We start from the raw sequence: 55,855 nt of genomic DNA on the forward strand, positions 1-55,855 counted from the left end.
CTGTGTCTGCAGCCCCAGGAGCCAGGACTGAGGCTGCTGCCCAGGCCCCCGTGCCAGGGCTGGCCCCCGCTTCCCAGCAATCTGGCCCGGGACACAGATAAAGCTGCCTTTCAGAGCAGGGTGCAGGTCACTGCAGGGGGCCTGAGGGGGGAGCCGTGGGGTCCTTGGAGGGCTAGACAAAGGTGCCTTGTTGGCAGGGCTCAGCGGGAACAGGGACCCCAATCCCCGGCAAGACCCTTCCCCTCTAGGGCTCTGCAGGGTGCGCGAGGTCAGCTGCTCCCAGGAGCGGGGCCACGGGTGTCACTGAGCCCCAGGCACAGGCACAGGAGGGGCAGGAGGGTGGGGCAAGGGGTCTGGATCCTTGACAGCAGGACTCCTGGGTTTGGGGGGTGTCCTGCCTGGCTTTCCTCTCAACCACATGAGACATCTGTTGCTTCCTGATGCTATTAGCAAAAACCCAAGGCCCAGGAACCCCTGGCTCACTTGCCTGCCTCCCCAACCCTCCGTCTCTCTCCTCCCAGCTCACTCACTCCTTTGATTCCTTGAGCCTCAGGCCTTTGAGTGTGCTGTTCCCTCTGCCTGGAATGCCCTTCCCTGTGCTGGTCACATGGCTGCCAGTCACCAGCCTCGGAGACTGCCTGACTCCCCTATCCAAATGCTCCCACGTCCTGCTGACTAACGGTGGAGCTACGGATGGCTGGGTGGGCTCCCTGTGCACGGCTGTCCTCAGGGCTGCCCCTTAAGGCAGGGACTATTATTGAGCCCATTTTACAGATGAGGAAACTGAGACTCAGATGAAGTGACCGGTGCTAGGTCACCAAGCTATGGTTTTAGATCCCGGCTGTCTGAGTTCTGATGAAAACTTGTGAACACTGGGCTCCCCAAGAGTCCCCAGGCAGCCCCCCAACTCTGCCGTCGTTCCCAAGGAGGCTGGCAACGTGGCCGCTGTGGGGCGAATCTGCACAGTCCTGGTCACCTGGTCTGCCCCAGGCCCCACAGGAAAGGATGAGGAAGGAGCTGAGCCCACCCCAGGCCTCGTCCCCTGAGCATGTGGCCACCTCCTCTCTCCAGGCCTGTGGCTTCCAAATCTCCACGGGCATCACAGGCATCCAGGCAGCTGGTTAAGCGGGTGTGTTTCTGGGTCCCGGATTGGGGGGGCTTCCTGTTTATCAGGAAACATCCTAGGCCCTGCCCTTGCTCCCAGGTGGCCGACAGAGTCCCACCACTTCACAAGTCCCAAAGGAAATCAGCCAGAGCCCTTTTGCTTGGGCCTGCCTGAGCGCGGCCAACGCGCAGACAAGTGGGCCGGGACCCGCCTAACGTTCTCTGGCTTGGGAGCCCCAGAGTCCCTGCGGAGGCCCCAGGAGGTTTACAAGAACACGGGGGTGTCCTGCTGTCTCGCAAGCTGGGAAAAGGTCATTGCAAAGAAAGGGAACCTGAAGTGGTCAGGTCCGAGCCCGGGTTTGAGGGACTGACCGACTTAGCTACACATGGTTTCCCAGGTATCGCCGAGGCTGGTGCAAGTACCTGCAGGGCGGCTGCAGCCTCCGGTCCTGGTCCCGTGGACGCCACCTGTTGAGCGGCCTCGGAAGGACTGAGCAGGTCAGCGAGTCCTCGTGGATCCTCATCCCAAAACACCCCAGTCCCTGCACCTTCTCCCGGGTTATTCCGGAAATGATTCTCCGGTCTCCGAAGGCTCCTGAACTGGTCCTTTCCCCTCGAGGCCCTTCCTTTGCGCCTCTGATCAAGTCGGCACACACCCAAGACTTCCCGGGGCGCTGGCTAGAGTCACTCTCGTGGGTGCCATCGCCACCTCTGGTTCCACGCGACTCTCCGGTGTCTGGAAGAGCCGTGAGCGCGGCGGCTGCGTCCGGACCTGCGTGTTCTCTGAGAGAAGAGCGGGAGGCAGGAGCCGGGGCCCGCAGGCCGGAGCTCTGCTGCTTCTGTGGTTCGTTTGCATCATCTGCAAAGAGAACCCAAGCCCTTTGCTTTATATTGGGGAGACCAAGGCCCCAAAAGGCTAAGGGACCAGCTTCAAGTCACACAGCAAGTTAGTGGGAGAGTCAGTCTGGCAACTTCCAATGACGTCAAGACGCTCGGGGTCACAGGTGGTTGGAATTCCACCACGGGAGGCTCAGGACTTCCTGCCGAGTCCTTCCTACTGAGGTGCACGGGAAGCCATTAAAATAAAGGGCCCGTGTTAACGGGGCTGATGAGTCCCCAGGGCCTGGAAGGGAAGCTGGCACAGAGGGGCTGCTCAGTTTTTATTTTTGAAATGCGCACCAAGCATCGTCCACAGCAGTGGGCAAGAGAGACAGACTTTGCGGTCATGGGGCTCATAGGCCATCAGAACTCCAGGGCCTGTGAGCCAGAAGGAAAACTGCTCGGGGAACCCCCTTTTCCAGGAGAGGTGGCTATCCTCATTCTCTTCGCTTTGCCTCAGTTTCACAGATCTGGGGTCAGATGGGTGATAGATTAAGTGCAGCTGGGGGCGTGTGAGGCATCAGGGAGTGGGAGGGACTGTGGCCAACATTGATGATGTAATTGTTTTCTTTTTTTCCAAGAACAATTGAGCCAGCCAATAGAAATCTCAGACATACTATGCGGCTGAGTTTGGCCAGTGGCTATGGGTTTGCCACTAGCTGTGTTCTGTACAGTAGTGGCTGGGGAGCCTGGAGATGGCGCGCTTCTGCATGAGTGTGTGACCTTGGACAAATCACTGGCTTCATTCTCCCCATCTGTGCTTAGAAGAACTGGGTCTGGGTCACCCCTGAAGCTTTGTGCCAGGAAGCTGTTAGGAAACCAGGACAGACGCCAGCAGACAGTGGGGCTGCTGTGGCTTTAAAAGTGCCTGGATGGCTCTAGTGGCAGCAGTGAGCGGCGTGGCCACCTGCGGAGCCCTCCACAGCTGGGAAGATTAGTCTCTTCCACTAGACAACACCCATTACCATGTTCCAATAGCCATCACTTCCGCTAGGCAAGCTGCAGATGAGATATCGATTGCACTGACCCCAGGCCAGCCCTATCCCCAGCCTGAGAGGTGTGCAGATCAGCTCTGGACCTGGCCGGAGGCCGCCAGCGCCCGTCAGCCCGGTCCCTACTGCAGCTGGGAGCTTTGGGACCCAGATGAAGCTGACAGCACCCTAGCAGCTGGGCTGTGCAGGGCCTGGGCTCTGAGCACTCGGTTCATGTGTGCTTGGCTTTCAAGGAGGGTTGGGAGGGGGCGTTTCATCTGAGCAAATGTGAAGGTGTGAGGGTACAAAGGACAGTCGCGTGGAGGTGGTGCAGGGCTGGGCACGGGGAGCGGGAAGAAGTGGGAGTCAAGGCTGCGGGAAGGCCTGAGGCCAGCATGGGGGTGGGCAGTAGGAGTTTAAGGGCCAGGAGGTGATGGGACTCAGCACCCCATTTACTCCTGGAGGCGTGGGCTTCCACCCCAGGCAACCTCCTGCTGACAGCTTCCCAGGGTCTGCGCCTCCTCCCTCTGCTCCAAAAGGAAACAGGGTCACCTCAGTCCTGGCCCTGAGGGTGGGCTGTGTGAGGGCAGTGGTAGTGTCTGCCCTCTTGCCCGCTCTGCCTCCCCACCCCGTGGCCCCCACGATGCGGGGCCGGGCACACTGCCCCCTGGGAGCAGGACTATCTTAGGGGAAATCAGACCAGGGCAAGGAGCAGAGGCAGGCGCAGCCCCCATTGGTGCACTCACTCACTGGCCCAGGGCAGCCCAGCGCTCTCCTCACACCGGCAGGAGACCCTCGTGGCCCCGCAGGCTTTGAGCTTTGTCCACTTTGCCTGAAGTGTTCCCATCAATGCTGGAAAAGAAGGAAGGCGTTCTCCTTTTTGTCTTTTAACCCTATGGTGTCTCTGTGCCCCAGCGAGCGTTCTGGGGAACTGGAATGTTCCCGAGCCTCACCTGAACAGTGGTTACTGTGTGTGCATGTGAGTGTGTGTATGTGCATATACACCATGTGGGAATGTGTACCTGTGACCCTGCATGTGCACAAACGTACATGCAGCTGTATGTGTGCACGGGTGTGTGTGCATGCTCATGGCTATGCGTGTGCACACAGGCATGTGCACATGTGTGGTGCACACAGGTGTATATTACATTGTGCCTGCCACATCAGCCCCATCTGCTGTCTTGGAACAGGAATGTTTTGCTTCTTCCAAGGAGGCAGGCGGGGCCTGGAAGGTGGGGACATGCTGGCTGGCTGTAGCTCAGACCCCTGCATGTCTCCTCAGTCCTAGAAAGTGAGAGGCCTAGGGTCCCTGCTTGGACTTTCCTGCTGAGGTCCAGGCTCCCAGTGACTGACTTCTTAAGAATTCCAGACTAGAAACCCCGCATCGTCTAGCTATGAGCCCCCACCCCCACCCATGAGGGTGGATTTAGAAATGATAACCTGATGGGGCAGAGACTCCCTCACTCAGCACAGCTGAGACCTCATGTGTCAGAGCACCTGCGCCACGTGGGCAACACAGCAGGGGGTGCCGCAACCTGCTCCCTGCTCTCAGGATGCTCGCCATGTGCAAGGCGAACCCATCCTGGGAATTCAGGGGAAGCTGGGGGATGAGGACCTCAACCTCCAAGGCTGAGGGAGTGGCCCTGTCAGGACCCAGGCTCACCGGCTCAGAGGGTGTGCGGCCAGGGGCCCTGAGGTGCGTGGGCTGTGGGCCAAGTGCATGTTGTCCCAGTGGGCGGGGCAGGCTGCACGCTGTCCCAGTGGGCATCGGGACAATAAAGGGTGGGATGTCTAGCTTCGACTTGGTGTCTGGAACAGTGAATCCTGCTGGGCTCAGGGTGAGTAGGTCTCCGGGTGGGAAATGGCAGACAAGAGGCCTGGTCCCCCACCTTGATCCCCCTGCTAGAAGGGAGACAGGTTAGGAAACTGGACTATTTAATGAGGAGGGCTACCCGAGGGGGGGAGACCTGTGAAACTTGTGGGTGCTCTGATGCAGCCAGAAGTGGAAAGGGATAAAGAAGGTGTCCAAAGGGCAGCATTTTGCCCTGAAAGGTTATAAGACTTCCAGCCTCTGAAGGTGGATAAGCCTGGACTCACAGAAAGAACCCAGATGTGGATCCAGAGGATCTGAGTTTGAGACCCACACCCCACTCCTGTGCGAACTTAGGCCAGTTGCTTTACCTCTCTGAACTGCCATTCCTCTTTACTAAAAAAAAAAAAAAATCTTTTTAATTATGGGAAAATTTGTAAAAATGAACACTAACTTATACACATACCCCTACCCAACCCCCCTTCTTGGGAGGAGGGACATATTATGATTCCATCTCCAGGTGGAGAACAGGCTCAGGGATGAAGACCTAACCCAAGCTCTCCCAATGACGGAAGCAGCCAGGGTTTGGGACGGGCAATGGACGACTGCCTGGGGGTAATTCCCAGGCTGCAGAATGGAGATGGGAAACCCTGAGTGCAGTGATCTTACTGAAATGAGAAGACAGATGGAATTTGGGGAGGCTAAGGCAGCTGAAATATATGGTACTGATGATCAGAGGGAACTACTAAGAACTCCAGCCATCAGCACAGGTATCCAGTTGAGCCTTTGGTGGAGGTCTCTTCCAGCAGAGAGAAAGCCCATGAGGTTTCATAGTAACGACTTTCATGGAAAGAAAAATTGCCAGGAATTAAAAGCATCCCATCAAGAAAATTCTAGGCCCAGATGTCTTCACGGGTGAATTATATCTAGGAAAAATTACCAATTGCATACAACCTCTATTAAAAAATTGACAAGGTAGGGAAATACTTATTATGCTGACACAAAAACTGTACAACGATATCAAAACAGATAAAGAAAATTATAGGCCCACATCACCAATGAATATAGACAAAAAAATCTTTAGCAAAAATTTAGCAATACATTAAAAGGCTAATATAGCATGACCTAATGGTGTTTGTCCTGGGAGTGCAAAATTGCTTTAACATTTAGAAGACCAATTAATTTAATTCATCATATTATGATCATCTCAAAGGATGTCATAAAAGTATTTGACAAAATCCAACACCCAACCATGATATTAACAAAAAATTCTAGGGCCTCCCTGGTGGCACAAGGATTTAGCACCACGCTATGAAGCAATCCGCAGCCTCTGCAGCACGAGTTCAATCCTGGCTCACATGGCGAAGCAGACCTCTCCCGTCTCACCCGCTGCTCCCCTCAGCAGTGTATTTCAGTCAGTCTCCCTGTTCTGTTCCCCATTCTGTCTTTGGTGAATCCTCTCATTCCCTTCCCCTCATCTCTGGCCTGTACCCCAGCTCTTGTATGCATAAATAAATAAATCTTAAAAAAAAAATTCTCAGCAAGCTAGGGATACAAGGGTCAATGTTTTCTACTTCAGATCAGAAATAAAGTAAAATGTCCCTACTCGCCACGTTTTTGCCATATTTTATAGGTGATCCTAGACTGTGCGATAAAACAAGAAAAGCAAATATAAAAAAATTGGAAAGGAAGAAGTAAAACTGCCTTATTCATAGATTATATGCTTGTGCATGTAGAAAACCCAAAGAAATCAACAAAAAAACACAAGAACTAATAAGTGAATTCAGCAAGTTTACGAATAAAGATCATCAAATTGAATTTCTATGTACCTGCTATAAACAATTAGAAAATGAAATTAAAAAAAAACAATTCCATTTAAGTCAAATAGAAACCATATGCTTTGGAACAAATTTAACATGAGATGTGTGAGATCTATGCTTTGAAAACTATAAAACATTGTAGAGGGAAATCAAATACAACCTAAAGAAATGGTGAGATATATACCATGTTCATGGATTGAAAACTTGATGTTATGATGGGCAATTCTAAAATTAAAGACTTAATGCAATCCCAATCAAACATCCCAGCAGGCTTCTGGGGAAGAAAGTGATGAGGTATTTTAAAAATGTAATGGAAAGGTAAAGGATCCCAAATGACCAAACAATCTTGAGAAAGAATAAGGCTAGAGAATTCATGCTGCCTAATTCAAGACTTTCTCTATAGCTAAACTATAATCAAGTCAGAGAATGTGTGGGCATATAGATCAATGGGGCAGGATAGAGTTCGGAAATAGGCTCATACTCATTTGATCAATTGATTTTCAATGAAGATGCTAAAGTAATTTAATAGGGAAAAGATAGAGGTGTTAACAAATGATGCTGAAACAGCTAGACATCAATATAAAAATGAACTTTAACCCTTAATCACAACCCACACAAAAAACAAACTCAAAAATGGATCAAGGGTCTAATTGTAAGTGCTAATAAAATGATTTCCAAGAAACAAAAAAGCTAAATGAACTGATGCCAAAAGACCTGTGCTACAAGAAGTGAGATGGGGAGAGGCTTTACCACGTGCAAACAGGATGATGAATGCCCCAGATGGCAGCACATGGGTGATCATCAAACACATTTTCTTATTTTAATCTTTTAAAAATAATATTTGATTCCCTAAAGTCAAAGTAACAGCAATGTTTTACGGGGGTTTTGTAGAAATAATGTGTATGGCAGCCAAAGCACAAAGGGAAATGTTCTAAGTTTATGCAGTTGTGAGATTCTTATACATGCAAAATGAACCGAAGGTAGACCGAGGTAAGCTAAAGAGATATATACACCCCAGAGAAACCACTAAAAGCCAAAAAAAAAAAAGGAAAAAAAAAAGTGTCACTACTAAACAGACACTCAAACCCAACAAAAGGCAGGACAATAACTTAGGATGTGGAAAAAGTAACAAACGGGAAGTTCAAGTTTAGAGGGTCTTAATGGAATGTTATGTCCTTGTTGAAAGTGAGTTTTTATTGATGTGCGGAACTGCTAAAATTTTAAAAGCAGATGTATAACAGCTACTTTAAAAAGAGTTTAATCTAGATAACGCTGCAAAAATACTTATAAGCATAGAAAAACAAAACTGAGAAGAAATATACTATATATAGGCAGTATTCGTAAGCAGGTGCTTGTTATTTCTAGAGGATTTGTCCTTTATAGTAAGATGCAGCGAGCGCCGCAGCCAAAGACATCAACACAAACACCCCTGGGCTGAGTGAAGTCAAGAGTTTGGTTCTGGCTTGTCACTTGAGACCTTTGGCAAATCAATTTCCCTGCATCTCAGGTGCCCACTCTGCAAAATGGAGATAAAAGCACCCACCTGGTAGTATTACTTAAGTGGTAAGTTGTTATGAGATCACTGGGGTATCACAGAGAATCCAGGTCAATAAGTGTTAGCTCCAAGCGCCTACCTGGACGGGGCTGGGCTTCTCACCTCTCTCTCACTGCCTTGCTTCCTTCCACCCCTGTCCCCCCAGCACAGGACACCCAGCCTCGCTGCCTGTCCTGGTCACTGGCCAGGTGCTCTTCCTAAGAGTGGCATTCTGATTGGCCCAGGTGAGGCAGTCATGGTCCAATCAGATGTGATCAAGGGGGCGGGGCCAAGGGACAAGCAGGTGGAGGAACTGTAGCTGGAACTTGCAGGCTGGAGGATGCCCCCCTAAATGCCCACTGCATCCTGTATCTCTTGTTTGCTTTGTTCCACTCATGCTTCTCATTCAGTTTCTTCCTCCTTTAAAAATTAGGCTACTTTTGGCTGTTCAAGCTGCTCAGCTGTGGTGGGGACGCCTCCTGAGGTCCTTCATGGCTGTCATTCTCAGGGCTCCCCGTGGCAGGACAAACTCCCAAGTATGTCACCCACACACTCCCTGCCTTCCCTGGCATGAGCCACTGGGCACGCCTGGAGGCAAAATCCCAGGCTGCTGGGCTTGGGTCTGACCCAGGAGGGCACTCTGGATTCCTTTTTTTTTTTTTGCTTGAGGAGGGAGGGGTGGATGTTTCCAGATAAACAGGTTGTCTGGCAAAAGGTGGCCTTCAGGAGCACTTAAATCAGACAACACAAAGGTTGGTCTAAGAAAAGCATGATTGACCACGCACGCACACACACACGCGCGCGCGCACACACACACACACACACTCATCTTACCCTTCTCTGCAGAAATGAAGAAACAAAAAACTAATGTATCTTTTTTTAATTGTCATTTTACAGCTCCCCATTGTAGCTGCCCCCAACCTTCCCTTGGCTGACCGCTTTTGCAGGCTACAGGGGATCAGGGAACAAAGCTGGGGTCTGGCACCCCCACTACGCTGCCAGCCGGGAGAACAAGTCACAATTACAAATGATCACAACAATTAGCGCCGGTACTTGGGAGACGGGCGAAGTGAGGAGGCCCAGCTCCTCCTCATTGTCAGCCGGTCTATTTGGCGGTGACCTTGTTCTGGACGCGATGATATTCCTTCAGCCTGTAAAACAGAGTCAAAACAAAGAAAAATGTAAATTAACAATAACAACATGTACTCAGTTCAATTAATTCAGGCGGAACCGGGGTGGCGAGGGCAGCTGTTTGTTAAGATGTGTGTGAAGTTGTCTTTTTTTCTCCCTCTCTTTCCCTCTGCTACCCCGGCGCCTCCTGCCCTCCCAATCAGGAGAATGTAATTAATTTATCTTAGGAGGAAAGCATTGCTTGTCATTGTTGAAGACAAAGCGCTTAACTGGCAATGGGAGAATGAAGAGGCCATTATGAAAACCCGGTGTGTTCGGAGCCATTTAAAAGGGTTTATAGAGTCATAAAAACAAGCAGAGGACGGAGGAGGCAGGAGGTGGTGGGGAGCGCGCCTGGGCGGTCAGGCTGGCTCCAGAGGCTCGCCCAGGCCTGGCTGGGGACCCGAGGCCGAGCCTGGGAGAGATGGAGGTTCTGTGTCCAGGGCATGAGGAGTCGGGGATGAGAGGACAGACAGGCCTTCCCAGCTGGGTGATGGCAGGCAAGGTGCTTAACCACTCCGGGCCTCTCTCTGGAGTTGCAAGTTTATGAATGAAGCAAGAGAAAGGAGCAGAGTCCCTGGAAATGGCTCAGGCTGGGGCAGCTGCTGCCAATGCCCAACGCCTTCGCCCCGTGCCCATGCCCAGTCACTTCTCTCCCCGCAGAGAGGGTCTGGGCTGTGTGTACCCTGATTTCCAGAGTCACGTGGAGATGAGCAGGGCCTGGATTTGAGCCCAGGGTGGAGTGATCTCAGATGACACGTGTGACCCCACTGGAGACGCCTGTGGCCAGGGTGGTCTCTAGCTCGACCTGCAGCTCAGGGACAGTAATGGGTGGGCCAGGTGACCCGCCCAGCTCCTTCCTGGCCCTCAGCACCTCCCTTCTAACCTGCCCAGGAAAGGGCTCCTCCCCGCCCTGGGGAGGGTGGGAGTGGGTGTCGGGGCGGGGGAGGGAGGGCTGGGGCCTGTCTAGTGCTAGGTAGTGGACAGAGCACGCAGGCCCCGTCTGGGCGTCAGAGCTTCTTACCTGAGGGAGTTGATGTTGATGAAGCCGGTGGCGTCGATTGGCTCGTAGTCGCCCTGTACGTTCATGCTGTGGAGAGAGCACAGAAGCCTGTCAGCGTCTCCCAGCCCTGCCACCTGCATCCCCACCCAAGGTGCCTCGGCAGGAACAGCTCCAGCTCCAGACCCCACACATTGCCCTGGTCCAAACAATCCCTGCACTCTGGCTTTGCATTCTGTTTCTGTCCAATGCGGGCGCCTGGTCTGGGCCAGGCACTGTGCCAGGATGGGGCAGCAGGAAGCCCCATCCCTGCTACACAATGGGCAACCCCCAGGCGGGTCCTGGCTCAGCCAGTGCCAGCCTGGTGAGAGCCTCCCAGGCACCCAGCACCACTCTTTACTGAGTACACGCTGGGAGACCGCTTGGCCGGAAGGCGGTGCCCAGGAGTGTCCAGGAGGAGCTGCTGAGTGCCTGGCCTGAAGGCTCCAGAGCGGAGGGTATACACAAAAGCAAGCCTGCACCCTCCAGCTCTCAGGGCAGAGAGGCCTGGCATTCAGGGCCAGACCATCCTCCTTGTCACTTAAACCTTGAGACAATTAAACCATCCTCAAGTCAGGGTGCTCGCCCCAGCCAGCTGCTCAGGGGAAGTGCCTGCTGGGCCACCGCCGACTCGGGCAGGTTCTCCCCGTCCAGCCAGGCCTTCCAGAGCCAGCTTCTTTGGGGTTGTTCTCACCCAAGTGCCCTCGAAGCCCTTCCCAGCCCCAGACGGGCAAGTCCAGGCCCGAGTGCGCACCTTGGCTGCCCCCAGCAGAGGGCAGGGGCCAAGATTCCTGCTCTTGGACAGAAGACGCCCTGCGTGGGGATCTAGGCGTTGAGGCCGGTGCCTGGGAGAGCACACAGCTGGCACCTGGCATGCCGTGAGCGCTATTTGTAGCGTCATTTCTTATTCAGGTACTTATTAAGCACCTGCTGCATGCCAGATGCTGGGGAGGCAAGAACAGCACTTGAGAGGGGGGGCAGGCGCAAAGCAGCCGTCACCCTCCACCAATCGTGACTATGCTGAGCCGTTGGAGTTCTGGACACTGCGGCCTCAGATCTGACTCCACAAGGCCACTCTTGGGGCCTCTGTTTCTCACGGGCCCCTGTCCGGGTCCTGCCCTGAATCAACCCCTTGTCTTGTGTCTGGAGAACTCCAGCCCGGGGACAAGCCGTCTCAAGGTTCAAGTGACAAGGCGGCAGCCTGTCCCCTCAGGAGCCTCCTCCAGAGAGGTGAGGCTGGAGAGGGGAGGGCAGAGCCCCCGAGGCTGTGCCTCTGACTGGCTCTTTGTGGCCTGAAAAGACTTTTTAGAACAACCAATGGGGTGTCTGGGCCCCACCCTGTGACTTGGTCAGGACTCTGCCCCCCTGTCCATGCCCTCCCTGTGACCTTCGTGGCGCCGGGAAGCTGGCACGGGGGGCTCCCACGCTCCCACCCTCCCTCTGCTCCACTCTGCTGGGCCTCCGAGGCAGGCGGCTGAAGCCACCAGAAGCCGGACAGCGGGGGTCAGAAGGCCCCGCAGAGCTGCCCGCGGCTCCGCATGGGGTGGTGGGCGGACCCAACAGGCTTAACATGACGCCCTCCACATACCACCTGAACCTCAGACGAGGCTCGACCGTCCGGCTGACCCCTGTCCCAAGGCCCGGCCCGGGGGAGGGCCCGTGCTCAGCCCTCCCCATGCGCTCGGGCCCTCCCTGCAGCCCGCACACTCCAAACCAGCCCCCACGGCCCTCCCGGAGCCCCAGCAGCCCCTGCAAAGGGAGGCCCACGTGCAGGGCCACGCTGTCCCACGAGGCTGCCGAGGAGGCCCCGGAGGTGTTTCGCCGGGACCCAAAAACCTCTTTTGAAACCGTGGCCGGGGTGGGGGGAGGAGGTGGAAAAGAGTTTACAATGATTTTTTTTTACCTCCCCTGACGGTCTACAGAAAACCTCTGTGCTTTTATTTTTGTTCATTCGAGTGGCTCTGACCTGCTCTATAATTACGTTACTTTCTACCTACTGTGCCGCGGCATTTCCAGTTCTGCTACCTCTCGCGGCTTCCTCGCTGGGCCCTGTGAGGCTGTCACTCACGGGCTTTCAAGCCAGCGATGTAGAAATCAAAAAGAAAAGGGAAATGGTCGGAGACACAGTGAGAATAAATGCTCCTGCTTTTCTCTCTTTTTTTCTCCTTTCCCTTTTTACTTTATTCATTTAATCTCCCCGAGTGAGGCTGTAAGGCTTAATGAAGGGTTGGACAGATTATTAGAGGCTGCTGATTTGGAGGGGGAGGGAAGAAAGAGCCAGAAAGAGAAAGAGAGAAGATAATTTGACATTTACCCCGACTGATCTAAACTGATTCGGTTATATTTATGGCTTATAAAGTGTTTAGAAAGATTGAAGGAGGGTGCGGGGGGGGGAGCTCAACGTGGCGGGGAGAAGGGAAAGAGAAAAATAATATTGACTGCCAAACAGAGCTCGCACTTTAATTCCAACCGGCCTGTGGGAGGGAAGCGCCGGCCTCATCCCGGCTCCGCCAGGCCTGACTCTGGACTTGGTGGGGCTGTCTGTGCCCCGGGGGGCTGCCCCCACCTCTCGGGTGGCCAGGGGACCTCCAAAAAGGGGTGTCATCCTCCGTGAAGGCCACTTTCTCCTTCACGAGGCCAAGGCCTGTGGAGCACTGTGGGGCACCTGCTGGGCTTGACCTTTGACCCAGCTCCCCAGGGCGCTCCTGCCTCTCCCAGCAGGAGGCCTGCTCAGCACCCTCGCCTGACCTTTCTCTCCTCCAGGGCAGCTCTCTGCCATGTCTTCCACGCGCCCTTCCCCTCCCTGCTAGCCCCAGACGGCCAGCAGCGACCAGACAGTGCCGTCCACCTCAGAAAACTCATCCTCAGGAAGCCCAAGTCCCCACGCTAGATCCTTCCTGGCGCACACTCCCTCGCCTCAGTGACGGCCCCGCTGCTCATGCCAGAACAAATCAAGCAAAACCCGGTGATCTGGACTCTTCTGTCTCCCTGCACATCCAAGCCCCTTCGAGTCCTTCCCCAAATGTTTGTCAAACCCGTCTGCTTCTCTCCAGGCCCAGAACCCAGCGACCTGGTCCAGGCGCCAGCGTGTCCCAGGGCCTGCGTTTCCACCCTCACCAGCCCCCTCCAAAGCACCCTCCGGGGCAGCCAGAGGAACACGGATCGGGTCCTTTGCTGCCCTTTCAGGTCTGGCTCCAGGACTCGCCCCTGCTATTTTTGACACGCCTGGAATGTTCTGGGCTCTTCGAAAGCTCAGAAGCCGTGTGCATGGCACAAGCCTCTGGAAATGCTCCCGGGCCCATCCCACTGGGCACCTCCTTTCAGGCTTCCCTGCACCCGCGACTGCGCCCCGCAGCGTCCCGTCTTGCCCAGCAGCCGGGCCGCCTTTCCCGATTCGACATCCGGGCGACGGTGGCGCCAGCGTGTCTTTACGGAGAGGCCAGTCCGAAGGGACAGCGGACGTGAGGGCCCGTGCCTGGCCGGGGCAGGCTGGGGGCACCTACCTCACCAGCTCCTCGTTGTAGAGGGACAGCGGGGACTCCCGGCCGAGGATGTACACCTGGCCCTTGAAGACGGACACCTGCACTTTCCCTTCCACGCGCTCCTGGGACTTGGCGATGCACTGGCGGACAAATTCGCACTCGGGGCTGTGCCAGAAGCCTGCGGGAGGAGAGGAGCGCGCGGATGAGGACCCCCGAGCCCCAGGCCAGGCGTGGCAGGCGGAGGTGCAGGCAGACATGTGCAGGAGCTGGCCTGCTGCCCGCGGGGAGCTCAGGCTGTGAGGAGCCGACACCGGGCGGGAGGCGGCCCCCACTCCGGGCTCGCACGGTCCAGGGCCCAGCACGGGCCGCCTGGTGCTGGCTTGCGGGTCGGGAAGGCCAAATGTGTGGCCTTCTCTCTGGGCCTCGGTTTCCCCATCTGTTGAGTGGGGATGACCTGGGGTTCCCCTCGGGGCCTGGGCTCAGGGTGTCTGGCTGAGAGGACCCCCCCTCCGGGTCCCCTTGGAAACCAGGGCACCATCCTTGACGTGCTGCTCGTATTTTACACATTAACCTCAGGCCCTGTGCTGAGTTTTCACCCTGATGAGCTCTTTGACCCTAAAGCGCCCTGGGAGAAAAGCCCCAGCCTCTCCGCCTCTGGGTGGGGTAGTGAGGGGCAGGGAGGTGGTCATCCCACGGCCTCGCTGGCCACGGCTGGAAGGGCTCTGCTTCCTTCTACAATCTGGGCGCTTTCCTGCCAGGGCTGGGTCACCCCCTCGCCCAGGCCAGCCCAGGCCCCGAGGCAGGAAAGGCTTGTACTGGCCGGCCGGCCCCTCGCAAGGCGCTCAGACCTGTAGTCTCTGCTGAGGGGCCAGCAGGTGGGCGCTGGCCAGGCTGGGGGAGGGGCAGCGCGGGGGTAGGGTTTCTCTGAAACAGAGCTGGGAAGGTGAGCCCACCTGGGCAGCTGGGGGGCCAGATGGTGCGCGATCTCCTGCCCCGATAAAGGGCCGGGTCAGCCCTGGGTCTTCGCCTATTGTTAGAGACCCAGGCCCCCAGGGGCACCTGCGGAGGCCCTCCGTGGGAAAGGGGAGCGGGCCTGCCCAGAGGGGTCCCGTGGCTGGCGGAGGCGGGGGAGGACTGGCCAGGTTGGTCCTCGCTCCGGCAGCCGCTACTGCACGTGGCAGCTGGGGGCCTCTGTGTGCCTTAGCTTCCTCCTCTGCACAGCTGTCCAGAGGGGACCCAGAGCGGGTGAGGAAAGAGGGGTGAGTAAGGTGACCCCCCCGAGCACTTGCTGTCCCAGAGCCTGCGCAGTCACAGAACCCAGAGCCTGCTGAGCCTGAGCGCCCCTGCTTCAGCGGATCCCCAGCGAGGGGACAGATGCCCCGCCCCACCCTGCGTCCAGGGCCAGGCAGCTTCCTGACTAAGTTGGGGTAATTACACCATTAGGTCCCCAGGCTGCAAGACAGGCAGGCGATGGAGCCAGAGATAGGGGCACAGAGACCCCGCAGGAGCACCTGGCCTGGCTGTATCTCTGGATCTCCTGCATCCACCGTGGGGGGGATCTTCGGCTCAGATTTCTTTCCCAGCAGACCTAACCTGGGGCAGGGGACAGTGAACCTGGCCTGATGCTTGGGGGAGACCCCGCACATCCTAGCCTGTGGATGCACTGGGGCTGGGGCCTAGGGCCGGCCCAGGGTCCAACTCTGCACAGCCACCCTCTTCACATTATCCCCCTTTTACTGCTGAAGAAACTGAGGGCACAGGCAAGGAGGTGAGCCACGCCTGTAAATGAGCTGCTTCCCTGGGCCCCTTCGTGCCACGCCTGACCTTGACAAATACTCTCGCACTAGGAAACAGGAGTTACTATCTTCACGCTTCAGATGAGAAACCAAGGCTCAGGAGCTCAAGAACTGGCTCAACTCCTGGGTTGTGGCATTTGTGTCTCCCTATGGAGAGAAAAGGCATCGGTAGCCCCTCCGAGCTGTTGGGGGCACAGGCTGGCCCCGAGGCTGACCTTGACATCTCTGGGGCCTGGGCATTAGGGGCTGGGGAAGGTAGCTCCATGGGAGAAGCCCCCACGCCCCTGCTTCTTCCCCTTCTCACCCCGAGGTTCTGCTCCTCGTAAACCTGCAGACCACTAACTCTTGGGGCTCCAAGAACTCTGGTTATTGGCTGATGTCGCTTCTTCCCCCATTGTTCCCAGCAGCCACATGCCCTTCCCAGGGACAGACAGGTGTTCAAATACCACTGTCTTCTGCCAGTGCTCTTGCTCGGTGGGCTCATGGCTGAAGCGTGGTGTGGGTTAGAGTAGGAGCGCCCAGATGTGGGGGCTGTGGGGAGGGTGAGCACCTGCCCCAGGCAGACCCTCCCCCAGGGGGTCCCTAGCAGCTCCCCATTGAACAGCTGCGGCTCACCCTGCCCTCCGCAGCCAGGTGCTGAGCTGGGCACTGGTGGGTACTACCTGATCTGAACTGCCAAAGGGGCGGAAACCAAGGCCCAGGCAGGCGAGACTCTTGTCCTCCGTTTTAGGACTGATGAGCGAGGCTTTAAGCCCAGGAAGCCAGCGCCAGAAGTCAAGTTCTTGGCCTCTCCAGCAGATCCCAGGTGCTGGAGGGGTGGCGGGGAAAGAGGGTGATCCAGGGTAGGACGGCACCCGCAGGGGAGTCTGCGGGCCTAGAGTCTGCACACCAGAGTCCCTGGGCTCAGCCCTACTTAGCCGCCCGCCCAGCCCTCCGGATGCCAAGACGGGTCACAGGGGCAGCAGGTTCACAAGGAAATGAAACCTCAGCGAGGAGGAGGGGACAAGGCGAGGGGCGTGGGGGCTTCTCCCAGGTCGCTGCTATTGTTATTATTAACTTTCTCCATGCCCCTGATCACCAGGCCCCAGAGGCCAGCCTCAGGGGCAGCCTGCACCCCAGCAGCCCAGAGGGCTATCTGACGTCTCTCACGCTGGGGAGAAGTGCTGTGATCGGACAGTCCAGTCCCTTCACTCTGCTGCAGCCGCAGAGTTGCTGTGCCCAAGACCAGGGCACCAAAGCTTGATTTCCTATCATTTTCATGTTACAAGATGGTACTGTTGAAAAAAAAAAAAAATCCCCCAACCACTTAAAAATGTGAAAGCTGCTCTTAGGTCCTGGACTGAAAGAAGAGATGAGGGGCCAGATGTGGGGGTCCTCTGTTTACAACATGAGGGATGGATTTGGAGTTGGGGCCTGGGTTCCGATGCTGCGGCCACAGGTAAGCTCACCTGTGAAACGGGCCCCACCCACGCCAGGTGCTAATGTCTCCTCCCGTCACACCTTGCGCGCTGGGCCTGCAGCCGCCGCTGGTGTCCGTGGAGGACCAGCCCATGCAGCACCCAGCCTGGGCCCAGGGTCTAGGTCAAGGGCCTCTTTCCCCTTTTTGGGGCCATTCATTGATAGCTCCAGGTTCTGCCTGGGGACAAACCCACTTCTGGTTGTGAGACTCTCCAAGCTCCCTCTGCTCTGAGCCTCAGTTTCCTCATCTGTCAGAGTTGCTGAGGGCAGGAAAGTTGGGCGGATGCCTTGGGGTGGTGCATGTCCCCCTGCAGGGGCTGGAGTCACACAGACTATGGGTGGGGGAGGCTGCCAACACCGGTGCGGGGGGAGCAGGCTGTGTCTCCCTATACACCCCATAAACTGGGGGATCCCAGCATCCCCTCCCCTCTCCCTCGTCTGTTCTTTCTGGGCTCCCTCCAACCTGCACCCCTCAGCGCCCGAGGAGGATGGCGGTGGCTGGGGTGGCCGTGGGGGGGCAGCTTTGGGGTCTACGCACCCGTGTACACCAGCTCGGCGAATTTCAGACCCAGGCCCTGTTTGATTTTGCGCACTTCCCGATCCATGGTGAAGGCCTCGATGTCTAAATGAGCGTGGTAAAGGATCGTCCCTGCTGGGGTCTCGTAGATACCTAGCCATTTTTCCAGGCAGGGGGAAAAGGAGAAAAAAGAGAGAAACGCATGAAACCCAAACTGTCAGCAAATGACAAAAAAAAAAAAAAAAATAATGACTCGTCTGACAGGAGACAAGCCGGTCGGACCCATTCACTCCCAGCTTGCTGCAAAATGCATCTGTCATTATGTTCATGCTGGGGCCACGACAGTCCACTCTGCGGCTTGTGGAGAAAATGTCTCGATGCCCCCCTTTGAAGAGGCCCTCAGACGTTGGAAAATGACAGGGTTTCGGAGCCGCTCCCCCTCCTTCCCAATGCATGCCCACCGGCCCGCGGCTGAAAACCTGTAATTAAACCGACGACGACGACGGTGGAGCCCAGGCCCCCAAATATCCCTTCCTCCTTCCACCAGGAGCCGGGAGGGGTGTCTGTGCACACACACGCACACGTGTACATGCGAGCACACGCGCGCCTGTGGCGCCGAGAGCTGCGGGCACCTGTGCCGACCCTACCATACAGATGGGGAAACTGAGCCCCAAGGACTCGGGGCTCGCCAGACACGGAGCTTGGAAGTGGCCCCGAGCCCTTGGACACTCAGCAGAGCTCTCTGGTGCTGGGGGTCAGCCGGCCACACGGCCCCCACTTAGTGGGGGGAAGATGGTCTTGAGACGTCCCCTCGCCGCCCCTCAAGCCCAGTTCCTCCATTTGCAATGTGATGCTTGGAACAGACATGCCGTAGTCGCTGGGGGATGCCTGGTCCCAAGCTCAGCCTGGTCCTGGGAGGAAGGGAGCACCGTGTAGACTTGGGGCTACCCAGGCACCACCAGGCAGGACCACCCTGTGCACAGGGCCTGATCCCCTCCCCCCAGCAGTGCGGCTCGAGAATCAGTCCGGGTGAGCACTGAGCTGACCCTGTCGTGATGGAGGGGTTCCCCCCTGAGACTGCCCCCTAGTCTGCCCTCACCCCCAGGCTCCTTTCTTCCCACCACATAGACCTCGGGTGAGGTCTGGAAATCCCGGCCCCTCCAGGCACGGGGATCAGAAATGTGCGAACTCACTATCCAAACCCGTGGCAGCCTTGGGCCATAGCCCAGCACACAGAACAGACAGCCAAGCCCATCGTGGGGCCTGGCGGCCCCTCACGAGCCCCCCGCCCCACCAAGTGGCTTTTCAAGGCCTGTCTGGTCCTCACACGAGCAGACAGGAGACTGAGGTACCAGGAGGGATGTGACGCCCAAGGCCAGCGCCACTAGCAGCCGGGCCTCTGCTCCAGGCAGTCTCTCAGGGCTTCTGGCAAAGGGACAAATTCTCCTCAGAGCAGGAAGGGAACATGCAAGTGGGAAGAAGAGTGGGGCTTTCGCTGTGACTCCCAGGGGTTCCCCACAACCCCATCGCCCGCAAAGCCCTGATATCCTGGTCTGGGGGATGGGGGCATTCACTTCAAAGCCCCACCCAGACACCAGGCACTGCCAAAATGCTTACAGGGCACTGAGCCAGAGCCTGTAGGCTGCCGGCGGGGGCCCGACTCTCCTGTTCTGCATTCCGCCGTGACTCTTTGGGGCGGGGATGGCTCCTCAAGCAGGAAAATACCAAGATCCCCAAGTTTAGGCAGGAGGCCCTAACCTTAACTCTCTGGGGAGTCCTCAGACCCTGCCCACCGTCACCCCTGTAAACCAGTCCAAACGGGAGCCCTCATGCTTTCCTAAAGGGGTCTCAGAACCAGCAGGAGGAAGGGGATGATGGCGGGGAGATGGCTGGCTGGGGGGGAGGCAGGGCTGCCAGGGAAGGGAGGTGACGGGGAAAGCCCATGACAGGGGCCAGAACTCAGCACCAGGGACACCGGGGGGGGCACAGACAAGGGGCTCCAGATGACCCCAGGGTCACGGAGAAAGACAGCTCCGCAGTCTGTTTACAAAGACGTGCACGGAACATTCAGACAGATCTGCCCCCAGAATGGCAGAAGCAATGGCAGCGATAAAGAGGCAACTTTTCCACTCCCCTGAAACGTGCTCACCCAGGTTAGTTTCCCACCAGCCACTTAGAGCAACACACTGGCCAGGCCGAGCCACAGGCCGGCCCAGCGGGCAGCACCGGAACTTATCGGGTGGGAATCAGCCCTGCTCATAATTCGTCTGCCACATTTTGGGAAAACTCAGAAACATACAAAACCAGTTCTTGTATTAAGAGACATTCACAGGGGGCCTCCCCTGTGGCGCAGCGGTTGAGCGCTGGGTTGCGAAGCTGCCTGCAGCCTCTGCAGCGCCGGTTCAATCCCCGGCTGCTCCCCGGCCTCCGGAGGAGGGTCCCACATGGCGCGCAGACCTCTCCTGCCACCCGCTGCTCCCCTCAGCAGTGTACTTCGGTCCTTCTGCCTGCTCTGCTCCCCGCTCTGGCTCTGGTGAATTCTCTCACCCTCCTGCGCTTCTGACTGTACCCAGTGCTTGTATAAATAAATAAATAAATAAATAAAATCTTTTTTTTTTTTTTTTAAAAAAAAGAGACATTCAGAGGGCCTCCCTGGTGGCATGAGGGGTTAAGCACAGCACTACGAAGCTGTCCGCAGCCTCTGCAGCATGAGTTCGATCCCCGGCCAGAGAACTGACCCATGTGGCACAGCAGACCTCTCCTGTCCGCCCGCTGCTCCCCTCAGCAGTGTATTTCAGTCAGTCTGCCTATTCTGCTCCCACTTTGTCTCTGGTGAATCCTCTTACCTGCCTCCCTGCACCTCTGGCCTGTACCCCAGTTCTTGTACTCATAAATAAATCTTAAAAAAAAAGAGAGAGAGAGACATTCACAGCAGCGCCATGCTGGTGGGTCAGCACCAGGAGCCCAGTTTCAGTTCATGGAGACCTGGAACATTTTGCTTTCCTGTTCTCAGCTGGGCCAGCAGCAGGGCACAAGCTGAAGGGCCATGCCAAGGGACCAGAGATCCCATGTGACTTACACCTTTACAGAGAGTGCCCAGCTCAGCTTTGCTGTGTGGCCTTGGCCCATCTCTGCACCCTCTCTGAGCCCCAGGGACAGAAAAGAGGAAGGTTGCAGGCTCTGGCTACTTTTCCTTCTAACTTCCACTGAGACATGCCTGAAAGGGAAATCCTCGCGCCCCGCCCCCAGAGACCTTACCGATGGTTTTATTTTGAGAACACTATAACCACCTCCAAAGCACGGCTGCCACCAGAGCCGGAGCTCGGGACGCGAGCAGAATGTGACCGGCCGCCTCTTCCTGAGCCTCAGAACCAGCCTCTCGGCTGCAAAGCAGCTGCAGGGAGAGTCGCATGAGGCTGGGAGAAAACATCGCAGCCATAAACACAAGGAACAATTAATATTCCTGCTCCTTTTCTTGGAAGGTGTTAAAGTTAATTGTGACTGATCAAAAAGCCTGTTTTCAGGTTGCTGTTGTGTTTGTGCGAGTGTGTGTGTGTGAGTGTGTGTGTGTGCACGTGCGCATTGCAAAGAGCCCCCCTCTCCTCTCCATGGGGGTCAGGGTAGGGGGTACAGATGAGTTCTGTGTGTTTCTTCTGCAAAAAAAAACCCGACTTTAAAAAAACTGGTGACAGAAACCTGATGCTAAAAGACTGGATTTGGGGCTTTTGACAGTCGGCATACAAACCACTGCGCAAAAAAGGAGGAAGTGACAGCTGAGGCTCCGAGTCGCCGGGGATGAGACAACAGACACCTTCAGAGTGACACGCACAGCGGCTCCAAGTGTCTATTTTCATCTCCCCGTGTTTACAGGGAAAAGACAGAGGTGTCAGCAGTTCTCCCCGGAGCAGCTTCAATCACACCATAATTACTGCCAAGCGGGGTGGGGGAGCAGGGCGAGGAACTGGGGGTGGCCGCATGGGGCGAGTGGACCGAGGAGGAAGAGGTGGGCACCAAAACAGCTGTGGCCTCTTAAATTCCTCCTCCTCTGTTCCAGGGCTGCCTGTAGTCGCTCCGAGTGACCCGGCAGAACTGTTCGATCCGCCCAGCAGCCGGGGTCCGGCGTGGGCTGGGGGTCAGGGCTCCCGAGCCTTGGGGAAAGCAGTATCCAGAGGGCAGGTGTGGTTGGGCCAGAGAATGGAGGTGGGCTGGAGCCCCAGGACTCCCCTCGTGGGTACCAGGGCCAAGGGTGGAGGCGGTTGCCATGGTGACAGGGAGGCGCATCCGGGTGGGGCTTCAGCCATCCTCTATGCTTCGGGGGCCTTATAGGCCCCACCCTGTGGATCACCCCAGGGCTCTGGGGTGCAATTCGCCCTTGCTTCACCGGCCTCCCTCCACTCTGTCTGGAATGTTCCCTCTGAGCAGCAGCTCTGAAAGGCCCAGACAGTGATGGGGAGGGGGGTGAGTCCTGCGCCTTCTCAGGCAGGAAGTGGAGGCACAGGAGGGGACGGGAAGATGGCCAGGGTGGAGGGCAGGGCAGGGCCGACTAAGACGGAAGTGGAGTGAGGAGGAGGTGGAGGGAGGCGAGAGGGAAGGAAGCAGGGAGTCGCCAGAGAAGGGGCAAGTGGAGGAGGAGGGGTGGAGCAGCAGAGGTGAGACCCCGGGGCAGGGCTGGGAGGAGAGGAGCAGGCCGGCTGGAGGAGGAGGGAGGCCGAGGAGGACCCTCTTGCTGGCTCTTTCCCTGCTTCCCTCCTGCCTGCCTCACCGCCCCCCCTCTCCTCCCCACTGATTTCATTTACTTCACTTAATTAGCCCCCCTCCGGAGTTAAAAAGATAATGTGATAATGACGATGTCAACAGCCACAATACAGCGAAAGCTACTCCATCTGCAGCTTCCCCAGCCCCTGCCCCCTGACCCACGGCCCCTGGAGCTGCTGCCAGGCCGCCCCGGGCCCAGGGCACCAGCACTGCCCAACTCCCTGCCCCGCCCCCCCTGCCCGCCCAAAAAATAAAAACAAACCCTTAACGAATTCCACTTACGAGCTTTGTAAAATCAATATAAATGACATTTTCCCCGACACACGACACGGAGTACGGACAATAGCTCTTCCCTCAATATAAATGACAATTAACAGCTTCTCCCATTACCATGACTTAATCAAAACCTTGTCAAAGGGGGACTTTACAACGCCCTGATTCACTGCTCCCGCTCTCTCTCAAAATGAATTATTTGGACTGGGGGAAATAAAACAACATATCACCCTACAACGACAAAGAAACTTTCTTCTCTCATCTTGCCCCAACCCAAGTAAGAAAATCATCTCCAATGGGACATGACAAGTTCACCTAGTCTGGCGCCACCTGGGACAACTGGAGTCTCAGAAAGGGAGGGCAGCTTGCCCAAGGCCACACAGCAAATTCTTGGAGTCAGAATCCTGATCGTCTTTCCCCAAGACCAAACACTCTCAGGACTAAATTCTAACTCTGGGGGTACGCGCAGGGCCTGGGCAGAGTGTAGTCTGCTCCAGGACACTCTGCCTGGGCAGGTGACACGTCAAGGGAGTCAGAACGGATTGTTTAGCTCGTGGCTCTGACCTTCAATGGTGTGACCCCCGGGTCTGGGAAGGAGCGGCAGGTCTACCACCCAGCACAGCACCCCTGCCTGGGTCAACAGCTCTCTGCTGCACCTGCCAACACATCCCAGAGATGAAGTCAAGCCTCAGGGAGGCTAAGTTGCTTTCTCAAAGGAAATAGTCCCAAGATGGCGGTCCAAGTCTGCGCCAAAGTCTTTTTTGACCGTTGACCCAGCTCTTCAGTGTGCCTCTCCCAGGTCTCCAGGGGCTCAGTGCTCATCACACCCAACCTACCACCTGGGGCGCCTCCTACCTTCTTTACCACTTCCCAGGCAATGTCTCTCCACATTCTACCAAGTTGAAGCCTGTTTTCTTGCTGCCTCCTCCAAGCTGTCTTCCCAGATAGCCCCGTTCAGGACGAGTTTGCTTGGCTCTCCCCACTAGCCATCGCCATTTCACAGAGTGACCCCAGGCCAGTCCTTATCTTTCCAATAAGGGAAGGCAATTCATTAGCACCAAGTGCCAATCCTGATTCATTGGTAGTGACTGTCTGCAGCCCTGAGACATACCCGTGATCAATTAGTGATGCCTGCACAGAGTTCAGGCTCTCAGTGTCTCTGGGTCAGTTCTGGTCCTGCCACTGTTCCCCCCCTACCCGCCCTGTGACTTCCAGCCTTGGTTTCCCCTCCTATGGAAGGAGGGTGCAGGCCTCCGGGTCCCCAAGGTCCTTCCCAGGTCTGCCTTGGAGGATTTACATTGTGCTGCCTCCAAGGGCAGACAGACAAAGGGACATTTAATCAATGTTAATAAAGGTAAGAGACAAAAATAAGTGAGGATAAAAGGGAGCAGCTAATTAGCAATATTGTTCTCACAAGGCCTTCCTGAGAGAGTTTCAATTAGCTTGTTTCTCTTGGATAATGGTTTCACAAAGAGGAAAGAACCGGAGGAAAGAAGCCCTACCCCCCACACCTTTCAAGATAGATCCAAACAGGTCAGAGCAGGAATGACGCCACCCTTCCCCCACACATCACACTTGGGGAAACCGAGGCACAGAGCGGCTACGTTCCAGGTCATCGGGACAGAACCCAGCGTCCTGCCTCTTGACCGGCATCCTCTCAAACGACTGACCCCTGGCCGTCCGCTCTCTGGGCATTAGCACCGTAGCCCCCAAGTCCCGAAGCACAAGGCTACAGCTGCTCCCCGGCCTGCTTTGATTCGACTGTGCCATCTTTAGGTTGACCCAGAAAGCGACCGGAATGCCTTCTAAAATGGGGAACCCCGACACCACCACAAGGCCTAAAATCTTCAGGTGCCCGATTCAGGGGCACTACCTGCTGTCTCGGAGCTCCTGAAGAGCACAGCCTCCTGGTCACAGAGCGGCCGCACGAAGGGGACATGGGGGAGGGCGTGGTCAGGGTGACACGGAACCGACACAGGGAACCCAGGCTCTTGTCACCACCAGGAGACAGAGGCACCTGCTCAGGGACCAGCCTCTCCTCTCGCACCCATGCGGCCCAGCCTAGGCCCCACAGCCACGCCATGCCAATCTGTGCCCCGTGCCACACCTGACCTGGGGCAGACACACAGCGCCCACGCCAGGCAGGATGCCCGCCCAGCCCACCGGCCCTCCTCCTCAATGCAGGCTTAATGACCACGAAATCAGCCCTGCATGGTCTGCCTCCGGACCCGGCTGACCCGCCCAGGGTGCAGGGGCCCTGACCTCCAGGTCTGGCCCTGCCCTCTCCTCTCCCCCGAGCGCTTCCTGGACCCCCACGCCTCCCGTTCTCAGGACCACTGCTCCATAGTGCCCTTGGGAGTCGGTGGCAAAGGGTCCCTTATCCTCCTGAGCAGGAGGGGCACTGTATCCGGCAGGATGCAAGGACTAGCCGAGAGTCACCCACGAAGCAGCGACACTGGAGTGGGGGGGCACGCCCCCAAGGCTGGGGAGCAGACTCACCTCGGGACTTCATCCCAATGAAGCGGTTCTCCACGATGTCGATGCGACCCACGCCATGCTTGCCCCTGTGGGGAGGACGGTCACTTAGAGTGAGGGTAACCACGGGCTTGAAGCCGAATCTGCCCCCACTGGGCTCTCAGCGGCAGGCCGTGCCCACCCGGAGCCACGCACAGGGATCGAGACACAGAGGACATCCGAGCCAGGTCAGCTGGTTCCGTGTCTCAGCAGGGAAACTGAGGCCCAGAGAGGGAAGGGATGGCCTGGGTCATGGTGACTTCAACTTGCCACTTTCGCCGGCCTGGCCCTGGGCCTGGCGGGGCGCTGGCCCTCCCCACTGCTCATCTTCCCTGCCATGCTGGTCTCAGACCCCTCCAAGGCCTTGCAAGCCCGACTCGACGGTCCCCAGGGCAGTAGCCCCTGGAGCTGTGACCTGCCAGGGCCGAGGGCCACCAGCCTCTCCCCAAAGTCAGGGGCTGAGCCAATATTGCCTGTGGGACCCAGGCCAGAGCCTGCCCTGGAGGGTGACCCCCTTAGGGGCAGAAGTGGGGGGGTGCGGACACTCACGCGACTTCATTCAGGTACATGAAGAGCTCCAGGGACGTGCGGTGGGTGGTGCCATCCTTGTTGGTCACCTTCACGGGGACCCCTAGGGCGGGAGGAGAGGGCGGTGGGCCCGAGCCGAGCGAGACGCCTGTGCCGGCCTCCCCCTCCCCGTCCCTCCCGCAGCAACGCCTTAAATGGATGTGACAGATATGGAGTCCAAGTGACTCCGTGAAAGGTTGAGGCCTGCTCAGGGGAGAGAAGGGGCGAGGAAGCCCCCCAGAATGAAAGGGAAAATGCAATAAAAACGCTCTCCCCCACCCTCCCCATTCTCTTTGCCCCTTTTGCATTTAGGGGCTGTGAAATTGGAACCAGGCCCTGAACTAATTGAATTTCACGCTCCACCATTGTCTTATGCCCGGAGCGCCTTCTGTCCCACCAGCTACCCAGGGGCCGCCTGGCCGAGGTGCGGCTGAGCTCACACACACGCACGCACACGCACACACACACACACACTCACACACGCACGCACGCAGGCACGCACACAGCCCCGCCACGGCTGTCAGGCCGGCCCCGCGTCCTGGCCCCGCACCCGGCCTGGCACGCCGCCGTCGGGCTGATGGGCGTGAAACGGGGCCGGGAGTGGCCGGCGAGGCGGCGGAGGCACCCGTGAATCCTGAGCGGCGGGGTCTGGGGTGGCAGGAGGGCAGGAGGGAGGAGACGTGGCTGCTGGGGCCGGGAAGGGCCCAGTCAAGGGGGGTGGCGGGAGGGGGGCGGTGGGTGGGTTCGGGGTTGACTCTGAATAGCAAGGGGCACTTTCTCGAGCGGTGTGAAATGAGCAATAAATGTATTAGGGGCTAACAAGAGAGCTGTAACAGTGACAAAGAAAAGCTGTTCAAAGTTGGCGACTAATCCCCCACCCATCTGCCCGGCTCATTACCATGTAGCCGGCGATCGGGTGCCAATCAGGCCTCAATAGCGGCTTTATTAGCCAGGCGCCGCTCGGAGGGCTGCGCTCACGGCGCTGTCAGCCTGGCCATTCTTAACCCCCATTTCCAGGGGGTTTATAACTTGGTTGTAAATTGCTATTAAATGTAAGTCTGTCCAATAATGAACCTTAAGCCCCCCTCGCCACCCCCCGCCTGTCCCCACTCCCTTTCTCTCCCTCCCGGTCCTATTATGGCCGTGCTGGGGCCGTGGGGGGGCCTGGCCCAGAGAGGGCTGACATTGTTGGTGCTGCTGCCGGAGAAAGCCGTAGCCTTTAAAATAGTTAATAATTAGATTAAAACTTCAAATAAATTAACTAGTGGGTGAATGGGAGTGGATGGGACAGTTCCTCCCGTCTGTTTTTTTCCAGACAGCCCCGGATCATTAAAATGGATCAGTTCCCTCGCCGGCTCAGCCCATGCCAGGGGCTGCGCTGTCCCTGGAGCCCGTGTCCAGGACCCTCCGCTGCCTCCGACCGGCACCGCTCCCCGGGAGCTGCTGGGGGGGGTTGGGTCTGCGCCCCCCATCTTTTGAGAGATGTGCCCAGGACCAGGCACTTAGTGCTGAGCTAGCTTTAGGAGCCTCAGATCAAGGGCCCTTTAAAGGTCGCCAAGTGGTGTGAAACTCAAGGGTTTCAACAGATGAGGGGCGCAGTGGAGAGGCCCAGGCTGTTGGGGCAGACCCGGGAGAGCTGGCCCAAGAGCCGCAGCCCTTCCTGCTCTGCACGAGTGCCCGCACCAACGCCATCCTTCCTGCGGCCCCTGTTGGCGTCTGGTGGGCCTGAGGGACCCCGGGGGCGGGAGTGGACGCCAAGGTCCTTGCCTGCTCTCGGTCCCCTCTCAGCCCCTCAGCACCCCACCCTCCAGGAAACTCCGATTTCTGCAGCCTCATGGAAAGGTTCCCTCTTGGGTATCTTGGGCCCTCACGCTGAGCCTGCCCTCCTGGTACAGACATGCCTGGCCTTGCCCTCCACCCTCCAGGGCAGGCTGGCGGCTGGGCACTCAGGCCAGGCCAGCAAACACTTGATAGTAGCAAAGACGAGGCGGTCAGGGCACCCACCCGCCGCCACACCACCCGCAAGAGAGGCAGCAGCCCTGGACCCGGGTGGAGATGGGGGTGGAATACTGAGCAGCCGACTGAAGACCCAGTGAGGTGTGGGCCTGTGGGGTCCCGGCCCTCTGAGGCCAGCTCTCTCTCGGGCTGCTGGTGCCAGAGCCCAGTGCCAGATGGCTGCTTCCCACGCAGACCTCCTGTGCTCCAAAATGCCGCCCGTGGGTGCTCTCTGATGCCGTTTATAGATGAGGAAACTGAGGCTCAGGAAGTCCCCAAAGTCCCAAAGCTGTGGACAGGCCCAGGGCCGGGAGGCTCTCCCTCAGAACCTGGTGTTTATGAACTGGGGGCCGGCCGGCCCGGGTGCCACCCAAGCCCAGGGGCTTCCATGGACGGCGCCATGGGCCAGGGCGACTGGGAACCCCAGAAGCTATTGCCTACAGGCTGGCCATCAGAAATGCAGCTGGAAGCGGCTGCCCAGGCTCCCAGGCGGGGTCCCGAGAGTTCCCCCGAGTCCCAACAGGTGGGCACCTACCTTTCTTGAACTCAATCTCCAGGATGTCAGGGCTGTTGGGGGCTTTGGCTGGGTCCTGGGTCTTTGTGTAGAGACCTGGAGGAGCTTGGTTCTGACAAGAAAGAGGAAGAGTTTGGAGGATGGGGTGCTAGGCCAGCCCCTAGTCCCCTGTACCCCACCCCCTGCAGAGGTCTGCCCCCTCTCTCTGGGACCAGGGGGATGCAGGCCCTTGGCGCCAGCTGGCACCGTCCAGCGGGCCTCCCCACCCCCAGCCCCGCACCAGCCCTGCTTGCCAGGGGCCTGGGAAACAAAAGACTCAAGAAAATCAGACAATTTTTCCCCTCAACTTGATCTCATCTTTTTCTTCGACGCCCCCACAGCTGGAGGTAGAATAGCAGGAGAGGAACAAGTCAGGCAGGAAAAGTGCGACTTCAGAGGAGCGAGGCGGCACCTTCCGCGGGCTTCCCCGGCGCGGGCGCACACGCTCTCGCAGGCGCCGGGAATTGGGGTTTATTCTGCACTGACCGCAAAGCTAATGACTACGCGTGACCCCAGCAGGTGCTCCTGCGAGCCAAGCCGTCCCCGGGGTCCCCGAGGTTAATACTCAGCCGGAGGAAAGAGAAGAGCAAAGCAAAAACCCATTTGAAAACGCACCCACCTTTATGTATATTTTTTCTGGGGCGTGTTGGAAAATGGGCCTCGCGTCTGGATGCGGCGGTGGTGGAGGCCCCCGGCGGCTCTCCAAACCCCTCCCGCCTCCTGGGCCGAGGCTCCCTGGGCTGCCTGGGGGCCCGGCCATGCCAGGACCTGGGCCTCTTAGGCCTCGCTCTTCCAGCCCTTCCTGTGGGCACCCCGGCCCCACCGTTGGGGTCCGCCTGCTGACAATCCCATGCCATGCAGTCCCTTAGATCCTCACCTTCAAAACCCTGCCAGCATTCACCTGTCACGCTGCCTTCTCCGCAGCCCCGTCTGGACAGAAGGTCAAGCACGGTTACCCCATTGAGGACATGAGGAAAGAGGCTGAGGGGGAGGGCTGGGTTCCGCACGGCCTGGACCGCCTGGCACAGGGTGGGGGACCCATGGGCCCATCCACAACTCTGTGTTGGGTTTAGAGGTGAAAAGTACTGTCGAAGCCAGGACCCACAGACCTGTGGGGCCTTGGGGCAAGCGGTTTTGCCTTCTGGAGCCTCAGTTTCCTCATCTGTAAAATGGGGTCAGTGGTACATGCCCTTGACCGTTGTACAATTTAAGGGTCTGGAGGTTTTTACGTATCTCATGGGGCATGAGGCAGGTGCAAGCTGCCACCTGCTCTTCCCTGGGGACAGACCTCTGCTGGCCCCCAGGGAAGCCCCTCCAGAGCCATGCGGGCATCACCTGCGGTCACTTTGCCTGTCGTCTCTACTTTAGGGGGAGCAGCAGCCCTGAAAACCTGCACCCCAAGAAATCCCTCAGTGCTGGCTCTTTCTAGTCATGCTTCTGGGTGCAGAAGGGGCCCGTGATGCCCTTGCACCCTGCAGTGCGGCCAGCTGCAGCCCCTCTCCATTTCCACTTGTGGGGCAGGAACAAAGACACTGACCCGGGGATGTGGTGGGCCTGGCAGGTCCCAGCCTGATGCCTCCAGGGACCAGGTGGAAGACCGAGGCAGAAGAAGCAGATTGTTCAAATCATACTGCCCATCCCCACCAGGGTGGCAGCCGGCCCAGGGGCGCTGGACTCCCTGTCTAGTGCTCTTTCCATCACCCCGTGCTGCTTCCCAGCTGCCTCAGTAGCCTGAGGGATGAGCAACTGCATGAGGGAGTGGCCAGAGGCGGCCACTGGGCTGGGCTGGGGGTGGGGGGTCACCACAGGGGCTGGCTTCAGAGAAACACCTGGCTGCCCGTACCCCACAGGCCCTGGCAACACGGAACCTCCTGGGCAGAGGCTCCAGGGCCATCCCCAGCCAAAGGCAAAGTGCGCCAGGACTTGGGAACTCTGCTGGGCTCCTGGGTCTCTTTTTACCGCCCAGGTAAGAAGCACTAGGCCTGCCCTCCACCTGAGCCTCCTCCCAGCTCCACCTGCCCGGCGCCCCACGCTGGCCACTCTCCCGACACCGCTCAAGAGCTCCGCACGCGGGGTGGACACAGTCGGGAGGAGAGCGGAGGTGGGAGACCCGCGGGCCAGTGTCCCACACGCCACCCCACCGTGGCCGTCAGAGGCAGCTGGAGACGCTTCCGTCACCCTGACAGCACCGATTAAATAAAATAACTAAATAGAAATAAAATGACATTTGCTTTGCATTCCGAGGTGGCTGGGCGCCTGCCTCCTCTTTACTCTCCCTCCTAAAAGCCCAGTTCAAATGACAAATAGTTTGTTGCCGAGTATCAATACCGCCTATTTATCCATCCCAGCGGGAGGGCTCACTTCCAATGTCACGCGGGGAGGGGGCGCGGGGGAGGGAGGAGAGAGAGGGACGAAAAAGAGGGCGGGGTGGGGGTGGCGGGAGAGTTGGAAAGAAAGCACGAAACAGGGCCAAGAAGGAGAAATTGGAAGCAAATGGCCCATGAACTAAACCATGATGTAGAGGCATGATCGATGCCGCAAATGGTTTATTCATCCATCAGATATGGCGGCCGGGACTGAATGAACTCTTTCACCGGGGGCCGTATGAAGTTAAAGCAAGTAAATTTCTATCTTTCTTCGCATTAGCTGCCTCATTGCCCTTCAATCAGCCCTCACGGAGGCAGAAAATGGCTCCGCCATCTGCCTGCAAACCCTCCTTTCGGCAGGTCTCGGGGCTTTTTTTGGAGAGGGGGAGGGGGCACGGGGTCCCTTAAGCTGTCTCCCCAGTTCCCCTAGGGGCCCGCGCTGCGGGGTGGTGTCCCCAGCATAGCGGTGGCACCCTGGGCCTCCCTGGGCCGCGCTGGCGCTGCAGCCTCAGAGGACAACTTCCCCCTGGGCGGGCCAGAGATGCAAGGGAGGGTCCCGGAGTGCAGCCTAGGCCCCCTCAGCGGGCAGGCTGGGAAAGCAGGGCCAGAGTGGCCAGACCTGGGGTCCCTCTGCCTGGCCCCACACTTACTGAGAATGATGTCTCCCTGGACTCACGCAGCCTGGCGTTTCCTGTTTGATGTCAGGGGCCCTCCCTTCCTCCCCAGGAATCTTATGTGACCTGAGGGACCCCCTCAGGTCCCCTTATGTGACCCTCCCGCAACCCCTGCCAGGACACGGGCCAAACCCTTCTGACGCCCCAGGAGGTGCTATGGTTTCCCACTGTTTGCGTGAAGCACTGGAGGCTCAGAGAGGTTAGGTAACTTGCCCCAGGTTGCACAGCAATAGGAAAGAGAGTCACGATTTAGAACCAGGTTTCCCCTCTCTGGGGCTAGCTGTCTGGCCTTGACAGGGTGCCACAACCCTGCCGCAGACACTCCTTGCATAGCCAAGGAGCCCAAGAGGGCAGGGGGCCTGCCCTGTCACACGGTGGTCTGCACGCCTTCCCGCAGAGGGGCGATTTCCCCTCTGCCCCCCAGTCCTGTGTACACGCCAGCTGCTGGAGAAGGGGAGAGGGTGGTTTCCCAGGAGGTGGGGTCTAGAGGCTGGGAGGACACCCCACCTGGAAGCCACTCTGCAGGGCTCAGAGTCCCCGCCCCCCAGGCGCTGAGTGACTGGCTAATTAGGGGTGGTTGGCCTGAGTGCCAGGGGCCAGCGGAGCATGAACTGGAAGAACCTGTGGGCAGCAGGCAGCAGCCCCGCGGGGCCATCAGCCCCCAGGGGGCCAGGGAGCCATGCTCTTGAGCGATGCGGTTGGGGAGGGGGCAGTGGGAGATCCACAGAGGCCAGAGGGTCGGCTCCTGAGATGGGGCGGCCCAGGCACCAGCCCTGCTCTCCCGCTGAGCAGCTGGCACCCTGGGATGACTCAGTTCTCAGGGCCTTGGTTTCCTCACCCGAAAATTAAGATGTGCACAGCTAGAGACCAAGGAAAGTCGGCCAGGAAGAGGCTGATCAGTCTGGCCCCCCAAACTAGCACAAGTCATTGTCTTCCACCAAGAGGCCCGGGTCCTTTGGGGCGCCATCCCTGGGCTCCCGACGGGCCTCCAGCTCTTCCCACTGTCCCCCAAACCACCCGGGCATCCTCTCCTCCATCTGGATCCCCCAGGCCCAGCTGTCTGAGTGCCCCCACCCCAGCACACTTCTTCCCAAATGTCAGACAGCAGCCCACCCCACCCCCAAACCAGCCGCTGGGGTATGGGCTGAGCCAGGGAATGAGACACATTCCCTCAGGGACAAAGAGATTTTTCTCTTCCCAGGATAGAGTTCGCCCTGCCTCCCCCACTCCACGGTGGGCAGCGGGACAGACAAAGGGAAACCCCCCGGGACAGAAACCCTAAACTTGGAGCAGGACAGAGGGCCAACCTGCGAGGCTGCAAACCGGGGATGAGGGCGCTGCCTTGGGCGTGGAGCGTGAACCCAGACAAATGGGTCCTGGGCTCCGGCCTGGGCCACCACCCCCGTGTCGGAGGCCTGGGAGCCGGTGGGCACAGGCGGGTCCTCCCACAAGTGTCTCATCTGCCTAATTGCTTCTTTATTGTCGGCACCCACACTCCCCCGCCCCCAAACATCTCCGTCCCCTATTCATCCCGACAGCAATTAGAAAAAGAGGGCCAGGGAAGCGGGGGAGGGGGGTGGCTCTCAAAAAGCAGCACGCAGTGGCAGGCAGAGGGGCCCGTGGGGCGGGTGGGGAGCACAGGCGGGGCTGGCCCCAGCCCCGGGCCGGCCCCCCGTGAAATCTCAAATTAGTCTACAAACACCTCGGCGGGTCCTGGTGCGGAGCAGCAGCGGCCGCCCAGGCGGGTGGAGGAAGTGGGGCTTACCTTGGGGTTCTCCAGGATCCCCGCCTCGTAGCTGCAGGGAGGAGGGCAAACAGGGGTCAGTAGGGGGGACCCAGATTCGCCCTGCACCTCCCACCCCCCAACACGGGTCCAGTCTGCCCTTTCCTCTCTGCAAGGCAACTGCGGCCAACCCCCGCACCCCCCGGAACATTCTGGATCCACCAGAGTCAGCCGTGGGAGCTGCAGGTTGCAAGAGAGAGCTGGGGCCAACCCCCAGTCTGCCAGGGCACAGCCCGGGGCTCCACGGCCGGCCGGGGCCCCTCCGTCCACGCCGTTCCCTCCGCTTTGCAGCCCCCCACGCCCTGGGCCCTGCCTGGCTCCTCCTCATCCTCAAGGTGTTCCTCTCAAATGTGACCTCCACAGAGAAGCCCTCTCCGATACCCCAGCCGAGACTGGGTGCCCACCATGGCCCCCACCCCTGGCACCCAGCAGCTCTTGAACGAGACTGAAGTCACTGGGTGGGAGGTGGCCTGGCCCCTCGGCTCGGGGCGGGGACCAGGGTGTCAGCCCCCACGCAGCCGGGGGTCGGCAGGCGGCGGCCTCTTACCTGATGTGCATCAGGTTCTCATCCATGCTCCACGGGCTCTTGGGGGTGACCGGGATGGGGATTCCGTGTTGCTGCAGGTGAAGGTGACACGGGCAGGTGTGAGGCAGCTGAGACAGAGCTGGGCCACCGGCAGACAGCCCCAAGCTCCACCCTGCCTGGGGGGGGACCTGGACCACCCTGGCCTCCTCCCCTCTCCTGGGCCACCTGGGCCCCACTACCGGGACCTTGTGTCCCAGTGACTGAAGTTGGCCTTGGAGTTTCCTTCCAGAAGACTCTCTGAGCCCACACTTTGAGTGTGCCTGGCACTGGGCTAAGGGTCCCCCAGCACCACTGGCTGGCCCCACCTCAACCTGATGAGCTGGGCTGCAGCAGACTCAACCAAGACACCCCACCCACGTGGGTGCCCGGTGTTGGCCTGGGCAGGAGAGACACCCACGAGCAGGTCCAGCTCACAGCCTGGCTGACCAGCCATGGGGGCACAGTCTGGGAGCCGCCTTTCTCCCCCTGCTGGGCACAGCTGCCACACATATCACTCTGTAACCCCCAAAGGGCAGAGCCCAGGCTGACTCCATCTTCTTCGGTGGTTCTGGTTGGAGTCTGCTTTGGAATGACCCGCTCCATTGCTCAGGGCGGGTATCTGCCCACACACAGAGCCAGCGCCCGAGGGACTGTGGGTGCCCCTTGGGGGGCCCACCTTACCAGCTGCCTTCGCAGCCTCTCGGCTGACCCAGGGACGGGACCCTCCAGCACTACATTCTGCCTCTCCCTCCCGCACTCACCGCACGAAGGCAGCCTGGCCTGGCTCCTGGTAAGCCGGGAGGCCCCCACTCTGCCTCCCAGGCCCTTGGTGCCCTAGAACCTCACTGGGCCAGCCCCACTGCCTCATCCAGCCTCTGGTGATGGGGTTCCCGGCTCAGCTCTCACCCTAGAAACTTCCTCCAGGGAGCCCGTGTGTCCTTCATCAGCACTTTAAAATTTCAAAACAAATGAGGCTAAAACCCTCTGGGATTTTCTTTTTTCAAATTTTACCAGGAGACTCTTTATAAGGAACAGCCCGTGGCGTACTCTAGACTCTGTCTGCTCTGCAATTTAAACCACATGGGCGAAGGGGAGCCCCTATGTAGAGGCTGCTCAACACTAGGGGAGCAATTTATCCCCTCAAAGTTGCCCAGAGTCAAATCCACACGCTGGCCCCGTGTTCTCTCCAGGTGGTGAGCCAGGTGTGACCCTAACAGGGTCAGAGAGGGGCGCTGACACCCCCCCATTGCTCCGTGGCGGAGGGCCAGGAAAACCAGCAGGCCCCGGAGCCTTTGTTTTGGGGGTGGTTTGGAAACTTCTGCTTCCACTGGAGCCAGGAGAGGAGAAAGCAGGGCCGGGGAGGGGCCCGGGTGGCAGCCTCTCCACCAGACATTTCTGTTGCCCCACCCCTCTCCGTTCAAGGGTCCCCCAACCGCACCAGCACAGATCAGGGCAACTGAGGACAGGCCATAACACCAGCCCCGGGGTGTAGGGGGCCCTGACTTGCTTCCCAGCACCCTGCCTTGTCACACGGCCCTAAAAAATTAATTACAGTGACAATAGGATGGGGTGAGGCCAAGGTTTTCCCTTGGATGATCGACTTGGCGGGGGGTGGGGGGGGCGCAGTGGAAAGTAAAGCAAATGCACAATTTTTTCGACTCTCCCGGCGCCTCCTGGCCTTGGCGACTCACCGGTCTTGAAAGCAGGGGTTTTCAAAGCCCCATTGATTTTTGTCTCAGCTGAATCAGATCCTGCCTGGCTCTGATTTTTGGACAAAGCCTTGCTGCTGCTCAGTTATTCTGGTCATTTCCTGGGTGCAGAAACACTGCCTCCCGCCTCCAACACGCTCCGTTTCCCGGGGCTCGACTCTGAGGCCAGACTCCCAGGGAGGGTAGGCGCCCAGGGGTGTGTGGGGGGGGACCCAGACTCTTGTTCTCAGCCCAGATTTCCTGTTCTCGAGCTTATTCGACATAGATGCACCCCCCAAAACTGGGAAGGAGAGACAATTGCTGGGGAAACCGCTTTTGTTGGGGGTTGACGGAAACGCCACTAACAGAGGGGTCACCCCGGTCCCGGCCCCCTCTCCAAGCAGGGCTGCTGGAGGAGAATGTAGGCGGGGCGGGGGCTCCAATTCATTATTCTTAAAGATGAAATGTGCTTCATTTTCTGTATCATCAAGGAGATGAAGGGGGGGCACCTTGCCAACCCAGCTCTCTTAATCGCTCTGCTATTTGACAATTTGTTTGGCAACATATGGGCTTGCTCTTGTAAACTCCCCTCTTAATAATAAAACAACAGATGGTGGTGCGGGCCTTTCCTCCCAGCTCTCCAGGTCTTAATGGGATGCTGGCGGCAGGGGCAGGGCCGTGTCCCCCCGCGTCCCCCCGCGTCCCCTACCACGCGGCACCTCGGCTGCAGGGCGCGCTCACAGCCAGCCCTGGCGACAGCTATTTAAAAACCTGAGCAATTTTCTGCTGTGTGCACCGGCTTGCTTTTCCCTGTCTGATTGATTGAGGCTGTTTGTCAAGGGCTGCCATCGAGTCGCTAAAAAGAAAGGTACCCTGGGGAGCCGCTAAGGATCTTGATGCAAAACTTCTAATATGTTTTATTGCAACTTGTACTTCAAAAGGGCTGGCGGGACAAAAAAAAAGCCTTTGTCTGGTGCTGCTGCCGACCTTCTACCTGTTCCTGGGGGAGCTCTCGGGGGATGAGGAGCGGCCAGGTAACTGGGGGAGGGGCGGGGAAGGCCGCTCACACCCCTGGCAGTCTCCGGTGAGGCCTGCGCTGAGGTGGCAGGAGAGCAGGATAATGGAGGCACAGGGAGCCCGGTGCCCTTGGGCTCTGGGCTGGGGACCCCGGAGATGCTCTGCCCACGCAGGCAGCACGCACAGCTCTGCGGCCGGACGCCACCAGGGGCAGCCGGGCCAAGGCTCAGGCTCTCGTGGCCTGGGGGATCAGGCCCAGCCTGGTGTCACTGACCCACAGCCGTTGTGGGGGTGTGGCGGGAGGGCAGCAGGAGGGGTGGGGTCCTACCTTGGCATACTCCATCAGGTCGTTGCGGCCCTGGAAGCGGTTGTAGAATTCGGGCATCCTCCAGGGAGCGATGACCTGGACGCGGGACAAGGAGTCAAAGGAGGAGCCCAGTTGCAGAGCTAGGTGCTCTGTTGAGGGGCCCAAGGCCCTGATGACCCCTTGGGGGTCTCCTGCTGTGTTCCTGGAGAGGATGCAGGTCGCGAATGGCAGGGAGCCCCACCGGGCAGGAGACGGCTGTGGAAGGCCCAGGCTCCACGGGGGAATGGCCACGTGGCTCCAGCTGGGTCCCCCTCTGGGCCTCCGTCTGCCACTGAGACCTGAGGCTTTGAACTAGTCAGGCCTCAGGTTCTCACAAGCGCCACCAGCCAAAGCCCACCAGGGGCTGAGGAAAGGTCCATGCTATGCTCCAGACGGTGGGGCAGAGAGCAGCACGTGTGCCCAAACCACTCCCTGGCTCCCTCCCTCATGTCCAGAACAGCTCTGCATAGGGAGAGGGTTCAGGGGTCCAAGCCTGAGCGAGGGGATGGAGTTTACCCCACTGGGGCCCCACCAGCTCCGGAGGGTCAAGACCAGGCCTCAAGAAAATGAGACCCTGCTCAGCCCTGGAGCCCACCGTGCCAGGCCCTGCCTCTGCCATCAGGACCCCCAGCGCACGGGATGGGGTCAGCTCGGGGAGAAGGCCTCTGGCCTCATCCCGGCTCCTGGAGACCCAGCTTGGGCCCCGGCCCTGGCCCATCCTTCCACCCAAGGTTTGGCCTCCACAGACAGAGACCAGAAGTGGGACCCCCGTGTGGCCGCAGGCTTGACCGGCCTGGGGCCCAGGGCCCGGCATGGGCGTTCAGGCAGCGAGGACGAGCGTGCCCGTGGCTTTATGTGGATGGATGTTGGCGGATACCATTTGGGTGCTCAGGGGTCAATAAAGTATGTTATTAAAACTATGTCACCTGCTGCTGTTGATCTTATTTCTTTTACATGGTCCCTAGAAATCATGCATTTACCCCTGGGGCTCGCACTTGGTGTGCCCTACACGGCCCCGCTCAGCCCGTGCACCTGCCAGCCAGGCTGGAGGTGAGGGCCATGCCGTGAGGGCAGGGAGGGGCCTCGAGGGGCCTGTGGGGGGTAGAGGTGGGTGGTGGCTGGGTGGGGGTGGTGGGGGGTGATGGGGGGTGATGGGCGGTGGTGGGTGGGTGGAGGGTAGTACATGGGTGGGCAGGTGGATGGACACGGGCCCAGGCTCAGGCCCGCCACAGGCAGCAGGGGCAGCAGCTGCAGGTGGCTGGCCCTGGCATGTGCTCTCTGGGCAGGATGCCAGGCAGGGGCGTTGCTTCCCCAAGACCCTGGAGATCCCCATTCCGAAAGGAGATGCTGGGGCCAGGACTTTGTCAGTTGGGGGTAGGGTGAGGACCTAGCTGCGGGGGAACCTCTGCTGACACCAAGTGGGGCTGGAAGGGCCGTGATCAGCTTAGAAACTGGCAGCCACATCCCCGGAGAAGGCGGGCATGGCTGAAGGGCGGCACTGCTTGTCGGGCCGAGGAAGCAGAAATGGCCGGCAGGTGGCGACGCGCCCCTGCGGCGGGTGGGAGTGAAGGGAAGGAAGGCACCACCCACCACGAGAAGACTGAGGAGTGGCGTCCCAGTCCATAGAACCTTCCAGAACCCCATGCCCCACCCAACAGGGGACTCAGCACCCAGCGCTCATACCCAGAGATGGGCAGCAACGTCTTACCTTAATCTGAGGGGCCAGAGAGTAGCAGGTGAGCTCAAACCGAATCTGGTCGTTGCCCTGGAACACAGAGCGGGAGCTGGTCAGGAGCTGGCCAGGGGCTGCGCAGCCATGGACAGCACACAGAGGGAGCTCAGGCAGGCCCCGATATGGTCCAGCAGCCCCCCCAAGGACTGGGACCTCTGCTGATCCCGGATGAAAATTGTGGTGAGGAAACAGCTCTGCCCACAGGGGCGGTCAGAACCAGGCCCAGGACAGGTCCAAGCACTGAACTGGGCAGTGTGGGCCCCCAGGTGTGTAGGACGGGACACCTGTAAGGTCTCACCAAGCCTCAGTTTCCCCAGCTGTACAAAGGCTGGTTGCGGGGAATGGGAAGAGCCAGCTGACCCCTGGGGCCTGGGTGCCTCGCTGTCCCCTGCAGAGAAGGGCCCCATCCTGGGTGCAGAGCCTGGCCTGAGCAGCCCTGTCCCACCGCTACCCGCGGTGCCTCCGCCGTAGTAGGGACGGCCGTCACCCCACCGGCCGTCACCCCAGGCCCGGGTGCGGGGAGGAGGCCCCGGACAGTGCAGCCCGGCCCAGAGACAATGGCCGGATCGGCCGCCACCAGCAAGCAGGCCCGGAGGCTTAAGCGCCGCGGAAATAACAGAGGGGCCTCTCGCCTACTGTGAGCACTGCAGGCGCAGCCGGGCGCCGTGGGAATGACATGTTATTTTCCAGAGTCTTGTCAGGCGAGGTGGAAATACAGGTTTCAGCCCGGCTATGTGGAGCCGGTGGTGGAGGGCGGGGGTCGAGACTGCTCCTCACCACCGGGTCTCCTGGGGCCTGGGCCGTGCCCGGCCAGCGCCCCACCCCTTGCACTCTGCCCTTCCGTGGGCACCTACTGGGCGCTGCACCCACTGGGCGGGCACTGCACCTACTGGGCGCTGGCTGTCTGGGGAGAGCGGGCAGGCGACACCCCCATCTCAGAGCTCACACCTGGATGCTCCCTGATTCTCTGCGGCAGCCCCCGAGAGAGAGGTTCTATGAGTGTCCCCAGTGAATGGGTGGGAAGTGAAGTACGTGGTCTAGTGGGGCTGTCCTCGCTGCTTCTCCCCATGGCTTCAAGGTCCCTCAACACAAAGGGGCTGTGCCTCCTTGGCGGGGGGCAGGCTGGGCTGGTGCCGCCCACCCTCACCTGCCACGGGGATGCCCATTTGCTCCCAAGTCAGAGGCCCTCGTTCACACCCTACCCCAGACCAGAGCCGAGGCCCGGCCGGTCCTCAGCCCTTCTCAGCGCTGGCAGCTCCCCGGGGTGGGGGTGTCATGTCCACACCCACATGCGTGCCACGTGCAGATGTGTGTGAGTGCGGGTGCGGCGACCACCAGGACTAGAGGGGCTGGGGTCTCCCATCTGCTCCGGGTTAGTCTATACAGATGGTACCACTTATAAAACTCCCCACGCCCCTGCCAGATTCTCAGGCTCATATTTCCAGGCCCTTCTTCCAAAACTGGGGGGAGGAGGTCCTGGAAGGCTCACCCCAGCTTCTTTGCAGCTCTCTGCCTGTTGCGGCAGGGCTTTGGGGCGACCCCAGCGCCAACTCAGCCCCAGCTGCTGCCCGGCTGGGCCCTGGGAGGAGCCTGCAGGCCTTTGCACCGTCTGTTCCTGCATCCTGAGTGCCTGACCCCTTCTGTCTGCCCACCCCATGTCTCAGTGTCCCCATTTCTGCCCACTGCTGGAGGCCGCCGAGCCCCTGTACCTGTCAGGCTGGTGACTCAGCAAACTCACAAGGCTATACCTGTGCCGGGGCCCACAGAGGCCCTGGTTCCCCCCCTCACTCGACTCAGGAGCCGGAAACTTCCCAAAGCCAGAGCCTCAGGACTGGCCACGCTGGGGCCTCCCCCTCCTCAGTGAGGAACACCCCCCCAAGATCTGCTCACACCCCAGTCCTTTCTCTTGGTGTGAACGGCCCTACCAGCCCTGCCTCTGAGGTTGCCAGCAGCCCTAGTCCTGCCTCCATCCACCTCCTGCGTGTGCCCTGACCCCCGGCCACCCCGACTCCAGGCCCCGCCTCCAACTCCACTGATCAGGACCCCACCCCAGCTCCTGGTTCTCCGCGCTCACAGGCTCAGTAGGTCGCTGGGCAATTCCCCAGGTTCTGCAAGTCAAGGTAACTACCCCTAGAACCCCCCGACCCCCTGACTGGGAAGCCCCAGGTTTTGGGTCTGGCCATGTCTCCTTTAGACACTCGTGTGAGCGATAGGGGCACCCCCAGTCCCAGCAGCCGCACACCCTAGCCCAGGAGGAGCAGGCAGGGGACACAGGACCTCGGGGCCTCCTTCCCTGCACTTCCTCTGCAAGCAGCCCTGAGACCGCAAGCCCAAGCCTTTGCTGCCCTCTCGCGGCCAAACGGGCAGCACACGCAGCGGCTAGCAGCTCTTTCCAGCTCCAAGTGGACTACTGGGGAGTGGGGTCCAGAGGGGTGAGGTCGTCTCCTTCTGAACCCCAAGAACTAGCCAAGCCATAGCCACCATACGCCCACTCACTCCAGCGGCTGTGAATGTGACCCACCCTGTCCCGAGAGTGCCACCGGAGGAAGCTTCTTGGGGGACGAGCCTTTCCAGAACACCCATCTCCAGACCTGGGCTGGAATCGCTACGGGAGTGGGGAGCTCACTGCTCCCCTCGCACATCATGGACCAGCCCTTTACACCTGCTACCAGCCACTGAGCGGGAGCCCAAGTGGATGAGTGAGTGAATGGACGTGGAACTGGGGTGGGGTCCCCTCTTCGCCATGGTGAGTGGGGCCTAGTCCCTGCCAGCGCCCTGGCCAGCAGGAGTGAGCTCCCCTGCTCCAGAGGTGCAGGGCCTGCGGATGGGGGCTGGCGAGCTGCGGGCTGGGCCATCCTGCGTGGTGGCCACGCACCCGAGAGCTCAGGACTCAAGATGACTGACTGTCCGCAGCATCGGCAGGAGCCTCGCTCCCTGACCACGGCCTCGCGCAGGCCTCGTGCCTCCTGCCCACAGGGCCTCCCAGTCTGCACTATACACAAACCTGCAAGTGGAGGGTGTTATGAGGTGAAGCATGTCCCCCCCAAAAGTTCACTTGAAGCTCTAGCTCTCAGTATCTCTGAATGGCACCTTATTTGGAAATGGAGTCTTTACAGAGGTACTCAAGTGAAAGAGGGTGGCAGGGGGGCCTGATGCAGCAGGCTGATGGCCTTGTGAAGAGGAGAAATTGGACCCTGAGACAGAGGAAGGGGTGGAGGCCGCAGAGAGAAGACATGGTGCCTGTGGGGAGCAATGCACGTACAGCCAAGGAGGCCTGAGCTGCCTGGATCGGCTCTTCCCTGGGGCCTTCAGAGGAATGCAGCCCCGCCCACACCTTGGCCTTGGCTTTCTGGCTTCCAGCCCTGGAAACTAACACAGGGTGTTACCCCATTTTGCACTTGAAGCGAGGAGGAGGCTCGGGGAGGGAAGGGATTTGCTCAAAGGCATGCTCAGGGCAACTGCTGGGGTTCACCTCCTCTGCTAACTTGGCCCCCGAGCCCTCCGCTCGAGGCATGGTGACTCACACTGTGACCTTGGCCAGTGGCGATGTCCCTGAGTCCAAAACTCACATCCACCTTTGGGGTGACTGTTCCCATCACAGGCAGTACAGACATCCAGAGCTCACCGCACCAGGGCTCCCGATCCCTGACGCTCACCACTCCCACGGCCCCTCTTAGCCACACCCAACCGGTGGCCCAGCCACTGAGCAGTTCTGGGCACAGCCTCCTGGTGCTCAATGACATCCAGCACCTGGCTGCTGCACCCCCTTCACCTGCCTGCTCCTCCCTCTGTCCAGCCCACTGGGTCCATCTGTCTCCTCACCTTTCCTGTGGCTCCATGAGACACATACTTGGCTCCCTCCCGCTTGGCAATCTCCACTTGTTTGCGGGCAATGCAGGGCCTGGCAAGAGAGGTGCCCAGGAGGTAGCGGTCTTCGTACAGCGCGCTGGACTGGACAGCGGGCCAGATGAACTCCTCCACAAACTCCTTGCTGACATCCTCGATGAACACCTACGGGGACAGGAGCCCATGAGAGAGGGCCTCAGCCAGGGGGGCTGTATTCTGATAGAGGCGCAGGGGCCTCAAATGACCTGCTTCTAAGGCAGACATGGCTAATGGATCCCAGCAAGCTGTGCCTCCACAGTTCTTGCCACACCTGTGGTAGACATCACTAATCCATCCTAGCACATACCATTATGTGCACCCATGGCAGACACTGAGAATCAATCCAGCACATACCACTGTTCTCCCTCCTGTGCTACGGCAGACATTGTGAGTCAGTCCCAGTACACCATCCAGCTGAAACTGGATGTGTCCTTAAATCCCTCCCAGAACAGTGTGCTGGACCCAACTCATGTGCTGGCTGAAGCACATTCTCATCTTCAACACTCAAGTGTCCCGACACTTCTGGGCTCCTGCTCAGATAACTCCTCCTCACCTGACCAGTTTATATGATGGCCCCTGTGGTGGTGCGGACTTGGGCCCTTACTCCCTCACATGTTCATCTGAACCTGCTGACTGAGCCCTTTCTCAGTGTTGGGTGTGTTTTTAGGTCTGGAAACCCAGAGGAGTCCTGCAGAGGGAACCAGTTCGACTAGACGTGCAGGCTGGTGACCTCTCTCACCATCCCTGTTCCCCCAGGTGTCCCTGTAGGAGCAGCTCACACTTCACACCCCAGTGGCCCCACACAGCACAGGGCCTGCCTGCCACATGATCAGATGCTCAGTGGGGGCACTGCACTCAGACTTTTTATTCGGTTGAATGGCTGGAAGGACGGGGTGGATGACAGAAATAAGAGGGATGAACTGGATGGTGATAAATACATGGATGGATGGATGGATGCATGCATGACAGTTGGGTGGAGTCTGGATGGATGGATGGATGGGTGGATGGATGGATGGATGGATATGGGTGAGAGGGTGGTTGGTTGAATGGATGATGGTCGGATGGATGAGGGAGTGGAAGGGCAGATGGACAGAGATAAAACTGGGCGGGTGGACAAGTGGGTGGGATGGATGGATGGATGGATGGAGAGGTGATCAGTGACTGGGTGGAAGAGCGGTTAGGGGAGGCAGGAAGACAATGGCATTCACACACCCCAAAACGGGGGGAATTGGTCTATAGTCTAGAAAGCAAGAGAACTTATTGGAAGAAATGCAAGGGATAAGGAGCTCTGAAGAGGGAACCCCTCCCTGTGTCAAAACCCCACTTTCAGCCCCAAGCCCTGCCTCCCACTTGGTACCTTTTTGGCCCCAAGCTTCAGCGCCTTCTTCCTGGCTTCCTCAAAATCTTCCTTCTGGCCGATGTTGGCCTGGGAAGCAGAAGCAGAGAGGCCCAGTCAGCACAGAGGCAGGAAGAAGAGGGTGAGAAGCCCCCAGGGAGAGCCCTGGGCAAGCCCCATTCTCACACACACACACACACACACACACACACACACACACACACAGCTGCCCACAGGCGGCTGGGCTTGTGGTCAGGAGAACGCACAGTGGGTCTGGGGATACTGGACTTCTCCCTGGGCTCACGCTTGAGCCCGGGCTGGTCGGAATCTCTGTGGCCTGGAGGGCTGGCGGTGCCAGCTGTGCTCACTGAGTCTGGATGCAACATTTCTTGGCATTGCCTTGAAGGTCTGTTTTCCCCTGAATCCCTTGAGCTCTTCCCACCAACACCCCCAAAGTCAGGACAAAGGTTGGCTTGTCAGGAACTGCCTGACCCCCTCCCCCACCTCCATAGCCAAGGGCAGCGACTTGACTTTCCCCCAGAATCCCAGCCACTGAGAGCAGGGCTGGGCCGGCACTGCCCAGGGCCTCACTACTGGAGCCCTGACCTCTGGCCCCCCCAGCCCCCCAACTTGTCAGGGGCGAGTTTTTGCTGCTGCACTCTGGCCTGCTGCCCAGACGGGGGCCCTGCCTTCTGGCAGCAGACCCGCTCAGCTCAGCAGACTCGGGAACCCGCCCGGGGCCCAGCTGCAGGTGCTTCTCTGCAGTCAGCAGCTTTTTTATCTGCCCAGGGGTGGCCGAGGCCCAGGCAGCCAGATGTGTGATATGGGGCATGGCAGGCCTGAGGGAGGGCTGGATCGTCACTTCCAGATGGGGAGACAGGGCAAGGAAAGAAGTCTCCCTGAAGATGGGCTTGGAGAGGGTGTGGCTGGTGTGCGGGGGGACCGCGGGCGGGATGGCAGCAGGACTGGCAGGTAGGAAGGCAGGCAGGCCGGTGCCTCCTCACCAGATAGGCGATGACGTCATAGCCTTGCTCCTTCAGCCACACCAGGATGCAGGAGGTGTCCAGGCCGCCACTGTAGGCCAGGACCACGGAGCCTTTGCTGGACATCTCGTCTGGGGGGAGGTGAGGGAGAATGTGAGTGCCCTGAGCCAGCCCATCCCCACCAGGGCAGTGGACAGCGTAAGCCCTGGGATGGGCCTGTGGGGAACTGGATCGGAGCTTCCTGCGGCCACACGCCGGGGCACCGGGAATGCTGACAAAGGGTTTGGGCTGGGTGGAGGAAGGGCTGTCTTGGAGGGAGCCCCCACCCACCAGGAATGCCTGGGCTGAGCTGCTGGCCCCCAGGCCAGCACACCTGCCCTTGCAGAGCTCACAAGGGCCAGACATGGCCCTGTGGCCTTGCACACAGTCCTGCCTGCCCGCTGTGGCCCTGTGGGGCCTGCATTGCTGAGCCTGCTGGGGACGGACACGGGGCTTAGTGGGGTCAGTGGCTGGCTGGAGTCCCAGAGCGGCGCCCCCCTGGAGCCCCATCCAAACCCCACACATTGGGATTTTCACACGGAAGCCCCTGTGAGGAGACCCTGAGCACCCACTGAAATCAACTGAAAATGCTCCACTGAGAGGCGCTTGGGGACAAGCGGTGGGTGGGGAAACTGAGGCCCAGAGAGGGAAGGAAAGAGGCAAAGGTAGATCCTTCCCCGGGGACATGGACCGGGGTCCGTCACTGTGCAGCTGGGACAGATGTGTCCTGCCCTTCCCTCTCTCAACTACAATGAAGCTTCTAGAAGCACCAGGGCCTCCATCAGCTTGCCCTGCAGCTCCCCGTGTGCAATGTCTTCCCCTGAACACGCAGCTCCCTGACGCTGCCTGGACACTCGTGGTCTGAGGGCAGATCCTGCTACAGGGCCCACTCTGCCGAAGAGGAAACCGAGGGTTGGAGGTGAGGTCACTTGGAAGGGGAGAACGCTTCCTGCAGCAGTGAGGGGGGATTCTGATGGGCACCCACAGCTATCCCCTCCACCGGGCCACCTGCCAGATTCTGCCCCTCCCCACCCGGCCAGCTGGGCTCTGGTGACTCAGCAGGACTTGGCCCTGGAGCCCCCAGAAGGGTCTGTGGGAACCGCAGCCAGGCAACAGGGCCCCCAGGACACAGGGAGGGAGGGGGAGCTGGAGGACCGAGGCAGGGAACGGTACCTGGGATGGGAGGTGGGGTCCTTGCTTCTGGAAGCTGCCTTGTCGGCTCAGCAAACAACTCTGCAAAAACAAAGGCTGCTCAGTGGCCTGCAGGGCGGCTGGGGTGCAGCCAGCGGCCTGGACCAGCCTTCCAGGCCCCCCACCACCTGAGCAGCTCTCCGGCTTGCGTGGCACAGCTGGCCTCTTGGCCTCTGGTCCTGCATGTTGGGGGACAAGAGGGCTGGTGGCACACGCAAGGGGGGTGGGCTGTGCATCCTGTCGCAAAGGTTAACGACGGCCCTGATGAGGGGTCACGGACAGTGAACGACGCCTACTTCAATGCCCAGGTTCATAGGTGTCAGCGTGTGTCTGCACCCCAAGCCCACCCCAACCCCATGTGAGGCCTCGCCCGGCAAGGCTACTCCGGAGACCGGGAGTGTACTCGGGTTCAGGAGCCCTCTGGACCCTGCCTGGCTGCTGGGATTCAGACTCACGGGGTGAGGGACCAGGCTCTGGACCCTGCAGGCGCCTCAGACACCCGGGGTGGAGGCGGGCTAAAGACCGGGCAGGTGACGTGGGCCAAGGTTTGCCCAGTTCTTACAGTCACCCACTCTGCCGCCTCCCTAAGGGACCTGGAGCCGAGGGAGGGTCCCAGACTATGGGAGGGGAAGTTCCATGGAGGCAACCCCGCTGCGCCTGCTCTGCTCCGGGGATCCCCCACACTGGTCCCCCACACTGTCTGAGGCTGTCCCATCACCACACATGACCCTCCTGTGCCCCTGTCCATGGGACAGGGACAACCTCACACAGTGCCCAGAACGTGGCTGGCACTCAGAACAGCAGGCTGAGTCCACCGTCTGGAGATCAGCCCTCACTTGTGCGAAGAGAGAATTTAAATCCTTTCCAAGCCCGGGATTCCAGGCATGCTCTCAGCCGGAGCCAGCCAGCCACCAGCCTGCAGGGCTGCACGCACGGGTGCCACTGAGACCTCAGCCTCCGGCCCGGGGAAGGAATGTGGGCCCCTGGGAGTGCGTGCCTGAGTACACAAGGGTGCCTGCATGCACTTGCACACATGCAGTGCCTGGCTGTGCACACACATGTGCCTGCAAGCACACAAGTGAGTGTGCGTGTCTGGCCTTCTGCTGCCCAGGGTTGAGGAAGGAGGCCATCGGACTCTGCTCAGCTCCTGTGCCCCCAGCACTTTTTCCTCAGCCCCCGAGGTCCCTGGGTGCCATGACGAGGCTGAAGTCTGGGCAGAATCAAAATGAAACGGAGGCCTCAGTTTGAGGGAGGTAGAGAGGGAAGAGCAGCTACACAGTGTGGGAGCACTGGACTCGGGCAAACTCAGCTGTCCATTTGCAAAATGGGGAGAGAACAGGCCCCACAGTGACCCTGGGAGAGAGGCGCCAAGTCCCCTCACCACCGCCACTGCTGACCCGGGCAAGTCTCGATGTCACCATCCACACAACGGTCCCAAAGCTCTCGCGGTTCTGACACTCAGGACACTGGGCTTCCTGCCCAAGGAGGCATCTAGCAGGACTCAGCTGCCCCCTGCCCTAGACTTGTCCCATCACACCCTCCAGACTGCACCCTGGCACGTGCCCAACCAGACTTCACCAGAAAAGGGACACCTGGGAGAAGGTGGCCCCATGCCAGGATGCATGCCAGCCTTAGTTGGCAAGGCAGTCAGAGCCTGCCAGCAGCTTCCAGGAACATGCCAGGCCAGCCTGGGTGCTCACTTAATGCTAAGGAAACCCAAGGTGGCCCTGAAAATCTTAGCCGGAACAATGATAAAAGCAGAGATTCCATTCAGGGCCACATGAGCATTTCAAGGCGGGGACTGTTATTACCCCTTTACGGACCTACAGGTGAACCTGAGGCTCAGGGAAGTTCCCAACTTGCCCATCACAAGCTCGCAGGTGGCAGTGCCAGGCTGGAACCCGGGCTGACTGTAGACCATAGGCTCTCTCCTCTCTAGGCCTGTACCCTCTCCTCCAGGAGATGCCAGAGCCTCTCCTCCTGGCTTTAAGCATCTTCCAGAAATCAAAATCCCCAGTGAATCACCACCAATCACTATTCCATTTCTCTATCTATCAGGGCTACCCCCATGTGGATGCTTCTCTGCACCCTCCCCGAGATTCTAACTCAGTTGAAAAAATCCACTTAGACCACAAAATTTCTTTCCCTTTTGGATTTCCTCATCCTAGAACTGGCCACCTATCTCGTCTGTGTCTGATAGAGCAAGGTTGCAATTTTGCACTTTGACCAGGAGATGTTACTCTCTGCATTCATCTGACCTCTTGCTTCACAGACTCAGCTCTTTCCAGGTGCACATCCCCCGGGGTGACACAGGCAGGGGAGGGATTTTCTTCCCAAGTGACAGGTGAGGAAGCTGCCTAGGGGGGCTGCCTAGGCTACACTCACTGAACGGCTGTGGGATTCCTGAGGTCTGAGAATCTCAACAGGAACACTGGGCTCTCTTGGGGACACAGACGCTCCAGCAAACGTTTTCCACCCAGGGTTGGGGGTCATTTGGGAGTCTGCCGTGGCTAAGGAAGGTTGAGTCTCCAGTTTTGACAAAAGGCCCTGAGGTAGGGAGGGAAAGGGAATCTTGCTAGGCTTCCTGAGAAATTTGCTTATGGACTTTGAGCATTCTCCTGAAAACTCTGAAACATCTCTGCGAGCTGGGTCTAGCCCAGCCTGGGGAGGGTGCCTGCCCCACAGGTGGCAAGTGCAGCAACCAGCGCTTTAGCCCTGAGTCCCCCAGTTATCTCTTTTCATGAGCCCAGAGGCAAGGCGTGAGCCTCGGGCTGTGTGCCGTCAAGCGAAGGCATCTGGCTGTTCTGGCCGGGAGCCCAGAACCCATGGGGCAAAGATGAGATGGGGCAGGACAAAGCGCTTGCACAGCAGATGAGTCTGGGCCTCCCCTGCCTTCTCCAATCAGGCAAAGGGCCTGATCCCCCACTTTGAATCGAGTGCCTGGGCCCTGAGTCTGGGGATATGGTAACTATCAGAACCAACTGGTCCCACAAGCTCAGAGAAGGCAGGCAGCCGATGGGGGCACGGCTGAGTACCCAGAGGAGCTGTGCAGAGCGTGGGGGCCTCCCTCCTGCACCCTACCCCTCGCCCGGGCCCAGCTGCAGGTGGGAGCAGGGTCATCACTCAGCCACCTGCGGGGAGCAGAGCTGGAATTGCTTTTTCAACAGAGGGTACAGGTGGCTCCACCTGGCACAGGACCCCCATCCCGCCGCCACCCCGTGGCTCCCCTGACCTGGCTGGAGCGGGGCAGGGACCCTGGTGAGCTGGAGGTGGGGTTCAGAGTGGAGACCTCTGCAGTTCCAAGCCATCGCCAAAGACCCCGTCCACTTATGGCGTCTCCTGCCTTGTCTCCTTCCCCCACCCCTAGCTAGGGAGGGTGGGCAGGAGTCCCAGTGCGGCCAGGTGGGGCACTCCCAGTTGATGACCCAGGCTTGGCTCTCAAGAGTCTACAGGGCCCTTCTAGAATCTTTCTTGAGCCCTGAGCCACCGCCTGCTCTGACAGACGGAGCGACTGAGGCTGGGGGCTGGTGACCGCTCTGTAGCTTAGGTGGGCTGAGTCCAGCGCCTGCCGCCTCCCGTCAGCAGCACCTGGCTGGGGTGGGAGGGGTCAGAGCCAGTTCCTATTTGAGCCATCTTTGGGGGGAAGAACAGGTTTGGTCCTGCCTGAGATGCGAATCCAGATCGCGCTCCGGGGAGACACCCCACTCCGGAGACGGGAACACCGAACAGGCACCTCCCCAGCAAGACCCTGGGCGGGATGGGCGGATTTTCCTCCATTTCACAATGACCCTCCGGCCGAGGGCGCCGCACTGGAGGGGCCAAAGGCAGCAGCAGCCCAGCCCTCGGCCATTTCCTGCGGCCCCTCCCAGGGCGCGGGGAGCCGGGCAGCCGGGAAGGGAGCGCGGGAGGGCCCGGGGCCAGTTCCCTGGGGGCGGGGAGGGCCTGGGGGGGTGTTGGGGGAGAAGGGGCAGAGCCGGACTGCTGACGCCCCTGCAGGTGGGGGAGACCAGTCGCCCCAAGCCGGGGTCCCAGCCCACATGCCCCGGTAAACTGAGGCTGGGCCCGGCGCACCCAACCCGGGGCGAGGGCGGAGGCGGGGCTGGAGCTCTGGGCTCCGCGGAGGGGAGGGGGGGCTGGGGGGCCAGGGAGGGGCGGGGGACACCGGGCCTGGCGCTGTCACCCCGGGGGAGGGGGTCGCGCCCGGGCGGGCTGGATCCCGGGGAACCCCGAGGGGACCTCGGCCCGACCCGCCCGGCCCCCAGCAGTAGGAGCCCCGAGGGGGCCCCCTGCCCGCGGGCCCAGGCCTCATCTGGGGCGCGGCCCCCCGGGGCCACCCCCGCCCCTCCCCACCTGCCACGCGGAGGCCGCCGCGCGCCGCGCTCGGGGGAGGCCGGGAGGGCACGAGGCGGAGCGGGCGCGGCCTGGGCCTCGGCGGCCGGGGGGCGGGGGGGGCCTTACCGGTCTCTGGGCGCGCGGCGGGCAGCGGAGCAGGGCCGGTTGCCGCGCGCAGCCCGGGTTATAATCACTGCGCTGGGGGGGCCGGCACCCCGACACGTGGGGTGGGGAAGGCGCGTGACAGGCCCCGCCCCCGGCCCGGCCCCCTCGCTGAGCCGCTCAGCGCCCGGGGCTACCTGCGGGGGGCGGGCCTGGGAGGGCCCTCCTCGCCCCGCCCCCGCCGGACCCGCACCCCCCCAGACTCCCCAGGGCGCTAGGCGGGGCGGGGCGGAGCGCGGGGCGGGACTCCCGTCCTGGCCTCGGGCGGCGGCTCTTCAGAGGAGCCCGGGCTGAGGTCGGGCCGCGGCCGCTGGCCGGTGACCAGCGGGTCCTCCGCAGACTCGGCCTGGCCGGGGAGCCGGAGCCCCCTGCACACCTCGCGGCCCTTCCCCAAGCGGCCCCTGCGCTGGCCGCGGAGCCAGGGCCCAGGGTGGGGGCGAGAGATCCCAGCCGGGGGCCACGCTGGAAAGTCCAGTCTCGCCCCTGTGTCCAGGGCCGGCTTCCGGCTGACGCACCAGAACCTGGCGCCTCGCCAGCCCCTTGGGCTCCCGCGACAGTGAACAGCAGACCGGCTGCCTGCGCGCCCCTCGGTCTTCCAGCAAGGTTGGGGTGCACAGGGGGAGCTTTTTGCTTGCAGAACAGGAGCTGTGACCCCACTCTGGCCTTTAGAAGCTTCCTTCCAGCTGCCTTTACAGGCCCCAAGTCACCACTCACTACAACCACAGCTGGTAAAGCAGCAGGTCCCGTGGGGTTCGCAGCGGCCATGGTGAGGGCGGCCGTCCAGATCCTCCCAGCCCCGAAGCCAGGACGTGGGAGCCTTGAGTTGTCACTGCTGGAGAAAATTTGGGGGGTGCCAAGGGGGAGTCGTGTGGCAGGCCCCTTCCTGTACTGGGAGCCACCTGAGAAAGGGACCCAAGGGGAGGGGCCAGGTTGCTGGCTGAGCGACCCCCAGCCCCCTGACAGCCAGAGGGGCTCACACTCCTGTCTGCCCACTCGAGCTCATGGGTGTCAGTCAGAAGCTGCGAGTCCTTTAGGGAGAGAAAAGGCTCTGACCAGTTTCAAGCTAAGTTACATTTTAAAGTCCCTGGAAGCCCTTAGTCTCTGGCCCCCAAACCCCAGCAGTGGGCGTTGATGGCAGGGGCTCCTGTGACCCGTGAGGTGACTGTGGGTGACTTGAGGGGTGGAAGGGATGGCAGCTGTCTCAGCCCCATCACGGGGCCACCTCCCAGCTCTCTGCCTTCCTCCCCAGCGGGGAGTGAGGAACAGCTGCAAAATAAGCCACAGCAGCAGACCTGCAGCCTCAGTTTCCCCATCTGTTGAACTACCCCTGGCTGAGTCCTCATTTGCTGGGTCCTCATTTCTTCTTCTCACTGCCTCCGGAGGAAATTGGGGAGCAGACGGCTCAGTGGCTTGGGACCACTTCCTTGGAGTTACTACAAAGGAAGTGGAGAGGGAAGCAGAGGCAGTAAGACCTGATGATTCCCCCAGAATCTCTCCAGTTAGTAGTGGCTCCAGTACCATTAGAAAGACGCCCCATTACCCAGACCTTAGAAAGGGGGTGAGGTGAGAGATGAGCCCCTGCCAGTCTAGGAGGGGGCTTGGGATGGAAGAGGATTTAGGGTCAGCATCCCCTAAGTATCTGGGGGTGCCTGGGCCCTGTTCATAGCCCTTCTGATTCCCACCGAGTGCTCCTTTATTCTCCTTACATTCATGTAAGCCCCCAGGCCCACCCTGTGCTACTCCCATCCCCACTGTGCAGACAGGAGCTGGCAGCAAGGGCTCCTCCCCAGGCCTGCGCGGCAGGTCAGTGGCCGAGGGGACTAGGGAGCTGTCTCTGAAGCTCTGGCCAGACCCTCGGCTGCAGCTGAGTTGAGTTGGTGGAGGAGACAGCACCTCAGTCCCAGGGCCTCAGGCTGTGGCCGCGTGACTCCCTGCTGTAGAAATGGCTCCAGCCCAGGGGACTGTCTCTTCCTGACGCACAGACATTGGTGACACTGTCTCTTCCTGACGCACAGACACTGGTGTCTCTTCCTGACCCACAGACACTGAGGGACAGTGAGGTCACAGCTCTTTTGAGAAGAAAACAGGGGCCTGACTGCCAGCAGGGCCCTCCCACTGAGCAGCAGGGAGATGACTGCCAGAGGCAGAGATCAAGGTGAGGGTGGCCTGGCTGACTCCAGGGTGAGCCGCCTCCTGCTTGCACCCCTTCCTCTGCTAGGTGTACATCTCCCTCGTGTTCCCGCCCTTATGCTGCAGAGTGCCCTGGGGCCCAGGCCTGGGACACAGTGAGAGGGGATCCCCCACCTGGGGCTGAGCGAACTCGGTCTTTGTCTCTCACCCACACCTCAAGAGGCCTGCGTACCTGCCAAGTGAACGACCACTTCTAAAAGCACAGCAGCACCCAGGCCTGACTGGAGGGAGAAACCGAGGCACTGGAGTTTGAGGTGTTCCAACTGATATCCAGAGTCGGCCCCTTTCTCCCACCTCCCCCACCTCCCGGCCCCCACACTGATCTACCACCTTCTGCTGCAGAGAATGTAGCCTCCTCCGTGGTTTCTCTACTTCCCCAGGCCTGCTGCCCGTCCTCTCTCCATCCGACAGCTTGGATCAGAACACATCACTCCCTTCTTCCAACCTGGCAATGGCTATTCCCCTGCCCTACGCATTTCCAGTTGTTCTAGCAAGTTCAGTTGCAGACTTTACTTTCTTTCTCCGCTGAATTACGTTGGCACCTCGGTTGGTAATTAGTCGACCATGGAAGTGTGGCTCTGTTTCAGGTGTCCCTGTGTGTTGCACTGATCTGGTTATTTACCGTAACGCTCACACCACACCATTGCTTATTATGGTTTTATGCTAAGTCTTAAAGTCAGATAGTGTATATCTTCCAAGCTTGTTGTTTCAAAATTGTTTCAGCCAATCCAGAGCCTTTGCATTTCCATATACAGAGTAGAAACAAAGGGTCAGTTCATAGGAAAAAGGCTGCCAGGAACTTGGTTGGGGTTGCATTACATCCCCTTAGTCTAGAATCCTGATCCATACACCATCTAACAATACTGAGCATTTCTGCCCTTGCTCATGGCATGCCACTCCATTTATTTATATCTTCTGAAATTTACAGCATTAATTAAAACCTAAAACTGTGTATTCAAAAGAATTCATTGCTGCTTACATGAACCACGAGAAAGAAACCCAAGTACGTCTGTCTGCAGGAGTTGCCTCTTGAAATGACCTTCATTTGTCATGAATGTGACTTTTGTTTTAAGACTTTTAGAGAGAATTCTATCTCTAAGACAGTGTTGAAACATATGCTCTTGTGGGTCACAACACAGCTCCTTTGATTGATGTGAAATCCCAGGTAAGACTCCTAGAAGGACAGAGACTTGCAGGACCTAGAGCTAGAAGAGCTGGCCTGTTCCCAGGTCCCCACAGGTGATAAGGTGCTCCAAACGGACCAGGTGGGGTTGGGGAAGGATGTGTAGTTACTGTGGCACAGGCCTGGGGTCTGTAGCATCAGGGTGAACAAAGTCACTTCTCATTCTAGAAGAGATGGGCTTTCTTGAGGTCACAGGTGTGGCTGCTCCAGTGCCTGGCTTTGAGATAGATACTTTGTTGCTTACCTAGGATGACCTGTTGGGTAGAGGTCTATTCAGGCAAAAGCCCGAGTTATTTTAGAGAAAATCTGGCAGGTGGGAGGTATGAAGGTCCTCAGTGTCAATATGAATGCCAGAAGATCTGTCTTGACCCGGATGCCTGAGTAATCAATGTGTTACAGTTGAAAGACATGGCTGTCTTTCATTTAATGTATTTCTAAGTAATTTTTTAAGACTTATTTATTTATATAAGAATTGGGGTACAGGCCAGATGTGTGGGAGTGTGAGAAGATTTACCAGAGACAGAGCGGGGAGCAGAACAGGCAGACTAACTGAAATACACTGCGAGGGGAGCAGCAGGCGAGACAGGAGAGGTCTGCTGCACCATGTGGGTATCTCCCCAGCTGTCAGGGATCGAACCCGTGCTGCAGAGGCTGCAGCGGACGGCTTCACAGCACGGCACTCAACCGCCTGCGCCACCAGGGAGCCCCTCTAAGTAGTTTTTTAAAATTCAATACTATTGTAAATAATATTTTAAATTTCATTTCCAATGCGTTGTTTCTATGTGGACATTAACACTCTCTGTGAATAAACAGTTACACTTTTCCCTTTGTTATCTTTGTGCCCTTTTTTTTCTTGCCTGATTGCAATGGCCCGGGTCCTGGGACCGTGGAATAACTGTCCTTGCTGTGTTCGCCATCTTAGGGAAAAGTCTCCCCCACATCAATCCCTTGTCATTTGCTCGTTCTCATGTTGACATCCAGTAGGTGCTCAAAGGTTCCAGCAACAAAACAGAGGCATGTGCGGCTGGGGTCTCCCGCTCCCTACTGCTGGCTGAGCTGAGTCCACTGTTGCCTGTGCCTTGCAGGGCACCCGTCAGCTGTCAGCTGTCTTCCTGCGGTGTGACCGCTCCCCTCCCCCACCCTCCACCTGCGCAGGGCTCAGTTGGCTTTGACTGTGATGGGCTCTTGTCTGAACTGCTGAAGGGCAGCTTGATGGACGTGATCTCATTCACCCCCAGCTCCCGGTGCACCTGACCTGGAGGAGACCCCTCCTGAGCTCCATGTCTCTGCGCCAGTCAAGAGCTCTATACCCACTGCTCGTGGAGGGGCCTGGGTCTGTAGAGACCCTGCTGCCTTGCCCTGCAACCGCCTCATGGCACTGCCCTGGGCTGGACGCTGTCCCCAGGAACAGAGAGTGTCCTCCAGGCTGGGCCCCAGGTTGCGAGTCCCAGCCCAGAGGGAACACAGAGTCCAGTTGCTGGATTCTTGGAAAAAGCCGCATCAGAGAGTTTAATGAGTGACCCCACAGGGCTGTTTTCCACCCCTGATGTTTCAGAACACCCCAGAGGTCAGGTGCCGCCAGGGGCTGGGCGGCTGGATGGGGCCCTGGCCAATGACAGCGGCAGCTGGAGAAGCCGGAGTGAAAAACACCCTCCGAGCTGGTCTGGGCCGCAGCTCCCTTGAGAGGCAGCTCTGCTCCCAGGGCCTCCTGTGCATGTGTGCAGGGGCGGGGAGCGCTGCCAGGAGCCCAGGCTGGAGCCCAGGCGCTGTGGGACTCTGGGCCAGCGCTGCTTTCACCAGCTCCATTTCATGCCACAACCGGGAAAAGGAAGGGAAAGCAGGAGGGGAAAGAGGTCGGACTGAATGTCACGGCCCCCCTGGACGGCCTCTTCTTCCCCCCTGACCCCCGCCCCCTGCCCGCCTCCTCCCCTCTTCTCTGTCCTGGGAGAGTGGAGGCAGGTGGGCCTGGAGGCTTGGGCCTCTGATCCCTGTAGTCAGCAGACGAGGGGTGAGTCTTTCTCCTCCCCACAAGCCGTGTGAGCTCGGACAAGTGGCTCCCCTCCTGGGGTCCCACTCCCTCCTCTGCGCAGTGGGCAGACCTCGCGCACCTCTGGAGCTCCCGGGAGAATTAAATAAACTCAGGTCC

The 55,855-nt window shown here is 59.2% G+C and overlaps 1 protein-coding gene across 1 annotated transcript; it reads right to left on the reverse strand.

The window, feature by feature from the left end:
• Positions 1-9,223: 9,223 nt before the first annotated feature.
• On the reverse strand, positions 9,224-44,738 carry ASS1 (argininosuccinate synthase 1; the record flags this gene model as incomplete). The annotated part of the gene is made up of 14 exons (XM_084237612.1): positions 9,224-9,269; positions 10,313-10,378; positions 13,831-13,987; positions 17,602-17,733; positions 25,108-25,172; positions 25,672-25,753; positions 28,220-28,310; positions 33,043-33,073; positions 33,608-33,678; positions 36,659-36,733; positions 38,385-38,441; positions 42,231-42,419; positions 43,651-43,719; positions 44,634-44,738. 14 exons carry the CDS (start codon positions 44,736-44,738, stop codon positions 9,224-9,226), a joined length of 1,236 nt encoding a protein of 411 aa, XP_084093738.1.
• Between the last annotated feature and the right edge of the window lie 11,117 nt (positions 44,739-55,855).

The sequence above is a fragment of the Talpa europaea genome, assembly GCF_964194135.1.
Source record: "Talpa europaea genome assembly, chromosome: 7".
Taxonomy (NCBI): domain Eukaryota; kingdom Metazoa; phylum Chordata; class Mammalia; order Eulipotyphla; family Talpidae; genus Talpa; species Talpa europaea.